The 72,089-nt window shown below is 48.4% G+C and overlaps 2 pseudogenes; both read left to right on the forward strand.

Annotated features, from left to right (window-relative positions):
* The first annotated feature begins 21,701 nt into the window (after positions 1-21,701).
* On the forward strand, positions 21,702-21,820 carry LOC143932131 (5S ribosomal RNA; annotated as a pseudogene).
* A 96-nt stretch (positions 21,821-21,916) lies between these two features.
* LOC143931812 (5S ribosomal RNA) lies at positions 21,917-22,035 on the forward strand (annotated as a pseudogene).
* The last annotated feature ends 50,054 nt before the right edge of the window (positions 22,036-72,089 follow it).

Raw genomic sequence — 72,089 nt, forward strand, 5'->3', positions numbered from 1 at the left:
GGGTGTATGGTGGGGGAGGGGGGTGTATGTATAATGTATGGTGGGGGGAGGGGGGTGTATGGTGGGGGGAGGGGTGTATGTATAGTGTATGGTGGGGAGAGGGGGAATGAGAGGTGAGAGTACTTTGAAAACCTGACAATGAAAAAACGTACCTTACAAGCTTGGCTGCAGTCCAGCGCGATCTCTGCACACATTCCAGAGCAGCAGGGAATGGGGAGGCTCCGCCCACCTCCTTGTCCCTTCTACAGCCAGCCAGAGGATTGGAGGAGAGCACCATGGAGGCTCCGCCCACCTCCTTGTCCCTTCTGCAGCCAGCCAGGGGATTGGAGGAGAGCACCATGGAGGCTCCGCCTCTGCCTCCCGCCTCGCGTTCTGTACTCAGAGTCTCAGACAGCTAAACAGGAGCAGAAATTAATAAGCGCTACGCCGCTGCGGACCCCGAAATTGAGGAGACACGGCCGCGCAGGAAGGGAGCCACTGACGGGTCTGAAAGGAATAATGTGCCCGGGTCTCAGGTGGTCAGAGACCCGGGCACATGTTTCAAAACCCATACTGTCTGGGTTAATCTTGGACAGGTGGCAACTACTTCAATCTGACTTCTAGGCAACTTGTACCCATTGATTTCAATAGAAGTTGCCTCCAAGTCTGATCCCCTGTCTTAACTGAAGTAACTTTCCAGGAAGTAAAAATAGGCAAACCCCTCCCTCCCACAGAGCTGATTATTATGTGATTGACCACTGGTAAAGTCCCCTGTCCTGGAAGCAACTTCAAGTTGCCTTATAAGTTGCCTCAAGTCGTGCTGTGATTCATACTCAAGTCGTGTCCAAGTTGCCTCCCAAAGTCTCGCTCGAAGTCATGTTGCCCCTGTGTGAATGGACTATAACTGGACCCCTGCTGCGAGCCACATCTGTCTACCAAGCCTTAAGCCTCGTACACATGATTGGATTTTTGGCCAACAAAACGTCAGACTTTTGTCCGAAAGGCGGGTGCCGTAAACTTGTCCTGCATACAAGATTATACACAATTGTCGGCCAACAAACACGAATGCAGTGATGTACTACGTGGAATTTCAGCTCTTGGGCGCCACCCTTTGGGCACCTTCTGCTAATGTCGTGTTTGGTGAGCATTTATTCCGCTCATGCGTGCTTGTACTTTGGACTTTTGTGCAACAAGCTTGTGTACATACGATGCAAAAATCTGACAACAGACCGTTGTCTGCCAAAAATGTACTAGCATGTCATCTAACATTTGTTGTGATTGGACACAGCTGATCATGTGGTAAAGAACCTATGTGTGAACCGTGTGTATACAACAGTTTCGGACAAAATCCGTCGGACAAAATCTGAGGAATTTCGTTGTCGGAATCTCCGACGGTGTGTACAAGGGCTTAGAGTTGCCCTCTCATCCCTTTAAAACCAAACACATGTGAATTTCAGGGGTTCTGTGGCTGATTCAGGTGGTAATTAAACTCACTTGGTGCCTTATCTGCATTAAATTGGTTTCAGAACCTGTGCAATTCATATGTGTTTGGGTTTAAAGGGATGAGGTGGCAACTCTAGGTCCAGTGAGGCCAAATTTTTGGTGCCTTTTGGGGGGTCTGCTTCTGGTGCGGTCTTCTGGTGCCTTTGGGGGGTCTGCTTCTTGTGCGGTCTTCTGGTGCCTTTGGGGGGTCTGCTTCTGGTGCGGTCTTCTGGTGCCTTTGGGGGTCTGCTTCTGGTGCCTTTGGGGGGTCTGCTTCTGGTATGGTCTTCTGGTGCCTTTGGGGCTCTGTTTCTGGTGCGGTCTTTGGGGGTCTGCTTCTGGTGCGGTCTTTGGGGGTCTGCTTCTGGTGCCTTTGGGGGTCTGCTTCTGGTGTGGTCTTCTGGTGCCTTTGGGGGTCTGCTTCTGTTTCGGTCTTCTGGTGCCTTCTTTGGGGTTCTGCTTCTGTTTCGGTCTTCTGGTGCTTTTGGGGGGTCTGCTTCTGGTGCCTTTGGGGGTCTGCTTTTGGTGTGGTCTTCTGGTGCCTTTGGGGGGTCTGCTTCTGTTGTGGTCTTCTGGTGCCTTTGGGGGGTCTGCTTCTGGTGTGGTCTTCTGGTGCCTTTGGGGGGTCTGCTTCTGTTGCAGTCTTTGGGGGTCTGCTTCTGGTGCGGTCTTCTGGTGCCTTTGGGGGTCTGCTTCTGGTGAGGTCTTCTGGTGCCTTTGGGGGGTCTGCTTCTGGTGCGGTCTTCTGGTGCCATTGGGGGTCTGCTTCTGGTGCGGTCTTCTGGTGCCTTTTGGGAGGTCTGCTTCTGGTGCGTGCCATTTGGGGGGTCTGCTTCTGGTGCGGTCTTCTGGTGCCTTTTGGGGGGTCTGCTTCTGGTGCGGTCTTCTGGTGCCTTTTGGGGGGTCTGCTTCTTGTGCGGTCTTCTGGTGCCTTTGGGGGGTCTGCTTCTTGTGCGGTCTTCTGGTGCCTTTGGGGGGTCTGCTTCTGTTGCAGTGTTTAGGGGTCTGCTTCTGGTGCGGTCTTCTGGTGCCTTTGGGGGTCTGCTTCTGGTGCCTTTGGGGGGTCTTCTTCTGGTGCCTTTGGGGGGTCAGCGTCTGGTGTGGTCTTTTGGTGCCTTTGGGGGTCTGCTTCTGGTGCGGTCTTTGGGGGTCTTCTTCTGGTACGGTCTTCTGGTGCCTTTGGGGGTCTGCTTCTGGTGCGGTCTTCTAGTGCCTTTGGGGGTCTTCTTCTGGTGCGGTCTTTGGGGGTCTGCTTCTGGTGCCTTTGGGGGGTCTGCTTCTGGTGCGGTCTTCTGGTGCCTTTGGGGGGTCTGCTTCTGTTGTGGTCTTCTGGTGCCTTTGGGGGGTCTGCTTCTGGTGTGGTCTTCTGGTGCCTTTGGGGGGTCTGCTTCTGTTGCAGTCTTTGGGGGTCTGCTTCTGGTGCGGTATTCTGGTGCCTTTGGGGGTCTGCTTCTGGTGGGGTCTTCTGGTGCCTTTGGGGGGTCTGCTTCTGGTGCGGTCTTCTGGTGCCATTGGGGGTCTGCTTCTGGTGCGGTCTTCTGGTGCCTTTTGGGGGGTCTTCTTCTGGTGCGGTCTTCTGGTGCCTTTTGGGGGGTCTGCTTCTGGTGCGGTCTTCTGGTGCCTTTTGGGGGGTCTGCTTCTGGTGCGGTCTTCTGGTGCCTTTGGGGGGTCTGCTTCTTGTGCGGTCTTCTGGTGCCTTTGGGGGGGGTCTGCTTCTTGTGCGGTCTTCTGGTGCCTTTGGGGGGGTCTGCTTCTGTTGCGGTCTTTGGGGGTCTGCTTCTGGTGCGGTCTTCTGGTGCCTTTGGGGGTCTGCTTCTGGTGCTTTTGGGGGGTCTTCTGGTGCCTTTGGGGGGTCTGCGTCTGGTGCCTTTGGGGGGTCTGCTTCTGGTGTGGTCTTCTGGTGCCTTTGGGGGTCTGCTTCTGGTGCGGTCTTTGGGGGTCTGCTTCTGGTACGGTCTTCTGGTGCCTTTGGGGGTCTGCTTCTGCTGCGGTCTTCTAGTGCCTTTGGGGGTCTTCTTCTGGTGCGGTCTTTGGGGTCTGCTTCTGGTGCCTTTGGGGGTCTGCTTCTGGTGGGGTCTTTTGGTACCTTTGGGGGGTCTGCTTCTGGTGCGGTCTTCTAGTGCCTTTGGGGGGTCTGCTTCTGGTGTGGTCTTCTGGTGCCTTTGGGGGTCTGCTTCTGGTGCGGTCTTCTGGTGCCTTTGGGGGTCTGCTTCTGGTGCGGTCTTCTGGTGCCTTTGGGGGTCTTCTTCTGGTGCGGTCTTTGGGGGTCTGCTTCTGGTGCGGTCTTCTGGTGCCTTTGGGGGGGTCTGCTTCTGGTGCGGTCTTCTGGTACCTTTGGGGGGGTCTGCTTCTGGTGTGGTCTTCTGGTGCCTTTGGGGGTCTGCTTCTGTTTCAGTCTTCTGGTGCCTTCTTTGGGGGTCTGCTTCTGTTTCGGTCTTCTGGTGCTTTTGGGGGGTCTGCTTCTGGTGCCTTTGGGGGTCTGCTTCTGGTGTGGTCTTCTGGTGCCTTTGGGGGGTCTACTTCTTGTGCGATCTTCTGGTGCCTTTGGGGGTCTGCTTCTGGTGCGGTCTTCTAGTGCCTTTGGGGGTCTTCTTCTGGTGCGGTCTTGGGGGTCTGCTTCTGGTGCCTTTGGGGGTCTGCTTCTGGTGCGGTCTTTTGGTACCTTTGGGGGGGGTCTGCTTCTGGTGTGGTCGTGGTCATCTGGTGACTTTGGGGGGTCTGCTTCTGGCGTGGTCTTCTGGTGCCTTTGGGGGTCTGCTTCTGGAGCGGTCTTCTGGTGCCTTTGGGGGTCTGCTTCTGGACTGGTCTTCTGGAGCCTTTGGGGGTCTGCTTCTGTTTCGGTCTTCTGGTGCCTTCTTTGGGGGCCTGCTTCTGTTTCGGTCTTCTGGTGCTTTTGGGGGTCTGCTTCTGGTGCCTTTGGGGGTCTGCTTTTGGTGTGGTCTTCTGGTGCCTTTGGGGGGTCTGCTTCTGGTGCGGTCTTCTGGTGCCTTTGGGGGTCTTCTTCTGGTGCGGTCTTCTGGTGCCTTTGGGGGGTCTGCTTCTGTTGTGGCCTTCTGGTGCCTTTGGGGGGTCTGCTTCTGGTGTGGTCTTCTGGTGCCTTTGGGGGGTCTGCTTCTTGTGCGGTCTTCTGGTGCCTTTGGGGGTCTGCTTCTTGTGCGGTCTTCTGGTGCCTTTGGGGGGTTTGCTTCTGTTTCGGTCTTTGGGGGTCTGCTTCTGGTGCGGTCTTCTGGTGCCTTTTGTGGTCTGCTTCTGGTGCCTTTGGGGGGTCTGCTTCTGGTGCCTTTAAGGGTCTGCTTCTGGTGTGGTCTTCTGGTGCCTTTGGGGGTCTGCTTCTGGTGCAGTCTTTGGGGGGTCTGCTCCTGGTACGGTCTTCTGGTGCCTTTGGGGGTCTGCTTTTGGTGCGGTCTTCTAGTGCCTTTTGGGGTCGTCTTCTGGTGCGGTCTTTGGGGGTCTGCTTCTGGTGCCTTTGGGGGTCTGCTTCTGGTGCGGTCTTTTGGTACCTTTGGGGGGTCTGCTTCTGGTGCGGTCTTCTAGTGCCTTTGGGGGGTCTGCTTCTGGTGTGGTCTTCTAGTGCCTTTGGGGGGTCTGCTTCTGGTGTGGTTTTCTGGTGCCTTTGGGGGTCTGCTTCTGGTGCGGTCTTCTGGTGCCTCAAAAGTCCTTGCACCAGCCCTGCCACCACCAAATCTGCGGTGGAAGCGTCAGTTACTTCAAGAGTCCTTTTTACAGTGAGAAAGACCTGCTCAGAGCAGTCTTTTGGGTGGGTGAATAACCCTTTGCTCTTGCTGTTCTTTAGGTTCTGGGGTTACAGGCACACTGGTTTCTTCTTCCTGCATATCAGCTTCAGTTTCCTCAATGAAGGATGGAAAGTCTTAGGGGTCTGTTGTCAGCAGGTAAGATTGAGCGTCTTCCAACTCTTCAAAAGGTGGACTTTAAGGTCCAAACTCAGGATCCTCTGGCCTGAGAGTCACCTCAATCACCTTGGGAGGAGAAGAAAAGGGGAGGTGGCAGGCCCTGACATTTGAGATGGCCACAGACAATCTTTCTCTTTATCCTCTGTTTTCATCTTCAGAAACGGGTAGAGAGTGAGATACAGTCACTGGCTGGGATCTTTGTGAGTCCATGGGTGTGAACTGTAAATCTGGCTCTGGTGGCACGTTGTGGAAAATGTTCGATGTATTTTTATATGTATTGTCATAAGAGTCCCCCTGCGTTCATTCTCCCCTAGCCCGCGCTAAAGAGCTGACTGGGGCAGACTGACACTGGTTGAGATCCGTTAGGTAACGTTAACACCACTTGATCTTACCGGATTTAACGAATATCTATTAGCCTGAATGATTTTTGGCCAGAAAATTTGATAAGGGGGGCTAACCCTTCCTTATGTACCACCTAATATCTCTATTTTGATGTGGAATATCTCTGAAATGATGTGAGATCAAACGTTAAAACCAATTGCTCTTCCCGGATCTAATGAATATCTATTTTTCAGGGCTGGTTTAGCCCTTACTTCTCTGGGTTGGCTGCTCAGCTGTCGGCTAATTGCCAGCTCTCATCTCTCTCCACAGTTACCAGCTGTTCCTTATCATGCTCGTCTGACCTGCCTACTTAACCACTTTCAGACCGGACCATTTTGCTGGTAAATGACCAGAGGTCTTTTTACACTTTGGCACTGCGCTGCTTTAACTGGTAATTGCGCGGTCATGCAATGTTGTACCCAAACAAAATTTGCGTCCTTTTCTTCCCACAAATAGAGCTTTCTTTTGATGGTATTTGATTGCCTCTGCGATTTTTATTTTTTGCGATATAAACGTAAAAAGACCGCAAATTTTGAAAAAAAATGATATTTTCTACTTTTTGTTATTAGAAAAATCCAATAAACTCAATTTTAGTCATACATTTAGGCCAAAATGTATTCAGCCACATGTCTTTGGTAAAAAAAAAGTCAATAATTGTATATTTATTGGTTTGCGCAAAAGTTGTCACATCTACAAACTAAGGTACGTTTTCTGGAATTTACGCAGCTTTTAGTTTACGACTGCCTATCTCATTTCTTGAGGTGCTAAAATGACAGGGCAGTACAAAACCCCCCCAAATGACCCCATTTTGGAAAGTAGACCCCCTAAGGAAATTGATAAGAGGCATGTTGAGCCCATTGAATATTTTATTTTTTTGCCTCAAGCGATTGAATAATGACAAAAAAAAAATTTTTTTTTTTTTTTTACACAAAGTTGTCACTAAATGATATATTGCTCACACATGCTATGGGCGTATGTGAAATGACACCCCAAAATAAATTCTGCTGCTTCTCCTGAGTACGGGGATACCACATATGTGGGACTTTTTGGGAGCCTAGCCGCGTACAGGGCCCCGAAAACCAAGCACCGCCTTCAGGCTTTCTAAGGGCGTAAATTTTTGATTTCACGCCTCACTACCTATTACAGTTTTGAAGGCCATAAAATGCCAAGATGGCACAAAACCCCCACAAATGACCCCATTTTAGAAAGTAGACACCCCAAGCTATTTGCTGAGAGGCATGTTGAGTCCATGGAATATTTTATATTTTGCCACAAGTTGCGGGAAAATTACAAACTTTTTTTTTTTTTTTTTTTTTTTCACAAAGTTGTCACTAAATGATATATTGCTCATGCATGCCATGGGCATATGTGAAATGACACCCCAAAATAAATTCTGCTGCTTCTCCTGAGTACGGGGATACCACATATGTGGGACTTTTTGGGAGCCTAGCCGCGTACGGGGCCCCGAAAACCAAGCACCGCCTTCAGGCTTTCTAAGGGCGTAATTTTTTGAGTTCACTTCTCACTACCTATTACAGTTTTGAAGGCCATAAAATGCCAAGATGGCACAAAACCCCCACAAATGTCCCCATTTTAGAAAGTAGACACCCCAAGCTATTTGCTGAGAGGCATGTTGAGTCCATGGAATATTTTATATTTTGCCACAAGTTGCGGGAAAATTACAAACTTTTTTTTTTTTCACAAAGTTGTCACTAAATGATATATTGCTCACGCATGCCATGGGCATATGTGAAATGACACCCCAAAATAAATTCTGCTGCTTCTCCTGAGTACAGGGATACCACATATGTGGGACTTTTTGGGAGCCTAGCCGCGTACGGGGCCCCAAAAACCAAGCACCGCCTTCAGGCTTTCTAAGGGCGTTACAGTTTTGAAGGCCATAAAATGCCAAGATGGCACAAACCCCCCCCCCCCAAATGACCCCATTTTAGAAAGTAGACACCCCTAAATTTAGGGGTACACTAGTGAGACTAGGTAATAAATGGCGGGTGCCCTGAAACTATAAAAAAATAACTAACCAACCAGCGTCACCTGTAACAGTTATATGGTGATCACTGGTGAAAGGGTTAACTAGGGGGCAATCAGGGGGCTTTATGCGGTAGTATATGGGGGTCCCTGGCGCTATAAAAAGCTGCGGCGAACCTAAATACCTACCTGCCTAACTAGCGTCACCTGTGACACTAATACAGCGATCAGAAAAACGATCGCTTATTAGGCTGGGTTCACACTGGAGCGATGCGGGAACGCCACGAATGCGCGGCGGGTTCCCGCATCGCATGCCTCCCGGCGGCAGTTCACACTGCCCTATGCGAACTGCTGGGAGTGTCAGTGAAATGTTAATGACACCCCCAGATCAGTTCGCATATCGCAGTGCGATCTGCAAACTCGGATCGCATGGTGTGAACACCCATGCGATCCGATTCTGCTGCGGGCCAAAAAAAGGGTCCCGTGCGAATTTGCGGCGGGTGCGGCGGGTGTGGCGGGTGCGGCGGGTGCGGCGAATGGCTGAACTCGAATCGCACAGAGATCGGATGTGATTTGCACTGCAGTGCGGTGCGAATCACATTCGTTCTCATAAACCGCTGCAATGTGAACCCAGCCTTAGTGACACTGGCGACGGGGGGTGATCACGGGGTTAAACCTTTATTGGGGGGGTTAGGGGGGTACATTAGAACTAAAGGGGGCTAACCCTAACTGCCCTAACAGTTATTACAGTCACAAATGACACCAATGCAAAAAAAAAAAATAAATAAAAAAAAATGACATTGGTGTCACTGTGACTGGGGGGCAGGGGTAATTGGGGGGGTGATCGGGGGGTAAAGGGGGGGTGTGAGTGTGCCTGGCATGTTCTACTGTGTGTGGGATGTGTTGGTGCAACTCACTGATCCGCTCTCCTCCGTGTCGGAACGAAAAATACCGACACGGAGGAGAGAATACATCACTTCCTCTCCTGTGTTTACATTACAGGAGAGGAAGTGATGTCACCGGGGATTTCCATTCGTCGGGAGCGATCGCGAGGGGGTGGCCATGAATGAATGGCCGTCCCCTCGTCCGGGATCGCTCCCGAACGAAAACCGACCGCCGCAGGCACCGGGCGGGGGCCCGATCGGGCCCCCGACCCGCGGGAGGCAAAGGACGTACATGTATGTGCTTATGCCTGCCCGTGCCATTCTGCCGACGTACATCGGCGTGCGGCGGTCGGCAAGTGGTTAAAGCTGTCCAGCTGACTTCATCTCTGCCTTCGCCTTGGTCACATCACAAGAAACCATCTCCTGCAGTTCTGTTTAAAGACTGGCTTGCTGACATCCCTTCTGGCTCCTTTTTCCGCTTGCTGCTGTTTCACTTGGATCCCTGACTTCTGGCCTGGCTGATTACCCGATCTGGTTATTGAACTCTGGCCTGGCTGACTACTCGATCGGGTTGCTGGAGTCTGGCTATGCTTTGACTACACTTTCTCTACTTACCTTTTTATTTTTATTTAATAAACAAGTGTGATTTAATTGTACTTCTGTCTCGGTCTGATTCATGGTTTCTGACACTATTAGCCTGAATGATTTTTGGGCAGAAAATTGCATGTGGGGGGGCTAACCCGTCCATATGTACCATGTAATATCTGTATTTTGATGTGTAATATCTCTGAAATGATGGGAGATCTAACATTAAAACTACTTGATCTTACCGGATCTAAGGAATATCTATTAGCCTGAATGGTTTTTGGGCAGAAAATTAAATAAGGGGGGCAACCCCCCTCATTATTCACTTAATAAGTCTCTAATTATGTGAGATTGAACGTCAAAACCACTTGATCTTACCGGATCTAATGAATATTTTTTTCTGGCCAAAATTGCATGTGGGGGGATAACCCGTCCATATGTACCACCTAATATCTCTATTTTGATGGGAAAGGAGATAAGGGGAGGGGGCAGCCCCCCTCATTAATCTCTTAATAAGTCTCTAATTATGTGAGATCTAACATTAAAACCACTTGATCTTACCGGATCTAACAAATATTTATCAGCCTGAATGATTTTTGGCCAGAAAATTTGATAAGGCGGGCTGATGACGGGTTAGCCCCCCCTGCAAATAACTGTTAATATTGCTTCTTCTGTATGAGATCTAACGCAAACAACAGTTGATCTAACCTGATCTAAAAAAGATCTAACAAACTGAATACGATTTTTTAAAAATACTGTACATTGTAATAAATCACAGCAGAGGGAGGCTAGAGGTTACAGAAAGGTCACTGTGCAATACAAACAAATAAACATTGAATACCAAAAATGGTCCTCAGTTACCAAAAAAAGCCCGGACCTTCTAGGCTAAATATTATCCTTGGAGGCCAAAAATGGGCCCCAGTGGAAAAAAACAGCACACCCAGCTATTTTTGGTCACCGACAGGGGCGGACTGACCAGTCGGTCACTCGGGTGCCGCCCGAGGTCATTAGGTGCCCGGCCCGGTCTCGGCCAGATGAGAGGCCACTTGAAGCGGATGTGCCGTATCACATGCCGCGATCATGCCGATTACAATACTGCAAACGGTACTTCTAACGGCACGCTGCTCCCCGCCGCCCCCTCCTTCCCTCCCGCCCGTCCCAGGTGATGTCACAACGCATACCGTACAAGCACCTGGGACGGACGGGAGGGGAGGAGGGGCCGGTGGGGAGCAGCGCACCGTTAGCAGTATTGCAATTGGCATGATCGCGGCATGTGATACGGGCACAGCAGAAGAGTGGAGGGGCCGGCAGGGAGCTGCGCCGTTATTATCGGCATCCGGTAAGTGAAGCCTGGGCCTGCCACAAGTGATGGGAGGCGGCAGTACAGAATGCATGTGGCCCCGGATCCCCCAAACCTACAGTGTCCCCCTCTGTGAGTGCCCCCCCATTTGTGAGTGTCCCCCTGTGTGTTTGTCCCCCTGTGCCCCCGTGTGAGTGTGTCCCCCTGTGTTTGTGTCCCCCTGTGTGAGTGTCCCCCTGTGTGTGTGAGTGTCCCCATGTGTGTGTGAGTGTCCCCCTGTGTGTGTGTCTGTCCCTGTGTATGTCCCCCTATGTGTGCGTCCCTGTGTGTGTCTCCCCGTGTGTGTGTCCCCCCGTGTGTGTGAGTGTCCCCGTGTGTGTGCGTCTCCCCGTGTGTGTGTCCCTGTATGTGTGTGTGTGAGAGTGTCCCCCTGTGTGGTGAGTGTGTGTCCATCTGTGTGTGTGTGTCCCCCTGTGTGTGTGTGTGTGTCCCTGTGTGTGTGTGTCCCCCTGTGTGAGTGTGTCCCCCTGTGTGAGTGAGTGGGCGTGTCCCCCTGTGTGTGAGTGTGTATCCCCCTGTGTGTGTGGTGTGAGTGTGTGTGTGTGCCCCTGTGTGTGGTGTGTGTGAGTGTCCCCGTGTGTGTGTGTCCCTGTTTGAGAGAGTGTCCCCTGTGTGTGTGTGTCCCCCTGTGTGTGTGTCTCCCCTTGTGTGTGTGTGAGAGAGTGTCCCCCTGTGTGTGTGTCCGTATGAGTGTGTGTGTGTCCCCATGTGATTGTTTGTGCCCCCCGTGTGAGTGTGCGTGTCCCCATGTGTGGTGTGAATGTGTGTGTCCCCCTGTGTGTGTGTGTGTGTGTGTGTGTGTTTCTTCCCCTGTGTGTGTGTCTCCCCCTGTGTGTGTATTTCTTCCCCTGTGTGTCTCTCTCCCCCTGTGTGTGTGTCCCCCTGTGTGTGTGTCCCCCTGTGTGTGTGTCCCACTGTGTGTGTCTTCCCCTGTGTGTGTGTGTGTGTGTCCCTGTGAGTGTGTGTCCCCCTGTGTGAGTGTTTTCCCCTTGTGTGAGTGTCCCCCTGTGTTTGTGTGTGTGTGTGTGTGTCCCTGTGCTTGTGTGTGTGTGAGAGTGTCCCCCTGTGTGAATGTCCCCCTGTGTGTGTCTCCCCGTGTGTGAGTGTCCCTGTATGTGTGTGTGTGTGAGAGAGTGTCCCCCTGTGTGGTGTGAGTGTGTGTCCACCTGTGTGTGTGCCCCCTGTGTGAGTGAGTGTGCGTGTGTATCCCCCTGTGTGTGTGTGTGTGAGAGTGTATCCCCCTGTGTGTGTGTGTGTGTGGTGTGAGTGTGTGTGTGTGTCCTCCTGTGTGCGGCGTGTGTGAGTGTCCCCGTGTGTGTGTGAGTGTCCCCCTGTGTGTGTGCCTCCCCTTGTGTGTGTCTTCCCTCTTTGTGTGTGTGTGTGTCTCCCCCTGTGTGTGTGTGAGAGAGAGTGTCCCCCTGTGTGAGTGTGTGTCTCTGTGTGAGTGTGTCCCCCTGTGTGGTGTGTCCCCCCTGTGTGTGTGTGTCCCCCTGTGTGTGTGTGTGTCCGTGTGAGTGTATGTCCCCCCATGTGATTGTGTGTCCCCCCCGTGTGAGTGTGTGTGCTCCCCTGTGTGAGTGTGCGTGTCCCCCTGTGTGTGGTGTGAGTGTGTGTGTCCCCCTGTGTGTGTGTGTCTCCCCCTGTGCATGTGTGTCTCCCCCTGTGCGTGTGTGTGTTTCTTCCCCTGTGTGTCTCTCCCCCTGTGTGTGTGTGTGTCTCTCCCCCTGTGTGTGAGTGTGGCCCCCTGTGTGTGTCTCCCCCTGTGTGTGTGTCCCCCTGTGTGCGTCAGTGTGTCCCTGTGTGTGAGTGGTTCCCCCTGTGTGTGTAAGTGTGTCCCCCTGTGTGTGTGTGTGTGTGTGTGTGTGTGTGTGAGTGTGTCCCCCTGTGTGTGTGTGTCCCTGTGTGTGTTTGTGTCCCTGTGTGTGCGTGTGCGTTCTTCCTCCAGTTTCCCCCTGTGTGCTCCCCCCGTGTCTCCCTGTGCAGGTGTGGTGCCCAAGGGGGCCCCATGAGCTTCTATTGCCTGGGGGCCCCATTAGTTGTCAGTCCGCCCCTGGTCACCGAGGACCTTTTTGGCATTCAAAGGTCAGGAGTGTGCCTTTTTTAGTCACCAAGGACCATTTTGGGCATTTAATCACTTCAGCGCAGGACCATTTGGCTGGCCAAAGACCAGAGCACTTTTTGCGATTCGGCACTGCGTCGCTTTAACCACTTGCCGACCATTGCACTCTGATGTACGTCCCTACTTTGGGAACAAACAGAGGCATCTTTAGGGGGTGGCCGTAGTCTGGGACCAGTAGCCCAGAGTCTCGGTCCAGAATGCAGGGAACAGGGGCAGACTGAGCCTTGGTTGGCTCCAGCTCCAGCTTTAGCTCTGCCCCGCTTCCACCCGACTTTACTCTTGGTCACTGATTGCTATAGCCGCCTGGCGGCTAGCAACCATTAACGTCACTGCCCACTGTGCCCACACTGCCCAACATTCAAAGCAGAGGAGGATTGCACTTCCTCCTCCTCCGCGCTAGTGCTCGTGGGGCCTGGCCTACGACTTCTGGTCTGGATTGTCCCGTAGCTGTTATGGTAGCGTGGAGTGTAGAGCCCAGGAGGGAGAGAAAGGGATGACGCCGCCACCCTGAGCAGCATTCGCAGCGGCTCCCTTAGCCTACACTCCTGCAATCTTAGTCCTCTCCCAGCTTGCTGTGCTGGAGCAGGAAGAAGGCAGAAATGACAATGCGGCGGCCGCACCACATCAATACCCACTTGGACGGGCGGCTCTCCTCTTCTCCTCTGGCTGCCTTGCACACCAGAACCACGGATGAGCTGATCCCATATGACTTGGCAGGTGTCTTGGATAATGTAGCTGATCGTTGATCTGCCCAACATGAACTCATAATGTAGACTAACTAGGGAATGACCGGTTGCCAGGTATCTGAAAGACAAAAGACATAAACCATTTTATGTTCCTATTTATGTTTTGCAGTATCAATATTACAAATCCGGTGGAAGGGTTTGCGCGACTGCTTTAGTCGCTAGGATGTGCTTAACAGCATGGTTATGAAGCGGCCTACACAAGATAATTGGCGTGATATAGCACAAATATTTTGGCGTCAGTGCAATTTCCCAAATTGCCTTGGAGCTATAGATGGGAAGCATGTGCGTGTCGTTAAGCCTGTTGGTAGTGGAAGTATGTTCTACAATTACAAAAAATATTGTTCTTTTGTACTTCTTGCTGTTGTCGATGCAAACTACTGCTTCACCTATATCGATATAGGATCCTACGGAAGTAGCTGCGATTCGCGTATTTTTGCAAATTCCTCATTTGGTGAAAGGCTACGATCTAATCAGCTAGATATTCCTGAGAACTGTCCTCTTCCGGGCACAACTGAACCCCCAATACCCTATGTGTTTGTCGCAGATGAGGCTTTTGCATTGTCGCAACACCTAATGAGGCCTTACTCCAATAGAAATCTGACAACCCCCAAGAAAGTCTTTAATTACCGGCTGACAAGGGCAAGAAGGATGGTTGAGTGCACGTTTGGAATTCTTGCCAATAAATGGCGTTTGTTACATACGCCTATTGCATTAAACATTGAAAATGCAATTACTGCTGTCAAAGCAGCTTGCGTGCTGCACAATTTTGTACGGGTACGTGACGGGTACCGTTTTGAGGATTCCCTTATGCATGACTTGGAAAGTGCACATATCACTGCTGCAAGGGGATCCTGCGATGGTGCCACTGTTCGTGCAAAGTTTGCATCATACTTTATTTCACCGGCCGGTGACTTAGAATGGCAATTGGATGCCATTTCCTAACTGCATTGCTCACTGCTTTACATCTAGAATTTGCTAATGTGTTATTACGGTTATAATGTTTTCATGCTATGTAATCTTTATTTCATGTAATAAAAATGATATGTTGGTTATTTTTTTTTCTATAATGTAATAATAAAAGAATCATTCAGTGACGTGGCAAGTGACATGGCAGGTGACGTGGCAGGTGACGTGGCAGGTGACGTGGCAGGTGACGTGGCAGGTGACGTGGCAGGTGACGTGCCAAGTGACGTGGCAGGTGACGTGGCAAGTGACGTGGCAGGTGATGTGGCAGGTGACGTGGCAGGTGACGTGGCAGGTGACGTGGCAAGTGACGTGGCAGGTGACGTGGCAGGTGACGTGGCAGGTGACGTGGCAAGTGACGTGGCAGGTGACGTGGCAAGTGACGTGGCAGGTGACGTGGCAAGTGACGTGGCAGGTGACGTGGCAGGTGACGTGGCAGGTGACGTGGCAAGTGACGTGGCAGGTGACGTGGCAGGTGACGTGGCAAGTGACGTGGCAGGTGACGTGGCAAGTGACGTGGCAGGTGACCTGGCAGGTGACGTGGCAGGTGACGTGGCAGGTGACGTGGCAGGTGACGTGGCAAGTGACGTGGCAGGTGACATGGCAGGTGACGTGGCAAGTGACGTGGCAGGTGACGTGGCAGGTGACGTGGCAAGTGACGTGGCAGGTGACGTGGCAAGTGACGTGGCAGAACACATGCATAATAAATAACACCATGAATTTAATAAAAAGGTTAAACTTACATTTGTCACTACGATCGGTCGGCAGCATTGTTTCCCAATCTTCAATAGTTAGTCTGCATATTTCCAACCAAGCACTATCCCTCTTGGATTGATCCTTGTAGTTGGGATCTTGCTTATTATATATGCAGGGTCGCTGCCTCACATGTCTGATTAGGGACTCATTATCCACTGGCTCCCTGTGCTGCACTTCTCTGCGGCCTCGGGATGACATGTTCTCTCAATTCTTCAATCACTTCTTTTCTTCACTTCACCTCACACCTACCCACACTTCACACAGGAAGTGATCAGTGTATGGGAAGGGGGAGGGATGCCATAATTGTGTTCTTCTTCCTGTTAAGTCGCTTGCTTACAGACGGTGATCCGACTTGTAGGCGACTTGTATTGAAATCTATGGGTACAAGTCGCCTATAAGTCGCCTTGAAGTAGTACAGGAACCTTTTTGGAAGTCGCTCCGACTTGAGTAGCGGTCATTAAGACGGCTCTCATTCACTTTAATGGAATTACTAATGTCAAGCGACTTGGGGCGACTTGCGGTCTGACAAGTCGCGTCCCAAGTCGCGGTAGTGTGAACGGGCACTCAGAATCAGACATTCAAGGTTTTTTGGAGGAGATAGCTCTCCCGGCCCTTTCCCGGGAACAACTACAATCTTTAAATGCACCAACCTCACCACTAGAAATACAGAAAGCAATCCACTCTCAACCGATTGGCAAATCCCCAGGCCCAGATGGGCTACCCAATGATTATTACAAAACATTCGCCTCCACTCTTGTGTCTCCTCTAAAAGATACATTTACTCATGCAATACAGACTTTTTTGTTCCCCCCCTGAAATGCTTAAAGGATACATTGTCACTATACCCAAACCGGGGAAAAGCCCTGATGAACCCACCAATTTCCGTCCGATTTCTCTTTTAAATACAGATGTTAAATTATACGCTAAAATAATTGCCCAGAGACTAGCCCAGTTTATTCCTATTTTGATTAATCCTGACCAATCAGGTTTCACACCTGGTAGGCAGCCATCGGACGCAACTCGCAGGGTGGTGGATATCCTCCACTGTAAAAATTCCTGTCGGACGCCTTCTCTGCTCCTATCTTTGGATGTGGAGAAGGCGTTTGACAGGATACACTGGGAATACATGGTCCATACCCTTAAAAAGTTTGGCCTTGGGGGACCTATATTGTCAGCCATATTAGCCTTATACTCCTCACCTTCCTCACAAGTATACACATCCAATACACTATCGCGATCCTTTACAATCTCCAACGGGACTAGACAGGGGTGCCCCCTCTCCCCTTTTATTTTCAATCTCCTTATGGAGCCCTTAGCGGAAAAAATTAGATCCCACCCAAATATCACAGGTTTCTCTTTCCCCAATCATACTCATAAAATAAACATATTTGCCGACGATGTTATTTTATTCCTAACCTCCCCGTCACATTCCTTAATCAATGCCCACACAGTCCTTAACGAATTTAGTAAAATCTCCTATTATAAAGTTTATTTCACCAAATCGCTAATTCTCCCTATACATGTCCCACCTGCTCTTCAAAAACGACTACAACTCCAATTCCCCTACTCATGGACTGCAGAACAAATAACTTATCTTGGCCTCCAAATTACCAAAGACCCCTCTAAATTAGCAGATACTAACTATCATGCCCTTATACAGATATTAACCTTACAAACCGTTCGACTTGCCAAATCCGAATTAACATGGTCTGGACGCCTAGCGTCTTTTAAGATGTTACTTCTTCCCCAAATCTTATACATCTTCCGCACCCTCCCAATACCCCTCAAGACCACCCATTTAAAAGCACTAGATTCCATTCTGACAAAATATATCTAACTCAAAAAAACTGAGATGTACCACAGTCATATTAGCTAAACAAAGAGGGGCAGGGGGTATAGGGTTCCCAGTCCTGCTGGACTACTAGCGTGCATCTCTGCTCACTCAACTTAGAACATGGTTCCTATGTGGAGCGGACATTCCGTGGCACAAACTAGAACAGACCCTAAGCCCCACCAGAGATCTTTCTCACCTTCTTTTACTTGATAGTTGGAGCCATGTTCCTTTACAAAACTTACCCATGACCCTCCGGGCCTCATTAAAAGCTTGGAGGGATCTATGTGGTGCCTTAACCCCGTCGGATAAACAAATAGAAATACCAATACCCCTGGTTACAATTGAAGGTGCTATTCCAAACATTAGACTTATTAATTGGACGTCCAGGGGGATTACCCAGTTAAGTGATATGTTCCATAACGACTTCCTAAAAACATTCCCACAGCTGCAAGAACAATACGGTCTTCCAAGTAGTGAACGTTACACATATGATCAGATCTCCCATCTCTTAAAACCGTTAGGGGTTCATCATTTATATATTCAAGAAGCTGCGTGGAAATTTTTAAGTCTCTGCTGCTACCCCAAAAGGATCTCCATTTTTTACACGCTTTTTCAACGTAAAACCACCTTTATTAAATCAGTGCCATTTCAGAAATGGGAGACAGAAATGCAGACCACATTCACATCTCAACAATGGCAAAAAGCCCTAAACACTGTGTATAAATCATCAAAGTGTGTGAATCACTGGGAATTGACTCAGAAAATCACGTTGAGATGGTACTTGACTCCATACCGTCTTCATACGTTTTTACCAGGTCATTCCTCTTTATGCTGGAGGGGATGTGGAGAGGTGGGTAACATTATGCACATCATGTGGACCTTTAAACATATAACTAGTTTTTGGAATGCTGTGTTTCGATTAATTTCCTCTATTACTGGGTTGATTACATATCCAAAGAATAGCTTGGCTCTATTGAACCTGGGAATTGAGGTATTTCCGCCAGATTTTCGCACGGTGGTTACACATATACTGATTGCGGCTAGATTACTTATTACTAGGAAGTGGAAAAGTGATGTTCCCAAAAACATTTCAGACATATATCCTATCATACAAACACACTACAAATGGGAAGCCTTATGGGCTATAAAATAAGGTTCCAAGAGACAGATTGATGGTAGGTGGAAATGCTGGCTGGAAAAATTTCCACAGTAGTCGTGAGATTATACAGGTAAATACTGAAGTTTGCCCAAAAGGGTGAGTCCATTACTTTCAAGAGATAAGGCAGGAAGTTATTTATGCTGTACCATAGCGGATACATACCTATAGGTCCATACTGGAGGTCCAAATTGGTAATATAATACTCTTCAGATTATATTTTGTTAGAGGATTTGTTGCCAGACCACTTAAATCCTGGTCTTGGTTTTTCTCAGTTCTATTTTTTTTTTCTATGGTCTTCTTTTTCTTTCACCTTTTCTATATATCTGCTTTCCTAACTTAGAGGCGTATATATCCTTTTACGTGTCTGCAACTGTTAAGTACTACATTAATCACCTGTAAAATTTTTGAATCAATGCTGTTGACTATTGATCGTAATGTTCTATGTGTGATATATGTATACTGTCTCAAGATTTACTGCTGATTGTTGATACTATCACAACATTCTGGAATTTTATACACCTATAACGACCTCTTGTAACAAATATGTATGGAAATGTATACTTCTGTTATGTTCTGAAAATATTTCTAATAAAAACTAAACTGAAAAAAAAAAGAGGGTTGAAGGTGCCCAAAGAGATTGCCTACGGCCACATCACCCTGAAAGCGCACCATGTCATCTGATTTTGGAGACTAAGCAGTGGCGGTCCTGGTTAGTACTTGGATGGGAGACCGCCTGGGAATACCAGGTGCTCTAGGCGTCTTTTTTTTTTTTTTTTTTTTACATGTTTTTACTTTGTTTTCCATGTTGGCAATCTTGGCGTTTATCAAAAGGGTTGAGGGTGCCCAAAGAGATTGTCTATGGACTCATCACCCGGAAAGCGTCTGATCTCAGAGGCTAAGCAGATTCAGGCCTTGTTAGTACCTGGATGGCAGACCGCCTGGGAATACCAGGTGCCATAGGCTTCTTTTTTTTTTTTTTTTTTGCCGTTGGTTTGTTTTTTTCCCTTGTTTCCCAAGGTGACCATCTTGGCGTTAGTCAAGAGGTTGAGGGTGCCCAATGAGATGGCCTACGGCTACATCACCCTGAAAGATCCTGAACTCGGAGGCAAAGGAGGGTTGGGCCTCGTTAGTATCTGGATGATAGGTGACCATCTTTGCGTTTGTCAAAGAGGGTTGAGGATGCCCAAGAGATTGCCTATGGCCATATCACCATGAAAGCGTCCAATCTCATCTGATCTACCTGGATGGAAGACCACCTGGGAATACAAGGTTTTGTAGGTTTCCTTTTTTTTGGGGGGGGGGGGCGCTGACTTGTTTTTTCCCTTGTTTCCCAAGGTGAATCTTGGTGTTTGTCAAGGGGGTTAAGGGTGTCCAAAAAAATTGGCTACGGCCGGGGCTGAGCCTGGTTAATACCTGGATGGCAGACCGCCTGGCAATACCAGGCCCCTGGGCTTCTTTTTTTTTGCATTTACTTGTTTTTTTCCCTGGTTTCCCAAGGTGACTATCTTGGCGTTTGTCAAGATGGTTGAGGGCGTCCAAAGAAATTTCCTATGGACACATCACCCTGAAAGGGACCAATCTCATCTAATCTCGGAGGCTAAGCAGGGTCAGGCCTGGTTGGTACCTGGATGGGAGACTGCCTGGGAATACCAGGTGGCATATGCTTCTTTTTTTATTTTTTTGGCGTTGACTTGTTATTTTCCCTTGTTTACCAAGGTGACCATCTTGGCGTTTTTCAAGAGAGTTCAGGGTGCCCAAAGCTATTGCCTAAGGCCACATCTCCCTTAAAGCAACCGATCTCGTCTGATCTCGGAGGCTTAGCAGGGTCGGGCCTGGTTAGAACCTGGGTGGGAGACGCCCAGGAATACCATGTGCCGTAGGTTTTTTTTTTTTTTTTGGCGTTGACTTGTTTTTTTCCTTTGTTTCCCAAGGTGACCATCTTGGCATTTGTCAAGAGGGTTGAGGGTGCCGAAAGAGATTTCTTACGGCCACATCACCCTGAAAGTGCTCAATCTTGTCTGATCTCGGAGGCTGTGCAGCGTCTTACCTGGTTAGTAACAAATGGGAGACCTCCTGGGAATACCCAGTGCCACGGGCTTCTTTTTTTTTTTTTTGGCGTTGACTTGGCGTTGAGGTGACCATCTTGGCGCAGAGGCTAAGCAGGGTCGAGCCTGGTTAGAACCTGGATGGGAGACCCCCAGGTATACCATGTGCCGTAGGTTTTTTTGTTTTGTTTTTGGCATCGACTTGTTTTTTTCCCTTGTTTCCCAAGGTGACCACCGTAGCGTTTGTCAAGAGGGCTGAGGCTGCCCAAAGAGATTGCCTATGGGCACATGACCCTGAAAGCGCCTGATTTCAAAGGCTAAGCAGGGTTGGGCCTGGTTAGTACCTGGCTGGGAAACTGCCTGGGAATACCCATTGCCACAGGCTTCTTTTTTTTTCTTTTTTTTGGCATTGACTTGTTATTTCCCTTGTTTCCCAAGGTGACCATCTTGGCATTTTGTCAAGAGGGTTGAGCATGCGCAAAGTGGTTGCCTAAGGCCACATCACCCTGAAAGCGACAAATCTCATCTTGTCTCGGAGGCTAAGCAGCATCGAGCCTGATTCATACCGAGATGGGAGACCGCCTGGGAATACCAGGTGCCGTAAATGTTTTTTTTTTTTGGTGTTGACTTGTTTTTTTCTCTTGTTTACCAAGGTGACAATCTTGGTGTTTGTCAAGAGAGTTGAGGGTGCCCAAAGCAATTGCCTATGGGCACATCACCCTGAAAGCACCCTATCTTGTCCGATCTCGGAGGTTATGCAGGGTCGGGCCTGGTTAGTACCTGGATGGGTTTTTTTCCCTTGTTTCTCAAGGTGACCATCTTGGCATTTGTCAAAAAGGGTTGAGGATACCCAAAGGGATTGCCTACAGCCATATCACCGTGAAAGCGCCCAATCTCATCTGATCTCAGAGGCTAAGCATGGTCGGGCCTAGTGACCATCTTTGCGTTTGTCAAGAGGGATGAGGGTGCCCATAGAGATTGCCCATGGGTAGGGTCGGGCCTGGTAAGTACCTGGATGGGAGACCGCCTAGGAATACAAGGTGCTGTAGGCTTCCTTTTTTTTTTCATTTGGGGCGTTGACTTGTTTTTTCCCTTGTTTCCCAAAGTGCATTTTGGCATTTGTCAAGGGGGTTGAAGGTGCCCAAAAAGATTGGCTACGGCCACATCACCTTGAAAGCGCCCCATCTTGTCTCACCTCGGAGGCTAAGCAGGGGCTGAGCCTGGTTATTACCTGGATGGCCAGGTGCCGTAGGCTTATTTTTTTTTTTTGCGTTTATTTGTTTTTTTCCCTTGTTTCCCAAGGTGACTATATTGGCGTTTGTCAAGATGGTTGAGGGTGTCCGAAGAAAATGCCTATGGCCACATCACCCTGAAAGTGACTAATCTCAGAATCTAAGCACGGTCAGGCCTGGTTAGTACCTGGATGAGAGACTGCCTGGGAATACCAGGTGCCATAGGCTTCTCTTTTTTTGGCTTTTTTTTCAAGAGGGTTCAGGGTGCCCAAAGCGATTGCTTACAGCCACATCTCCCTGAAAGCAACTGATCTCATCTGATCTCGGATGCTTAGCAGGGTTGGGCCTGGTTAGAACCTGGATGGGAGACCCCCTAGGAATACCAAGTAGTGTAGGTTTCTTTTTTTTTTGTTGTTGACTTCTTTTTTTTCCCTTGTTTACCAAGGTGACCATCTTGGGATTTTTCAAGAGGGTTGAGAGTCCACAAAGCGATTGCCTATGGCCACATCTCCCTGAAAGCAACCAATCTCATCTGATCTTGGAGGCTTAGCAGAGTTGGGCCTGGTTAAAACCTGGATGGGAGACCCCCTGGGAATACCAAGTGCTGTAGGTTTCTTTTTTTTTTGTTGTTGACTTGTTTTTTTTCCCTTGTTTCCCAAGGTGATCATCTTGGGTTTGTCAAGAGGGTTGAGGGTGCCGAAAGAGATTGCCTATGGCCACATCACCCTGAAAGCGCCTGATCTTGTCTGATCCCAGAGGTTGAGCAGCATCTGGCCTGGTTAGTAACAAATGGGAGACCTCCTGGGAATACCCAGTGCCACGGGCTTCTTTTTTTCTTTTATTTTTTTGGCGTTGACTTGTTTTCTCCCTTGTCTCCCAAGGTGATTATCTTGGCATTTGTCAAGACGGTTGAGGGCGCTGAAAGAGATTGCCTACGGCCATATCACAGTGAAAGCGCCCGATCTCGTCTGATCTCGGAGGCTAAGCAGGGTCGGGCCTTGTGACTATCTTTGCATTTGTCAAGAGGGATGAGGGTGCCCAAAGAGATTGCCTATGGGCAGGGTAGGGCCTGGTTAGTACCTGAATGGGAGACCGCCTGGGAATACAAGGTGATGTAGGCTTCTTTTTTCGAAGGCTAAGCAGGCTCAGGCCTGGTTAGTACCTGGATGGGAGACTGCCTGGGAATACCAGGTAGCATAGGCTTCTTTTATTTTTTTCGGCGTTGACTTATTTTTCCTTATTTTCCATGGTGACTATCTTGGCATTTGTGAAGGAGGTTTAGGGTGCCCAAAGAGATTGTCTATGGCCTCATCACCCTGAAAGCTCAAAATCTTGTCTTATCTTGGAGGCTAAGCAGAGTCGGGCCTGATTAGCATCTGATTAGACCGCCTGGGAATACCAGGAGCTGCAGTCTTCTTCTTTTTTTTTGCGTCGACTTGTTTTTTTCCCTTGTTTCCCAAGTTGACCATCTTGACGTTTGTCAAGAGGGTTGACGGTGTCCAAAGAGATTGCCTATGGCCACATCACCCTCAAAGCCCTAATCTCGTCTGTTCTCGGAGGCTAAACAGGGTCAGGCCTGGTCAGTAACTGGATGGGAGAGCGCCTGAGAATAGTATGTGCCATAGGCACCTGCACAGGGAGACACGGGGGGAGCACACAGGGGAAAACTGGAGGAAGAACGCACACACAGGGACACACACACACAGGGGGACACACACACAGGGGGACACACTCACACACACAGGGGGAACCACTCACCCACACACAGGGACACACTGACGCACACAGGGGGACACACACACAGGGGGTCACACTCACACACAGGGGGAGACACACACACACACACACACAGGGGGAGAGACACACAGGGGAAGAAACACACACTCACACACACACAGGGGGAGACACACACACACACAGGGGAAGAAACATACACACACAGGGGGAGACACACACACAGGGGGACACACACACTCACACCACACACAGGGGGACACGCACACTCACACAGGGGAGCACACACACTCACACGGGGGGACACACAATCACATGGGGGGGACATACACTCACACGGGAACACACACACAGGGGGACACACACACACACACAGGGGGGACACACCACACAGGGGGACACACTCACACAGGGGGACACTCTCTCACACACACACACAGGGGGAGACTCTCTCTCACACACACACACAGGGGGAGACACACACACACACACACACAAGAGGGAAGACACACACAAGGGGAGCACACACACACACACAGGGGGACACACTCTCTCAAACAGGGGGGGACACACACACGGGGACACACACTCACACCACACACACACACGCAGGGGGATACACTCTCACACACACACACACACAGGGGGACACGCACACTCACTCACCCAGGGGGCACACACACACAGGTGGACACACACTCACACCACATAGGGGGACACTCTCACACAGGGGGACACTCACACACACACACACATACAGGGACACTCACACACGGGGAGACACACACGGGGAGACACACACAGGGGGACATTCACACAGGGGGACACTCTCACACACAAACACAGGGGGACACACACAGGGGGACACACACACACAGGTTGACACACACACAGGTTGACACACACACAGGGGAAGACACACACACAGTGGGACACACACACAGGGGGACACACACACAGGGGGAGAGACACACACACAGGGGGAGAGACACACACACAGGGGGAGAGACACACACACACACACACACACACACACAGGGGGAAACACACACACAGGGGGACACACACACTCACACGGGGGGCACACGCAATCACATAGGGGACACACACACTCACACGGACACACACACAGGGGGACACGCACACTCCCACACACAGGGGGACACGCACACTCACTTACACAGGGGGACACACACACACAGGGGGACACACACATACAGGGGGGCACACACACACACAGATGGACACACACTCACCACACAGGGGGACACTCTCTCACACACACACATAAGGGGACACACACACGGGGAGATGCACACACACGGGGACACTCACACACACGGGGACACACACACAGGGACACACACATAGGGGGACATACACACACACACACACACACAGGGGGACACTCACACACACATGGGGACACTCACACAGGGGGACACACACATGGGGACACAAACACAGGGGGACACACTCACACGGGGGGCACAGGGGGACAAACACACAGGGGGACACTCACAAATGGGGGGCACTCACAGAGGGGGACACTGTGGGTTGGGGGTATCCGGGGCCCCATGCATTCTGTTCTGCCGTCTCCCATCACTTGTGGCAGGCCCAGGCTTCACTTACCGGATGCCGATAATAACGGCGCAGCTCCCCGCCGGCCCCTCCACTCTTCTGCTGTGCCCGTCTCACATGCCGCGATCATGCCAATTACAATACTGCTAACGGTGCGCTGCTCCCCCACAGGCCCCTCCTCCCCTCCCGTCCGTCCCAGGTGCTTGTACGGTAAGCGTTGTGACATCACCTTGGACGGGAGGGAAGGAGGGGCGGCGGGAGCAGCGTGCCGTTAGAAGTACCGTTAGCAGTATTGTAATCGGCATGATCGCGGCATGTGATACGGCACAGCCACTTCAAGTGGCCTCTCATGTGGCCGGGCACCTAATGACCTCGGGCGGCACCCGAGTGACCGACTGGTCAGTCCGCCCCTGTCGGTGACCAAAAACAGCTGGGTGTGCTGTTTTTTTTCACTGGGGCCCATTTTTGGCCTCCAAGGATAATATTTAGCCTAGAAGGTCCGGGCTTTTTTTGGTCACTGAGGACCATTTTTGGTATTCAATGTTTGGTTGTTTGTATTGCACAGTGACCTTTCTGTAACCTTTAGCCTCCCTCTGCTGTGATTTATTACAATGTACAGTATTTAAAAAAAATCGTATTCAGTTTGTTAGATCTTTTTTAGATCAGGTTAGATCAACTGTTGTTTGCGTTAGATCTCACACAGAAGAAGCAATATTAACAGTTATTTGCAGGGGGGGCTAACCCGTCATCAGCCCGCCTTATCAAATTTTCTGGCCAAAAGTCATTCAGGCTGATAAATATTTGTTAGATCCGGTAAGATCAAGTGGTTTTATTTCCTAGCTACCCAGCTTGTAACCGTCCACTGGTGGCTGCAGCCGGACCTGACCAATGCTGCGACGGTCTTGGAGGCAGCTATAGTGGGGTCTCTGGAGGCCTTAAGGGGGTTGGTTTTCAGGGGGCCAAAAACGCCTCACTGCCTCACCCCTTCTATGCGCACCACTTTAAGGGCGTGGAGGGCGGGAGAGGCACTGAGGGCGTCCCTGCCGAACTCCTGGTCTCCTCACACCCCCCTGTGGCTGAATCCTGGCCTTCCGCAGTTTAATACCATCCCGACCCTCAGGCCTGGGCCAAGTATAAAATACTTACGCTCGAGCATGTCGTTATCAACGGGGAGCTTGCTCCCTTTCATATCCTGCGTGACAAATTTAATGTGCCTACATGGGCCCACTTCCGTTATCTTCAAGTCGCGCATGCTTATCGCTGTCAATTTTTGGGACAACCGGTCGTACTGGAGTACTCTGAGCTTGAGTCCATCCTTCGGGTAAAAGACCTGGATAAACCCATGTCTCAGATTTACAGGTCCCTACTGGTTGCTGCCGCCCCGAGCTGTCCTCCCTCCGCAGGAAATGGGTGGTGGACATACCGGAGCTGGATGACGATGACTGGAGGGAGATTTGGGATTTTCCGTTCTCCCCTTTGGTTTCAGCCAGGGACAAATTAGTCCAATACAAAATTGTACACAGAGTCCACTACACGCCCCACAGACTGCACAAGATGTCGCCAACGCACTCCCCGGAGTGCTGGCGCTGCTCCTATCAGCCGGGAGACTTCATTCACATTTTCTGGGCTTGCCCAGCGATTGTATGTTTTTGGAAAGAGGTTCTCTTGGTGATAGTTAAGACCACTGAGGTTAATATTCCTTACGATCCTAAATATTGCCCGCTGGGGCTGGAGGAACAAATGTCGATCCTCAGGGCTAGGAAAACACTCATATCCCTGTTGCTCTACTATGCACGCAAGGCCATCACCATGACCTGGAAACAATCGTCTCCCCCCTCTATTCAATTCTGGAAAAACCTGGTGAACGCTAGCTTACCCCTCTATAGGGCCACCTACTTGAACAGGGGTTGCCCACAGAAATTTGAGAAGGTGTGGAACTGCTGGCTGGATGATAACACAACGGCAACGGATGTAGTAAATAACCCATAGTTCGTTATGGATGTAGTATGGTTATAGGCTGACCCACCTGCTATTATGACACCTTATCCGGTCATTTTAATACTTAGCACGAATTATCCTACAATATCCTCTCCCCACAGTGGGGTATAGATAGACAAGTTTATGTTTGTGTTCATTTGCCCTGTTGCGGTCGGTTGCCGCATCAGAGGCAGGATATATGTTTTGTAATGTGCTTTGTTGTGGCCTGTTGCCACATTTGGAAGTTTACCCCTGTGTGGGAACTGTTTGGCCCCTGCGTGGGTGATTTTGTATGACACCGAAAATTCAATAAAAAAGATTTTACAAATAATAAAAAGTATGAATATAATTGAGTTTATTGGATTTTTCTTATAACAAAAAGCAGAAAATATAATTTTCTGTCAATATTTTAGATTTTTCCGTTTATATCACAAAAAAAAAATAAAAAATTGCAGAGGCAATCAAATACCTTCAAAATAAAGCTCTATTTGTGGGAAAAAAGGATGACCTACGTGACCCACACTGACCTACCCGACACACGCTGACCTACCGGACATACATACACTGACCTACGTGACCCACACTGACCTACCCAACATACATACACTGACCTACCTGACCCACACTGACGTACATACACTGACCTACCTGACACACACACTCTGATTGACCTACCTGACCAGGAGGAGATAGACTTCATGTGTTCAGGTACTACAGCAGCAGCTCATCTGTGGTGCTGGTGTGCAAGGCAGCCAGAGGAGAAGAGGAGAGTCGCCCGCCCAAGTGGGTATTGATGTGGTGCAGCCACCGCATTGTCATTTCTACCTTCTTCCTGCTCCAGCACAGCAAGCTGGGAGAGGACTAAGATTGGAGGAGTGTAGGCTAAGGGACCCGCTGCGAATTCTGCTTAGGGTGGCGGCGTCATCCCTTTCTCTCCCTCCTGCGGGACAATCCAGACCAGAAGTCGTAGGCCAGGCCCCACGAGCACTAGCGCGGAGGAGGAGGAAGTGCAATCCTCCTATGCTTTGAATGTTGGGCAGTGTGGGCACAGTCGGCACAGTGGGCAGTGACGTTAATGGTTGCTAGCCGCCAGGCGGCTATATAAATCAGTGACCAAGAGTAAAGTCGGGTGGAAGCGGGGCAGAGCTGGAGCCGGAGCCAACCATGGCTCAGTCTGCCCCTGTTCCCTGCATTCTGGACCGAGACTCTGGGCTATTGGTCCCAGACTATGGCCACCCCCTGAAGACGCCTCTGTTCGTCCCCAAAGTAGGGACGTACATCAGAGTGCAATGGTCAGCAAGTGGTTAAAGCGACGCAGTGCCGAATCGAAAAAAGTGCTCTGGTCTTTGGCCAGCCAAATGGTCTGGTGCTGGAGTGATTAAATGCCCAAAATGGTCCTTGGTGACTAAAAAAGGCACACTCCTGACCTTTGAATGCCAAAAAGGTCCTCGGTGACCAGGGGCGGACTGACAACTAATGGGGCCCCCAGGCAATAGAAGCTCATAGGGCCCCCTTGGACGCCACACCAGCACAGGGAGACACGGGGGGAGCACACAGGGGGAAACTGGAGGAAGAACGCACACGCACACACAGGGACACACACACATAGGGGACACACACACACACAGGGGGACACACTCGCACACACACACACACACAGGGGGACACACACACACACAGGGGGAACCACTCACACACACACACACGGGGACACACTGACGCACAGAGGGGGACACGCACACAAGGGAAGACAAACACAAACACACACAGGGGGACACACTCGCACACATGGGGAAAGACACATACTCACACACACACACAGGGGGAGACACACACATACAGGGGAAGAAACATACACACACACACACACACACACACACACAGGGGGAGACACACACACTCAGGGGAAGAAACATACACACACACACAGGGGGAGACACACACACACAGGGGAAGAAACATACACACACACACAGGGGGAGACACACACACAGGGGAGACACACACACACACACCACACACAGGGGGACACGCACACTCACACGTTGGGCACACACTCTCACACGGGGGGGACACACAATCACATGGGGACACACACACACAGGGGGACACACACAGGGACACACACACAGGGACACACACACCACACAGGGGGACACACTCACACAGAGACACAAACACACTCACACAGGGGGACACTCTCTCATACACACACACACACACACACAGGGGGAGACACACACACACAAGCGGAGACACACACAAGGGGAGACACACACACAGGGGGACACTCTCTCAAACAGGGGGACACACACACGGAGACACTCACACACACCACACACAGGGGGACACACTCACACCACACACACACACACAGGGGGATACACTCTCACGCACACACAGGGGGATACACTCTCACGCACACACAGGGGGATACACTCACACACACACACACACACAGGGGGATACACGCACACACACACACACAGGGGGACACGCACACTCACTCACACAGGGGGACACACACACAGGGGGGCACACACACACACACAGGGACACACTCTCTCAAACAGGGGCACACACACACACACGGGGACACTCACACACACCACACACAGGGGGACACACTCACACCACACACACACACAGGGGGATACACTCTCACGCACACACTGGGGGATACACTCTCATGCACACACAGGGGGATACACTCACACACACACACACAGGGGTATACACACTCACACACACACGCACACACACACACAGGGGGACACGCACACTCACTCACACAGGGGGACACACACACAGGGGGGCACACACACACACACAGGTGGACACACACTCACACCACACAGGGGGACACTCTCACATACACACATACAGGGACACTCACACACGGGGAGACACACACAGGGGGACATTCACACAGGGGGACACTCACACAGGGGGACATTCACACAGGGGGACACTCACACACACACACACAAACACAGGGGGACACACACTCACATGGGGACACAAACACAGGGGGACACAAACACACACAGGGAGACACACACACAGGGGAAGACACACACAGGGGGACACACACTCACAGGGACACACACACACACACACAGGGACACACACACACACAGGGGGACACACACACAGGGGGAGAGACACACAGGGGGAGAGACACACAGGGGGAGAGACACACACACACAGGGGGATACACACTCACACACATGCGCACACACAGGGAGACACACACACTCACTCACACAGGGGGACACACACACAGGGGGACGTTCACACAGGGGGACACTCACACACACACAAACACAGGGACACACACACATGGGGACACAAACACAGGGGGGACACTCACACAAGGGGAAAACACTCACACAGGGGGACACACACACACACACAGGGACACACACACACACACACACAGGGGGACACACACACACCACACAGGGGGACACTCTCACACACATACATACAGGGACACTCACACGGGGAGACACACATAGGGGGACACTCACACAGGGGGACATTCACACAGGGGGACATTCACACAGGGGGACACTCACACACACACAAACACAGGGGGACACACACACACACACACGGGGACACAAACACAGGGGAAGACACACACACAGGGGAAGACACACACACAGGGGAAGACACACACAGGGGGACACACACACAGGGGGAGAGACACACAGGGGGAGAGACACATACACACAGGGGTTAGAAACACACACACACACACACACACACAGGGGGAGACACACACACACACAGGGGGAGACACACACACACACACAGGGGGAGACACACTCACACCACACACGGGGACACGCACACTCACACGGGGGTACACACACTCACACGGGGGGGGACACACAATCACATGGGGGGGAAACACAATTACACGGACACACACACACACACAACACAGGGGGACACACTCACACAGAGATACACACACACACAGGGGGACACTCTCTCACACACACACAGGGGGAGACACACACACACAGGGGGAGACACACACAAGGGGAGGCACACACACAGGGGGACACACTCTCTCAAACAGGGGGACACACACACACGGGGACACTCACACACACCACACACACACATGGGGATACACACTCACACACACAGGCGGACATGCACACTCATTCACACAGGGGGACACACACACAGGGGGGCACACACACACACACACAGGTGGACACACACTCACCACACAGGGGGACACTCTCACACACACACATACAGGGACAAACACACGGGGAGACACACACACACGGGACACTCACACACACGGGGATACACACACACGGGGAGACACACACTCACACAGGGGGACACTCTCTCACACACACACACACACAGGGGGAGACTCTCTCACACACACACACAGGGGGAGACACACACAAGGGGAGGCACACACACAGGGGGACACACTCTCTCAAACAGGGACACACACACACACGGGGACACTCACACACACCACACACACTCACACCACACACACACAGGGGGATACACACTCACACACACAGGTGGACACGCACACTCATTCACACAGGGGGACACACACACAGGGGGACACACACACAGGGGGGCACACACACACACACACACACAGGTGGACACACATTCACCACACAGGGGGACACTCTCACACACACACATACAGGGACAAACACACGGGGAGACACACACACACGGGGACACTCACACACACGGGGATACACACACACACTCACACAGGGGGACACTCTCTCACACACGCACACACACAGGGGGAGACTCTCTCACACACACACACAGGGGGAGACACACACAAGGGGAGGCACACACACACACAGGGGGACACACTCTCTCAAACAGGGGGACACACACACACACACGGGGACACTCACACACACCACACACATGGGGACACACACACTCACACCACACACACACAGGGGGATACACTCACACACACACACACAGGGGGACACACACACACACAGGGGGACACACACACACAGATGGACACACACTCACCACACAGGGGGACACTCTCACACACACACACATACAGGGACACACACACGGGGAGACGCACACACACGGGGACACTCACACACACGGGGGGACACACACACGGGGAGACACACACAGGGACGCACACATAGGGGGACATACACAGGGACAGACACACACACAGGGGGACACTCACACACACATGGGGACACTCACACACACAGGGGGACACTCACACAGGGGGACACACACATGGGGACACAAACACAGGGGGACACACTCACACGGGGGCACAGGGGGACAAACACACAGGGGGACACTCACAAACGGGGGGGCACTCACAGAGGGGGACACTGTAGGTTTGGGGGATCCGGGGCCACATGCATTCTGTACTGCCGCCTCCCATCACTTGTGGCAGGCCCAGGCTTCACTTACCGGATGCCGATAATAACGGCGCAGCTCCCTGCCGGCCCCTCCACTCTTCTGCTGTGCCCGTATCACATGCCGCGATCATGCCAATTGCAATACTGCTAACGGTGCGCTGCTCCCCACCGGCCCCTCCTCCCCTCCCGTCCGTCCCAGGTGCTTGTACGGTATGCGTTGTGACATCACCTGGGACGGACGGGAGGGAAGGAGGGGGCGGCGGGGAGCAGCGTGCCGTTAGAAGTACCGTTTGCAGTATTGTAATCGGCATGATCGCGGCATGTGATACGGCACATCCGCTTCAAGTGGCCTCTCATCTGGCCGAGACCGGGCCGGGCACCTAATGACCTCGGGCGGCACCCGAGTGACCGACTGGTCAGTCCGCCCCTGTCGGTGACCAAAAATAGCTGGGTGTGCTGTTTTTTTTCACTGGGGCCCATTTTTGGCCTCCAAGGATAATATTTAGCCTAGAAGGTCCGGGCTTTTTTTGGTAACTGAGGACCATTTTTGGTATTCAATGTTTGGTTGTTTGTATTGCACAGTGACCTTTCTGTAACCTCTAGCCTCCCTCTGCTGTGATTTATTACAATGTACAGTATTTAAAAAAAAATCGTATTCAGTTTGTTAGATCTTTTTTAGATCAGGTTAGATCAACTGTTGTTTGCGTTAGATCTCATACAGAAGAAGCAATATTAACAGTTATTTGCAGGGGGGGCTAACCCGTCATCAGCCCGCCTTATCAAATTTTCTGGCCAAAAATCATTCAGGCTGATAAATATTTGTTAGATCCGGTAAGATCAAGTGGTTTTAATGTTAGATCTCACATAATTAGAGACTTATTAAGAGATTAATGAGGGGGGCTGCCCCCTCCCCTTATCTCCTTTCCCATCAAAATAGAGATATTAGGTGGTACATATGGACGGGTTATCCCCCCACATGCAATTTTGGCCAGAAAAAAATATTCATTAGATCCGGTAAGATCAAGTGGTTTTGACGTTCAATCTCACATAATTAGAGACTTATTAAGTGAATAATGAGGGGGGTTGCCCCCCTTATTTAATTTTCTGCCCAAAAACCATTCAGGCTAATAGATATTCCTTAGATCCGGTAAGATCAAGTAGTTTTAATGTTAGATCTCCCATCATTTCAGAGATATTACACATCAAAATACAGATATTACATGGTACATATGGACGGGTTAGCCCCCCCACATGCAATTTTCTGCCCAAAAATCATTCAGGCTAATAGTGTCAGAAACCATGAATCAGACCGAGACAGAAGTACAATTAAATCACACTTGTTTATTAAATAAAAATAAAAAGGTAAGTAGAGAAAGTGTAGTCAAAGCATAGCCAGACTCCAGCAACCCGATCGAGTAGTCAGCCAGGCCAGAGTTCAATAACCAGATCGGGTAATCAGCCAGGCCAGAAGTCAGGGATCCAAGTGAAACAGCAGCAAGCGGAAAAAGGAGCCAGAAGGGATGTCAGCAAGCCAGTCTTTAAACAGAACTGCAGGAGATGGTTTCTTGTGATGTGACCAAGGCGAAGGCAGAGATGAAGTCAGCTGGACAGCTTTAAGTAGGCAGGTCAGACGAGCATGATAAGGAACAGCTGGTAACTGTGGAGAGAGATGAGAGCTGGCAATTAGCCGACAGCTGAGCAGCCAACCCAGAGAAGTAAGGGCTAAACCAGCCCTGAAAAATAGATATTCATTAGATCCGGGAAGAGCAATTGGTTTTAACGTTTGATCTCACATCATTTCAGAGATATTCCACATCAAAATAGAGATATTAGGTGGTACATAAGGAAGGGTTAGCCCCCCTTATCAAATTTTCTGGCCAAAAATCATTCAGGCTAATAGATATTCATTAAATCCGGTAAGATCAAGTGGTGTTAACGTTACCTAACGGATCTCAACCAGTGTCAGTCTGCCCCAGTCAGCTCTTTAGCGCGGGCTAGGGGAGAATGAACGCAGGGGGACTCTTATGACAATACATATAAAAATACATCGAACATTTTCCACAACGTGCCACCAGAGCCAGATTTACAGTTCACACCCATGGACTCACAAAGATCCCAGCCAGTGACTGTATCTCACTCTCTACCCGTTTCTGAAGATGAAAACAGAGGATAAAGAGAAAGATTGTCTGTGGCCATCTCAAATGTCAGGGCCTGCCACCTCCCCTTTTCTTCTCCTCCCAAGGTGATTGAGGTGACTCTCAGGCCAGAGGATCCTGAGTTTGGACCTTAAAGTCCACCTTTTGAAGAGTTGGAAGACGCTCAATCTTACCTGCTGACAACAGACCCCTAAGACTTTCCATCCTTCATTGAGGAAACTGAAGCTGATATGCAGGAAGAAGAAACCAGTGTGCCTGTAACCCCAGAACCTAAAGAACAGCAAGAGCAAAGGGTTATTCACCCACCCAAAAGACTGCTCTGAGGAGGTCTTTCTCATTGTAAAAAGGACTCTTGAAGTAACTGACGCTTCCACCGCAGATTTGGTGGTGGCAGGGCTGGTGCAAGGACTTTTGAGGCACCAGAAGACCGCACCAGAAGCAGACCCCCAAAGGCACCAGAAAACCACACCAGAAGCAGACCCCCCAAAGGCACTAGAAGACCACACCAGAAGCAGACCCCCCAAAGGCACTAGAAGACCGCACCAGAAGCAGACCCCCCAAAGGTACCAAAAGACCGCACCAGAAGCAGACCCCCAAAGGCACCAGAAGCAGACCCCCAAAGACCGCACCAGAAGACGACCCCAAAAGGCACTAGAAGACCGCACCAAAAGCAGACCCCCAAAGGCACCAGAAGACCGTACCAGGAGCAGACCCCCCAAAGACTGCACCAGAAGCAGACCCCCAAAGGCACCAGAAGACCACACCAGAAGCAGACCCTTAAAGGCACCAGAAGCAGACCCCCCAAAGGCACCAGAAGCAGACCACAAAAGGCACCAGAAGACCGCACCAGAAGCAGACCCCCAAAGACCGAAACAGAAGCAAACCCCCCAAAGGCACCAGAAGACCGCACAAGAAGCAGACCCCCAAAGGCACCAGAAGACCGCACAAGAAGCAGACCCCCCAAAGGCACCAGAAGACCACACCAGAAGCAGACCCCCCAAAGGCACCAGAAGACCACAACAGAAGCAGACCCCCCAAAGGCACCAGAAGACCGCACCAGAAGAAGACCCCCAAAGGCACCAGAAGACCGCACCAGAAGCAGACCCCCCAAAGGCACCAGAAGACCACACCAAAAGCAGACCCCCAAAGGCACCAGAAGCAGACCCCCAAAAGCACCAGAAGACCGAAACAGAAGCAGCCCCCCAAAGAAGGCACCAGAAGACCGAAACAGAAGCAGACCCCCAAAGGCTCCAGAAGACCAGTCCAGAAGCAGACCCCGAAAGGCACCAGAAGACCGCTCCAGAAGCAGACCCCCAAAGGCACCAGAAGACCACGCCAGAAGCAGACCCCCCAAAGTCACCAGATGACCACGACCACACCAGAAGCAGACCCCCCCCAAAGGTACCAAAAGACCGCACCAGAAGCAGACCCCCAAAGGCACCAGAAGCAGACCCCCAAGACCGCACCAGAAGAAGACCCCCAAAGGCACTAGAAGACCGCACCAGAAGCAGACCCCCAAAGGCACCAGAAGATCGCACAAGAAGTAGACCCCCCAAAGGCACCAGAAGACCACACCAGAAGCAGACCCCCAAAGGCACCAGAAGCAGACCCCCCAAAAGCACCAGAAGACCGAAACAGAAGCAGACCCCCAAAGAAGGCACCAGAAGACTGAAACAGAAGCAGACCCCCAAAGGCACCAAAAGACCACACCAGAAGCAGACCCCCCCAAAGGTACCAGAAGACCGCACCAGAAGCAGACCCCCCCCAAGGCACCAGAAGACCGCACCAGAAGCAGACCCCCAAAGACCGCACCAGAAGAAGACCCCCAAAGGCACCAGAAGACCGCACCAGAAGCAGACCCCCAAAGGCACCAGAAGACCGCACCAGAAGCAGACCCCCAAAGGCACCAGAAGACCACACCAGAAGCAGACCCCCCAAAGGCACTAGAAGACCGCACCAGAAGCAGACCCCCCAAAGGTACCAAAAGACCCCACCAGAAGCAGACCCCCAAAGGCACCAGAAGCAGACCCCAAAGACCGCACCAGAAGAAGACCCCCAAAGGCACTAGAAGACCGCAGCAGAAGCAGACCCCCAAAGGCACCAGAAGACCGTACCAGAAGCAGACCCCCAAAGACCGCACCAGAAGCAGACCCCCAAAGGCACCAGAAGACCACACCAGAAGCAGACCCCCCAAAGGCACCAGACGCAGACCCCCCAAAGGCACCAGAAGACCCCCCAAAAGCACCAGAAGCAGACCCCCAAAGGCACCAGAAGACCGCACCAGAAGCAGACCCCCAAAGACCGCAACAGAAGCAGACCCCCCCAAAGGCACCAGAAGACCGCACAAGAAGCAGACCCCCCCCAAAGGCACCAGAAGACCGCACAAGAAGCAGACCCCCCAAAGGCACCAGAAGACCGCACCAGAAGCAGACCCCACAAAAGGCACCAGAAGACCGCACCAGAAGCAGACCCCCCAAAAGGCACCAGAAGACCGCACCAGAAGCAGACCCCCCAAAAGGCACCAGAAGACCGCACCAGAAGCAGACCCCCAATGGCACCAGAAGACCGCACCAGAAGCAGACCCCCCAAAGGCACCAGAAGACCCCACCAGAAGCAGACCCCCAAAGGCACCAGAATACCGCACCAGAAGCAGACCCCCAAAGACTGCAACAGAAGCAGACCCCCCAAAGGCACCAGAAGACCACACCAGAAGCAGACCCCCCAAAGGCACCAGAAGACCACAACAGAAGCAGACCCCCCAAAGGCACCAGAAGACCGCACCAGAAGCAGACCCCCCAAAGGCACCAGAAGCAGACCCCCAAAGACCGCACCAGAAGAAGACCCCCAAAGGCACTAGAAGACCGCACCAGAAGCAGACCCCCAAAGGCACCAGAAGACCGTACCAGAAGAAGACCCCCAAAGACCGCACCAGAAGCAGACCCCCAAAGGCACCAAAAGACCACACCAGACGCTGACCCCCCAAAGGCACCAGAAGAAGACCCCCCAAAGGCACCAGAAGCAGACCCCCAAAGGCACCAGAAGACCGCACCAGAAGCAGACCCCTAAACACTGCAACAGAAGCAGACCCCCCAAAGGCACCAGAAGACCGCACAAGAAGCAGACCCCCCAAAGGCACCAGAAGACCGCACAAGAAGCAGACCCCCCAAAAGGCACCAGAAGACCGCACCAGAAGCAGACCCCCCAAAAGGCACCAGAAGACCGCACCAGAAGCAGACCCCCCAAATGGCACGCACCAGAAGCTGACCTCCCAAAAGGCACCAGAATACCGCACCAGAAGCAGACCCCCAATGGCACCAGAAGACCGCACCAGAAGCAGACCCCCCAAAGGCACCAGAAGACCGCACCAGAAGCAGACCCCCAAAGGCACCAGAAGACCGCACCAGAAGCAGACCCCCAAAGACTGCAACAGAAGCAGACCCCCCAAAGGCACCAGAAGACCACACCAGAAGCAAACCCCCCAAAGGCACCAGAAGACCACAACAGAAGCAGACCCCCCAAAGGCACCAGAAGACCACACCAAAAGCAGACCCCCAAAGGCACCAGAAGCAGACCCCCCAAAAGCACCAGAAGACCGAAACAGAAGCAGAACCCCAAAGAAGGCACCAGAAGACCGAAACAGAAGCAGACCCCCAAAGGCACCAGAAGACCACACCAGAAGCAGACCCCCAAAGGCACCAGAAGCAGACCCCCAAAGACCGCACCAGAAGCAGACCCCCAAAGACCGCACCAGAAACAGAGCCCCAAAGGCACCAGAAGACCATACCAGAAGCAGACCCCCCAAAGGCACCAGAAGCAGACCCCCAAAGGCACCAGAAGACCGCACCAGAAGCAGACCCCCCAAAGGCACCAGAAGACCGCACAAGAAGCAGACCCCCCAAAGGCACCAGAAGACCGCACCAGAAGCAGACCCCCCAAAAGGCACCAAAAATTTGGCCTCACTGGACCTAGAGTTGCCACCTCATCCCTTTAAACCCAAACACATATGAATTGCACAGGTTCTGAAACCAATTTAATGCAGATAAGGCACCAAGTGAGTTTAATTACCACCTGAATCAGCCACAGAACCCCTGAAATTCACATGTGTTTGGTTTTAAAGGGATGAGAGGGCAACTCTAAGCCCTTGTACACACCGTCGGAGATTCCGACAACGAAATTCCTCAGATTTTGTCCGACGGATTTTGTCCGAAACTGTTGTATACACACGGTTCACACATAGGTTCTTTACCACATGATCAGCTGTGTCCAATCACAACAAATGTTAGATGACATGCTAGTACATTTTTGGCAGACAACGGTCTGTTGTCAGATTTTTGCATCGTATGTACACAAGCTTGTTGCACAAAAGTCCAAAGTACAAGCACGCATGAGCGGAATAAATGCTCACCAAACACGACATTAGCAGAAGGTGCCCAAAGGGTGGCGCCCAAGAGCTGAAATTCCACGTAGTACATCACTGCATTCGTGTTTGTTGGCCGACAATTGTGTATAATCTTGTATGCAGGACAAGTTTACGGCACCCGCCTTTCGGACAAAAGTCTGACGTTTTGTTGGCCAAAAATCCAATCATGTGTACGAGGCTTAAGGCTTGGTAGACAGATGTGGCTCGCAGCAGGGGTCCAGTTATAGTCCATTCACACAGGGGCAACATGACTTCGAGCGAGACTTTGGGAGGCAACTTGGACACGACTTGAGTATGAATCACAGCACGACTTGAGGCAACTTATAAGGCAACTTGAAGTTGCTTCCAGGACAGGGGACTTTACCAGTGGTCAATCACATAATAATCAGCTCTGTGGGAGGGAGGGGTTTGCCTATTTTTACTTCCTGGAAAGTTACTTCAGTTAAGACAGGGGATCAGACTTGGAGGCAACTTCTATTGAAATCAATGGGTACAAGTTGCCTAGAAGTCAGATTGAAGTAGTTGCCACCTGTCCAAGATTAACCCAGACAGTATGGGTTTTGAAACATGTGCCCGGGTCTCTGACCACCTGAGACCCGGGCACATTATTCCTTTCAGACCCGTCAGTGGCTCCCTTCCTGCGCGGCCGTGTCTCCTCAATTTCGGGGTCCGCAGCGGCGTAGCGCTTATTAATTTCTGCTCCTGTTTAGCTGTCTGAGACTCTGAGTACAGAACGCGAGGCGGGAGGCAGAGGCGGAGCCTCCATGGTGCTCTCCTCCAATCCCCTGGCTGGCTGCAGAAGGGACAAGGAGGTGGGCGGAGCCTCCATGGTGCTCTCCTCCAATCCTCTGGCTGGCTGTAGAAGGGACAAGGAGGTGGGCGGAGCCTCCCCATTCCCTGCTGCTCTGGAATGTGTGCAGAGATCGCGCTGGACTGCAGCCAAGCTTGTAAGGTACGTTTTTTCATTGTCAGGTTTTCAAAGTACTCTCACCTCTCATTCCCCCTCTCCCCACCATACACTATACATACACCCCTCCCCCCACCATACACCCCCCTCCCCCCACCATACATTATACATACACCCCCCTCCCCCACCATACACCCCCCTCCCCCACCATACATTATACATACACCCCCTCCCCCACCATACACCCCCCTCCCCCACCATAGATTATACATACACCCCCTCCCCCCACCATACACTATACATACACCCCCTCCCCCACCATACACCCCCCTCCCCCCACCATACATTATACATAAACCTCCCTCCCCCCACCATACACTATACATACACCCCTCCCCCCACCATACACCCCCTCCCCCCACCATACACTATACATACACCCCTCCCCCCACCATACACCCCCCTCCCCCACCATACATTATACATACACCCCCCTCCCACACCACACACCCCCTCCCCCAAACATACACTATACATACACCCCCCTCCCCCACCATACACCCCCCTCCCCCACCATACATTATACATACCCCCCTCCCCCCACCATACACTATACATACACTCCTTCCCCCACCATACACTATACATGCACCCTCCCCCCACCATACATTATACATACACCCCCCTCCCCCCACCATACACTATACATACACCCCTCCCCCACCATACACCCCCTTCCTCCACCATACATTATTATTATTATTATACAGGTTTTATATAGTGCAAACATGAGGGCAGACATCACATTTACATTACAATTTGGTACAAGAGGAATCAGAGGGCCCTGCTCGCTAGAGCTCGCAATCTAAAAATATACATACACCCCCTCCCCCACCATACACCCCCCCACCATACATTATACATACACCCCCCTCCCCCCACCATACACTATACACACACCCCTCTGCCCTACTGACACCGCCCTCCTGCCCTACTGACACCGTCCTTCTGCCCTACTGACACCGTCCTCCTGCTCTGCTGACACCGTCCTCCTGCTCTGCTGACACCGTCCTCCTGCTCTGCTGACACCGTCCTCTGCCCTACTGACACCGTCCACTGACCTACTGACACCATTTACTGCTCTACTGACACCGTCCTCTGGTCTACTGACACCTTTTACTGCCCTACTGACACCGTTTACTGCTCTACTGACACCGTCCTCTGCCCTACTGACACCGTCCTCTGCCCTACTGACACCGTCCACTGCCCTACTGACACCATTTACTGCCCTACTGGCACCATTTACTGCTCTACTGACACCATTTACACACACCCCTCCCCCCACCATACACTATGCAAACACCCCCCCTCCATACACTATCCATATATACAGTCCCCCCATATATACTGTTCTCCACTCCCCAGACAGCATCCATATATACAGTTCTCACCGGGTGACACCGTCCTCTGCCCTACTGACACCGTCCACTGTCCTATTGACACCATTTACTGCTCTACTGACACCATCCTCTGGTCTACTGACACAGTTTACTGCTCTACTGACACAGTTTACTGCTCTACTGACACTGTCCACTGCTCTACTGACACCGTCCACTGCTCTACTGACACCGTCCTCTGGTCTACTGACACCACTTACTGCCCTACTGAAACCGTTTACTGCTCTACTGACACCGTCCACTGCTCTACTGACACCATCCACTGCTCTACTGACACCATCCACTGCTCTACTGACACCATCCACTGCTCTACTGACACCGTCCACTGCCCTACTGACACCATGTACTGCTCTACTGACACCATTTACTGCTCTACTGACACCATTTACTTCTCTACTGACACCGTCCACTGCTCTACTGACACTGTCCACTGCTCTACTGACACCGTCCACTGCTCTACTGACACCATTTACTGCTCTACTGACACCATTTACTGCTCTACTGACACCATTTACTGCTCCACTGCTCTACTGACCCCGTCCACTGCTCTACTGACACCATTTACTGCCTTACTGACATTGTCTACTGCCTGCCCTACTGACACTGTCCACTGCCCTACTGACACTGTCCACTGCTCTATTGACACCATCCACTGCTCTATTGACACCATCCACTGCTCTATTGACACTGTCCACTGCTCTACTGACACCGTCAACTGCTCTACTGACACTGTCCACTTCTCTACTGACACCATTTACTGCTCTACTGACACTGTCCTCTGGTCTACTGACACCATTTACTGCCCTACTGACACCATTTACTGCTCTACTGACACCGTCCACTGCTCTACTGACACCATTTACTTCTCTACTGACACCGTCCTCTGCTCTACTGACACCATTTACTGCTCTACTGACACCATTTACTTCTCTACTGACACCGTCCACTGCTCTATTGACACCGTCCACTGCTCTACTGACACCGTCCTCTGTTCTACTGACACCATTTACTGCTCCACTGACACCATTTACTGCTCCACTGCTCTACTGACACCGTCCACTGCTCTACTGACACCGTCCACTGCTCTACTGACACCATTTACTGCCTTACTGACATTGTCTACTGCCTGCCCTACTGACACTGTCCACTGCCCTACTGACATTGTCCAATGCTCTACTGACACCGTCCACTGCTCTACTGACACCATTTACTTCTCTACTGACACCGTCCTCTGCTCTACCGACACCATTTACTGCTCTATTGACACCGTCCACTGCTCTATTGACACCGTCCACTGCTCTACTGACACCATTTACTGCCCTACTGACACTGTCTACTGCCTGCCCTACTGATTGTCTACTGCCTGCCCTACTGACACCGTCCGCTGCTCTACTGACACCATCTGCTGCCCTACTGACACCATTTACTGCCCTACTGACACCATTTACTGCTCTACTGACACTGTCTACTGCCTGCCCTACTGACACCGTCCGCTGCTCTACTGACACCGTCCACTGCGCTACTGGCACCGTCCACTTCTCTATTGACACCGTCCACTGCTCTACTGACACCATTTACTGCCCTACTGACACTGTCTACTGCCTGCCCTACTGACACTGTCCGCTGCTCTACTGACACTGTCCGCTGCTCTACTGACAGTGTCCGCTGCTCTACTGACACCGTCCGCTGCTCTACTGACACCGTCTGCTGCTCTACTGACACCCTTTATTGCCCTACTGACACTGTCTACTGCCTGCCCTACTGACACTCTCCGCTGCTCTACTGACACCGTCCACTGCTCTACTGACACCGTCCACTGCTCTACTGACACTGTCTACTGCCCCTTCTGACACCATCCACTGCTTTACTGACACTGTCTACTGCCTGCCCTACTGACACTGTCTACTGCCTGCCCTACTGACACTGTCCACTGCCCTACTGACACCATTTACTGCTCTATTGACACCGTCCACTGCCCTACTGACACCGTCCTCTGCTCTACTGGCTGACAGTGTCCACTTTTAAGGTAGGCTATTTTCACTGACATTTCTTTTATTAATCGAATCATATTTTATGGGTACACTAAATGCTTTTGTTTTATTTAATCATGCCCCTTTAAGTCCCCCCACTTTTAATGCAATTTGGCTATAGCAACTGTTCACTGTAGCACACTTCATTACTACTCTTTTTGGGTAACCCAAGGTATTTTACAATCCTATAGCGTGTACTACAAAAAAATTGCCATGCGCCGTGAAAATGTTCAGGTTTGGCTTGAAGAAAAGGTGGCAACCCTAGATTGAAGTAGTACAGGAACTTTTACCCTTGGCTTTAACCTTTCCCTTCACCTTTCAAATATTTCTTATTACCTTTTACTCTATATAACTCCCCCTCTATCCCAATAATCAGGCCACACAGGAGTTTTGGAGGATAAATGGCCATAGCAGCCTTTATTAACAACTCTTCAAACCAATAACTTAAATAACTTTATTAAATATATATATATAACCACTGTTTAGTAACGGCAATTTGAAAGAACTCCCAGTCAGTTGGTCTTTGACGGTACCACGTTCCACCTTTTAAACATAACATTCTCCACCATTACACTGTGGGACCACATTTACCATACCAGGCCTCCGGCCGTTTATCAGCCCGGAGACAACCACCTTTCCCGCAGTGCCACCAAATCCCGTATTCCAGCCTACCCTTCCGCTGGGATACACCAAAAGGGGGCCCATATCGCTATGAGCTCCCCCCCACATTTCCATCATCTGTTTTCTTTTGCCCCAGCAAAGACCAAAAGACACCACCGCTACAGCTGCTATGATGACCCTCATCACCGAAACCTGCAAGAAAAAGCAAAACACAGACAACAAGAATGACAACAAACACATAAATACCAGCATTCCCCACAAAAACAAAATCTAGTGCCATCCACTCCAGTGCCATCCACCCCAGTGCTACCTGCCCCCAGTGCCATCTGTTGTCAGTGCTATCTGTCCCCAGTGCCACCTGTTGTCAGTGCCATTTGTCCCCAGTGCCACGTATCAGTGCCATCTGTCATCAGTGCCACGTGTCATCAGTGCCACATAGTGCCATCTGTCATCAGTGCCACATATTAGTGCCATCTGTCATCAGTGCCACGTATCAGTGCCATTGTCATCAGTGCCACCTGTCAGTGTCACGTGCCATCTGTTGTCAGTGTCACGTGTCATCAATGCCACTTATCAGTGCCATCTGTCATCAGTGTCACGCGTCATCGGTGCCACGTATTAGTGCCATCTGTCATAGGTGGCACGTATTAGTGCCACGTATTGGTGCCATCTGTCATCAGTGCCACGTATTAGTGCCACGTGTCTTCAGTGCCACGTGTCATCAGTGCCACATATTAGTGCCATCTGTCATCAGTGCCACATATTAGTGCCATCTGTCATCAGTGCCATATATCAGTGCCATCTGTCATCAGTGCCACGTGTCATCAGTGGCACGTATAAGTGTCATCATTGCCACGTATCAGTGCCATCTGTCATCAGTGTTACGTGTCATTGTCCTGGTGCTCCAGGGCCTTCAAAAGTGTAATAAGTAGTCAACAAGTTAGATGTGTAATTTATGCTCCTAGAACACCTGATTGCGCTCCCTGCATGTTGGGCCTCTCTATGTGGCCAGGCTGTGAAAAAGTCCCACACATGTGGTATTGTAATACTCAGGAGGAGTAGCAGAATTTTTTGGGGGGTGTCATTTGTGGTATACACATGCCATGTGAGAGAAATAACCTATTACAATGACAATTTTGTGGAGAAAAATTTAAAAAATTAAAAATCTTAATTTTGCAAAGAATTGTGGGAAAAAAATGACAACATCAAAAAGCTCACTATGCCTCTTACTAAATACCTTGGGATGTCTACTTTCCAAAAAGGGGTCATTTGGGGGGTATTTGTACTTCCCTGGCTTGTTCGGGTCACAAGAAGCGAGATAGGCCACCAGTACATCAGATGTGATCAATTTTGCACGATTCGCACCACAGCTTGTAGACTCTCTAACTTTCACAAAGACCAAATAATATCCACTAATTTGGGTTATTTTTTTACCAAAGATATGTAGCAGTATAAATTGTGGCCAAAATTTATGAAGAAAAATTAATGATTTGCATAATTCTGTCACAGAAACAAAGAAATATGCGTTTTTTTTCAAAATTTTCGGTCTTTTTTCATTTATAGCGCAAAAAATAAAAACCCCAGAGATGATCAAATACCACCAAAAGAAAGCTCTATTTGTGGGGAAAAAAAGGACAAAAAATTCATTTGGGTACAGTGTTGCATGACTGAGTAATTGTCACTCAAAATGTGAGAGCACCGAAAGCTGAAAATTGGTTTTGGCAGGAAGGGTGTTTAAGTGCACAGTAAGCAAGTGGTTAATGTTAGGTGCATTTCACACATGACATGTCCATTTTGACAGACTGCTAGCTCAGCAATGATCACTCTGTTTATGCGTTGCATTTAAAAATGGAAAGGTAGAAAAAGTAAAACTCAATGGGCAGGGGCATTTTGAAAGCGCTAAATACAGTGCTTCCAAGCCGCACAAAAAATACTGCTTGGAGGAATTTTTCTAACATCCCGCAAGTGCACTGCCCCAGTGTGAAAGCACACAATGCACAGAATGGGAGGCAGTTTCCAGGCACTTTTTAGAGGCCATTTCTAGTGCTAAAATGTCTGAAAACTGCCTCAGTGTGAAAGGGGTCTTAAGGAGATTGTATAGTGTATGACCACCCTAAATGTGCATAACAAGACAGAAAAACTAGGTCTATGCAATGCGTTTTTTGTTATGGTTGAAGTCAAGATCTCAAATAGGATACAAGTCCCTGGCATATTCCCTAATCTGTAGTGTCTTAAAGTGGTTGTATACTCATTTTTTTAACTTTTACCTACAGGAAAGCCTATAATAAGGCTTACCTGTAGGTAAAAAAAATATCTCCTAAACCTGTACGGTTTAGGACATATTCCCCTCGGTATGCGCCGCTGACTGCAGCGGCGCATGCGCACAAGGGGATTCTCGGTCTGAAAATCCGGCAGTGTCCGACCGGCCGGAATGAAATCTCCCGCGCACATGCGCGGGAGTGATGACATCGCGACTCCGGCCACTCACAGCGCTGGAGCCGCGATACCCGGAAGAAACACAGAGGGAGCATGTCAGCTCCCTCGGCGTGGATCGGGCCAGATGTCGGGGCCTCGTTCTAAGGTAAGTATTTCATAATGAGCCAGTATGCGGTGCATACTAGCTCATTATGCCTTTTGATTTGCAGGTGTTAAAAAAAAAAATAGCGGGTTTACTACCGCTTTAATACAGTAAACATAAGGAACACAGCAAATCAATTTCCCTCATGCTTCATTCACAAATAGAACATAATCGCCAACTTACAGTAAACTGAAAGATACACTTGGGTATCTGCACTTCAAAATAAGCCTCTCTATCACCTGGACTGTTATTGACAAGAGACACTAAAATCTTTTGCATTTTCAGCTGGCCATACAAGAGACAATCTGATTGGACAGAGGTTGTGCTTTAGAGTTAGCCTGGCTGTACATGGAGTCAAAAAATTTAGCTTGTTTAGCAGGAATGGCTGAATTTTGATCCATGTACAGGCTGGCTGGTTGTACAGAAGTTGATCTATTGGATGACTTGTGTACAACCAGACAATTTTCCCCAATGATCAGTGTGGCTATAGCTGACAACACTAGTAATTTGAAAACAGCCCACTGTCATACTGCAATGCCACAGTAGGAAAGATTACCCCATCCAAAGAGAAATGTGTGAATGGGGGGGGGGGGGGGGGGATCCGCTTTTCCCTCCTTCAACCTGCATGTTAAAGTAAATAAAAAAAAATAAAAAAATAAAAACCACCATGTGTATGGCTTGAATAAAACTATGCGAAAGAACACAAATGGACAGTCACTTGCACCGTATAGTTTCTGGTAGTTCTAAAGAAGGTTGTAAAATCACATTGTACAGTGTATGGCAAGCTTAAATGTGCTTACAATACAGAAAAACTACAGAATGCAAGATGTTTGCATTACATATCACATACTACACAATATAGAGTATACAGCAGTATGCTCTACCCTTGCATTCTAAGTATATAGCATTTGTTAGGTGTGACCTCAACAAGTCACCTATTTGTCAGGTTATGTTACCGTTTCCCAATTGTTAGTTAGAGTTCTTATCCAAGCAAAGAGACACAGAGATATTATTCAGTATTTCTGCTCAGAAGTCCGTCGTTAACTCTGACTGTCTCTGACTGACTCTGGCTCTGAGGCTTCTTTATTACATCTTTTATAGACAGAAAAGGGCAAACATCAGCAAATGTAAAAAAACAACATTTTCAAAGAAAAGACAATTCTCCGGGTGTTATCAGCTGATAAGACAATCTTCTGGGCGTAGACTGCTTTTTAGGGCTGATGCGGCCTCTTCTTGATGAGTACGTGACAATAGATGACGAATCCTTATTTTACAGAGAAGGATAGAAAAATACATGTATTTAGTAAGACATACGGTCAACCATTTTGTTTCAACATATACCTTAATCCTTACATTTCCCCCTTTGACATCACCCCTCCCTCTTGCCCTGGGTCCACCTGAACAAGTTCTAGTCAGCCTATATCCAGAGTACTCTCCCTGACCGCGAGTTGTCAGAGGGGTATACACCCATCCCCCTGGACAGTACCAACATCTAAAATTCAGGAAGAGTGGCTTTTCTGACAGATGGGTGATGTCAAGGATCTAAATCTACCTATCTTCACAAAAGTTCCATCTTTTCCGCATCATTTACCTTGGCTTTCTTGCAAAAGCACATAAACAGCTTAAAGCATACATAAAAGAAAAATACGAATAAGAGCACCACTATAATCGTCATTGCTGCCTTCTTAACCCAAGAGAATAACCCTGAGAAACTAAAAGTTCCACCAAACGGATCCCAGTCGCGACCAATATTTCGGGCCTTCTCTTGTAAATTCTTTACTTCCGTACGGTGTTGTGCAATGATGTCATAATAGTCAGGTACCTCAATGCTGGTGTTATGTATCCAAGTACAGCACTCATAGTCCTCAGTAGTTTCACAGAGTCCTGTCAGTGCTGCACTCATACTTTCAATTGCTAATTCATGTAATTCTAATTGTTGTCTGATGGCTCTGGTCTCCAGATTTAACTTACGGTAGTAATGTCATCAGAGTTTTTCTCCAAAACATCATTAATAATTCCTGTATAGTTATTTAGTCTTTTCATTAAGTCTATACCCCATCCTGTCCAGGACGGGAACCAAGCCCATGACATGTCCTTCTTCAGGAATATTTCTCTTTTACTACGATACCTGAGGGGATATCTAGGATGCATGCTAGCTTCTAATAGGTGATCACCTCGTTCATCACCTACTACTCCCATTACTGGTACTAAACTTGCGAGGTAGCACCATCCCTGAGCTCTTCTAGGTATCCAAGTATAACATTTATCCTCACAACAGATGTATATATTGTTTCCCAGTGCTACTGATCTTGAACTGATATCATTTCTATAACGAGAGGTGTATCCATAGAGGGATAAGTTGGATACTAACCACCTAACATTATTATCCACAATGTTAGTGAGGAAGTCAGATAATGTCTGGTGTGTGCTGGAATTACTGGGATAGAAGCTTCCATTTAATACGACAATGGACAAATTAAACTTGCTGTCTTGGCATTCTCCATTTCCTCCCGTTGTGTTCCCTAAGTTGAAACACCAATCAGGGAAAAAGGCGAGACCATTTGACTTAAACATTACTGTCTCGCTGGTATTTGTTCTAATTATGTTAATGCTACTGTTAGCAAGATCAGTATAGTTTATAGGAACTGCCATCAGTGGTATACTTGCTGTGCTGGGGTGTAATTTGCTACAAATCCAACATTTCTCATATCCTGACTTCTGGGCATAAGCATATTTAAACTTCAGTAATAACATTTTTTTAGAAAATCCTTCATCCTTGTGTATTTTATTCTGTGAGGTAACCAAACTATTAGCCAGAATTACTGAAACAATAAAAAGATACATGTTGTCTTTTGCCAACTGGCTCCTTTTTACAGTGAGAAGCGTGGATCCAGGTAGGTTTCCCTTCCAATTTCACTGAGGTTGCTGTAATCAATAGCACCTGGAAAGGACCTTCAAACCTTGGTTCCAGTGTCTTTCTGGTATGTTTCTTTACATACACATAGTCTCCTGGTTGTAGATCATGAGTACCTGTGACAGAATTAGGGTCTGGAAGAGAAGAATACACACTCTTGTGGATTTTAGTCAGACGCTGTTGCAACTGTATTACATACGTAGTTAAACTATCACATTGTAATTGCATACTTTGAGGAAAATATAAACCTAATCTAGGTGCACTTCCAAACAGTATTTCATATGGGGATAACCCTGTTTTTCCTGTTGGGGTGTACCTAATAGAGAACAAAGCTAAAGCTAGGCACTCAGGCCATGGTTTGTTCAACTCCTGCATAGCTTTTTGTATTTTCAGCTTGATTGTACCATTTACTCTTTCTACTGATCCTGAACTCTGTGGGTGGTAAGGAGTATGAAAACTTTGTTGAACCCCTAACATTGCCATCACATTTTGCATTATTTCTCCCGTGAAATGTGTCCCCCTATCTGATTCTATTGTTTCTGGGAGACCAAACCTAGGTATCAGCTCAGTAATCAGTTTCTTGGCGGTGGCTTTTGCCGTAGCTGATTTCACAGGATAACTTTCGGGCCAGCCTGAAAATAGGCAGATGCACACGAGAACAAATTCAAAGGGGCCGCTCTTAGGCATTTGTATGTAGTCAATCTGCAGTCTCTGAAAGGGATATTGGGCCCGGACCTGATGTTTACGTGGGGTTTTCACTCTCTGTCCTGGGTTATTAATCAGACAGATTTGGCATGCAGCACAGTAGTTCCTTGCAGTACTACTGAATCCAGGGGCTAGCCATCCTTGGCTTACAATCCTATACATAGAATTGGAGCTGACATGAGTGGGTAAGTGAACAGCCGCTGCCATTGCGGGGTATAGAGAAGCGGGTAGACATATTTTGTCTCCTTCTCTCCATACATTGTCAAGGCCTGGTGCAGCTCCCTCCTTAACCCAACGGTCCTTCTCAATAGCCCCTGCTTGTTCCTGTAGTTCGATTAGCTGCTGCCATGTGGTTTTGGGCATACTCACCTGTACCGTGGCTAAGGTCTCAGGGCTTACTTCCCCTAGAGCTGCCTTCTTTGCAGTTAAATCTGCAAATGCGTTTCCTTTTGCCTCAGTTGTTTTTGCGCTCGTGTGTGCCGCTATCTTCATGATGGCTACTCTTATAACCTTTTGAAGATTGTTCAGGACTCTTTTGATTCCTTCACCATGTTTAACAGGTGTGCCTGCTGCTGTAAGGTAACCTCTAGCTTTCCATATGTGGCCATAATCATGTGCAACACCGTAGGCGTATGCGGAATCAGTGTAAATGTTCCCTTCTTGTCCCTCCAAGTGTTCTAGGGCTTTCTCTAGAGCGGTTAGTTCCGCTTCTTGTGCCGACATGTGTGCTGGTAGTGACTTTGCCTCAATTACCTGTGTGTCCGTTACCACAGCATAACCTGTGTGATATTTACCTTTGTCATCGGCAAATCTACTACCATCTATGTACAGTGTGTGTTCTGCATTTGCAATGGGTATGTCTGTGACATGTGGGAACCCCGTGGTTTCTTGTTCCATAAGTTGAAAACAATCGTGTTCATCAGATGTTATGTCATGAAATGAAAGTGTGTCAGAATCCTGAGTATCTTGTGCTGTATCTACACCATTATCATCATTACTCCCCCCTGTCAAATCTGTCTGTAATGGTAAAAGCTGTGCTAAGTTAAAAGAAGTGCATCGCTGAAAGGTAACATTGGGGGGTAGGAGCAAAGTGCATTGTAGACGCAGCTGCCTTGCCATTGATATGTGTTTTGGCTGGACCTGTGACAAGATGGCGTGTATGTCATGTGTGGTATGTACCACTACAGGATTGTCTAAGACAATTTCTGAGGATTTGTCAATGATAATTGACACTGCTGCAACTGCTCGTACACAGGACGGTGATCCTCTAGAGACAGGATCGAGAGCCGCCGAGAAGTATGCTACCGGCCTTTGTTTGATGTGTTGTTGTGTCAACACCCCTGTTGCGTGTCCCGTGATTTCAGCAATGTACAAATGAAATGTTTTGGTATAGTCAGGGATCCCGATCGCAGGTGCCGAAATTAGTAACCTTTTTAAGGTGCTAAAAGATTCATGACCTGCTTCTGTGAGTACATAGGGTACTATTTTCAAGCAATCATATAATGGCTGCATCAGAGAACTGGCATGTGGTATCCATTGTCTACAATATGATACCATTCCCAGAAACATACGAAGTTGCTTAAAATTGCGTGGGATATTCATTTGTCTTATGGCCTGGACTCGGTCTTCAGTGAGATGTCGAGTACCCTGGGATATACAGTGGCCCAAAAAGACAACCTTTTTCTGGCATACCTGTAACTTAGTCCTATTCACCTTGCACCCTTTTTCAGCCAGGAATTGTAACAATGAGAGAGTGGCTTTTAAACAAGTATCGTTATCCGGACAACATAACAATAGGTCATCTACATATTGCAACAATACACAAGTGTCAGGCGGTAGCCATTCTCCCTATTTTTACTTTTTAAGGTTTAGTCAGTGGGGCATCGGACAAAAGACCGTCATAACCACTTATGGGTATGGTGTCACGGGACGTCATGTGTGGAGGGACTACTGAATCAGACAACAGACTGCGTGACGCTCCTGTGTCAACCAAACAAGGAATATGTTTACCTTCCACCTTCATCAACATGTGGAGCATTTTGTTCTCTGATTCAGCTAGGACTGGGGCAAGTCATGCGGTCGGATCGTCCCTATCATTGGTACGCCTCTGTCTGTAGTCCCTCGTGTCTCTGTCCGTGTTTCCTTCCTGTTCGTCTTTTATCCTTTTCCTACAGTCTCTTTTTATATGTCCCACCTTGTTGCAGTAATAACAGGTAAGAGGTTTACGGGAGGAATTCCCTCCTTCATTGACCCGGGCAACAGTGTTAACTCCCGGTGTCCTTCTGGGTTTAGTTTCTGCTAAATCAGCCTCTATGCCTTGTGCTTTCTGCAACAATGTTCCTCTGTCCCGTATGGCTCTCCATTCGGGAGTACATACCTTCAGTTTGTCACCTATTTGGGGTACTAGTCCTTCCATAAACTGTCGATTGAAAGCCCTAATGGTGACGGGTAAGGCTAAATCTAGACCTTTGTCAGCCATCATGCTTTCCATGTTGAGGTAAAATTCTGTAACAGTCTGACCTGGGGCCTGTTTTATGGGCGCTGTCGAACCCCTTTCCTGCTGTTTCCCTTGGCAAAATTCTCGTAACTGAGCAATAAACAGGGGTCTAGAGTCTATATGACGAGGGTGTACTCCTGGTGGATCTGTGGTAGGATCCCCTTGTGGTCTATGTGGAGCAATTTCATTCATAAATTGATTAAACATCGTTAGTGTCATTTTATGTCTACATATATCTTCCCCATCTTGCCAAGTTGCTTCATGTGTGTCTAGTAATTGTGTCACGAATCTACAGAATGCGGCAGGTTTTGCTACGGGATCAGGAGCATTCTGTATTAATGCCATAAGAGTGTCAGCCGACCAAGGTGTCCATGTCCTCAGAACGACTTGTCGGGTCACTGTAGGTGGCTGTCCTGCTTGACCCGCATTTGGATTATTTACTTGTATTACCCTAGTCCGACTATGGACTGGAGCTACGGGCTCTGGTCTTTGAGCGCCGCAATGCACACATTCCTGTGCCCAGTCTGGGTTCTGGATACCGCATACTCGGCATACCCATCCTCTTCCTCTTAAGGAAGGATAAAGTTTTGGTCTTTCATTACCTGGTGTGGTAGTGTTATAAGGAGGTGGAGTACCTTCCGTATTTACCCTATCGCCGGGAGCAGAAGGAAGACTTTTGTGTCGGACCTTCATATCCCATCCACCCTTTTCCTGACAATACTCCCATCCCTCCTCTTCAGCCCTGTTGGAAACCTTAATTAAACATTGTATTTGTGATACCCATCTGTTCTGCAATATCTCTCCCTGTCTGTCTTTCTTTATTTCTTCCCAACCTTCTACACTTAATCCATTTTCTCCATCCATCCCCAATTTCTTGAGAATCCTATTTGTGCCCTGTGCCTTATCCTTCCCATACAACATTGTAATTATGTCTTTAACAGCATAACATTTCTGAGATTCCTCCTGGGGTTTACCATGTGTCTGGCCCATTTTGACAGTCCTGCCTAGGTGGCGTTTGGATCACTTACTAAGTGTCTCGTTGCCTTCTCCTCCTAGGGTGCCAAAATATTAAAAACCTCTCCTGGATGAGATTTCTGAAATCGAATTACCTTATATGCTAGCCAACTGGCAAATATTATGACCAGACTGACGGCTACAACATATACAAGCATTCCCTTTTGGTGGCCAAACACATATGACTAGGTCTCCGGGACTTTGTGGAGACCTTATTTCCTTCCCATTACCATGGAATCTCTCAGCATTCGTTTCTTATTCCTGCTTTATCGAGGCAGTCAGGACTTATACTTTCAACCCGTTTTTAGGCTCATGAATCAAAAAGCGTATATCAAACTTAAGTGTCGGACCCCCAAAGTACTCTTACGAGTTAAGGGCGCATTCCGTTACCCATTGGGATGATATATGTTTCAATTCACACCATACAAACAGGGCTTATCTCATTCACAACAGACAGATGACAAGTAGACAGACAAGAAACAACGGTAACATAAGCCAAAATATTAAGTTCAAGACCCGCTTACTACAGAGGTTGGTTTTTACCTGAAGAACAATTCAGACAGATCAGGTGGGCACAAATCTAAGAAGCACAGAGTTTATAAGAAAATAAAGCTTTTCTTACCTGCGCAGGATTTGTCTGTGGTTCTTGATGTGCCCGACCATTTCGTTCCGTCCTTATGTTCGTTCGCCTCTTGTAGTTTCTTCAGCGAGTCCCTATTCGTGGCGCCAGAAATGTTAGGTGTGACCTCAACAAGTCACCTATTTGTCAGGTTATGTTACCGTTTCCCAATTGTTAGTTAGAGTTCTTATCCAAGCAAAGAGACACGGAGATATTATTCAGTATTTCTGCTCAGAAGTCCGTCGTTAACTCTGACTGTCTCTGACTGACTCTGGCTCTGAGGCTTCTTTATTACATCTTTTATAGACAGAAAAGGGCAAACATCAGCAAATGTAAAAAAACAACATTTTCAAAGAAAAGACAATTCTCCGGGTGTTATCAGCTGATAAGACAATCTTCTGGGCGTAGACTGCTTTTTAGGGCTGATGCGGCCTCTTCTTGATGAGTACGTGACAATAGATGACGAATCCTTATTTTACAGAGAAGGATAGAAAAATACATGTATTTAGTAAGACATACGGTCAACCATTTTGTTTCAACATATACCTTAATCCTTACACATTGAAAAATAAAAAAGGAAGAAGAAACCCTGCAACCCAACTTTCCAGATAAATCCCTCATTCACCAATAGACAGCATCACGCAAGTTTACAAAAGCGGCAAACTGCACTTCAAAAATAAGCCCACATGTCACCTCTCTAGTGACTGACAAACTTCACAACATGAAAGTGGTGTACATACCTGAATGTGACTTGATATTCACTTCTTCCAACGCACTGGATGATCTGGTCACAGACTCTGATAAATTCAATCCACTCTAGATAAAATCCAAAATGCAAAGGAAGAAACAGCACAGAGTCACCTGGGTTTAAAAGTCCAAAACATGTCCTGTTTGGAGGATACAACATTGTAACAAGTTAGGGTTCACTGTCTGGTCACAAGCAAAGGCCAGTGCTCCAAATTTTAAAAAAATGCTGCCAATCTCTTGTCTGAAAAACTGGCATCCTGGGAGACAGAAGAAAGCTTTTGCAAGCAAAACCTATACATAAAAAAAGGTAAGGGTTTTTCCTTGGATAGTTTTTTCTTCATAAGCTATAAGGCTTGATTCACACCCATGCATTTTTTGTGATTTTTGCATTCTGCAGATTTTCACTACAGCCCACTTAACATGTTTTCATATGGAACACATTCTGTAGTACAAATCTCCAAAATGCACAGGCGTGAATCCAGCCTAAGTGCCCATGCACACTGCAGCTTCTAAATCTGTCCAAGGTCTGATTCACACTTGTGCAGTTTGCAGTTTGCATATTGCAGGTGTATTTAGCATTTTTCAATGCACATCTTTAGACCATTTAAACCATCTAATGTAACCAAAAAACAGAAAATCCCTGGCCCTTTCCAAAAAATGCACAGATGTGAACTACATACATAGGAAACCATGTTAAATGGACTGTAGGGTGTTTATGCAAAACTGAAAATGCACAAAAAAAAAAGCATAGGTGTGCTTTTTTATGCATTTTACACCAGACTATTGACTATTGGGCCTCATTTAGCTGTGCATATTATGAAGGGCTCCCACCATCCCTGTGCTATGCTCATTATGAGAGGCTCCCACCATCCCTGTGCTATGCTGACTTCCTCCTGGGGCTGCTTACGGTGCAGGTGTCAGTGCTGTATATCACGGTGCTGGTGTCAGTGCTTTATGTCACGCTGCTGATGTCAGTGCTCTCTATCACGGCGCTGGTGTCAGATCACTCTATCACGGTGCAGGTGTCAGTGCTGTATATCACGGTGCTGGTGTCAGTGCTTTATGTCACGCTGCTGATGTCAGTGCTCACTATCACGGTGCTGGTGTCAGATCACTCTATCACGGTGCAGGTGTCAGTGCTCTATATCACCCTTTCACCCCCTTTTGCCACTGTCACTAAGCGATCATTTTCTGATCGCTGCATTGGTGTCGCTAGGTAGCTAGTTATTTTTTTAGGTTCACCGCCAGGTTTTTATAGCGCTAGGTACCCCGATATACTACCCAATAATGGTTTTAACCCCCTGATTGTCCCTAGTTAACCCTTTCACCCCCTTTTGCCAGTGTCACTAAGCGATCATTTTTCTGATCGCTGCATCAGTGTCGCTAGTGTCGCTAGGTAGCTCGTTTTTTTTTTTAGGTTCACCGCCAGGTTTTTATAGCGCTAGGTACCCCGATATACTACCCAATAATGGTTTTAACCCCCTGATTGCCCCTAGTTAACCCTTTCACCCCCTTTTGCCAGTGTCACTAAGCGATCGTTTTTCTGATCGCTGCATTAGTGTCACTAGTGTCGTTAGGTAGCTAGTTATTTGTTTAGGTTCACCGCCAGGTTTTTATAGCGTTAGGTACCCCCATATACTACCCAATAAAAATTTGAACCCCCTGATTGCCCCTAGTTAACCCTTTCACCACTGATCACCGTATAAGTGTTACGGGTGACTCTGGTTAGTTTGCTTTTTATAGCATCAGGGCACCCACCATTTATTACCCAATAAAGGTTTAACCCCCTGATCACCCGGCGGGTGATATCAATTAGGTTTTAGGGTCAGGGTCTGCGTCGCCTCAGGCAGCGATAGGTTAGTGCTAGTACCGCTAACACCCACATGCAAATCATAAACCGTGCCACCTATCCATGCCCATCCGTGCCACCTATCCATGCCAATCCGTGCCACCCATCCATGCCAATCCATGCCAATTTGTGCCACCTATCAGTGTCCATCCGTGTCACCCATCAGTGCCACCTATCAGTGCCACATATCAGTGCCCATCAATGCCACCTCATCAGTGCCACTTCATTGGTGCCACCTCATCAGTGCTGCCTTATCAGTGCCCATCAGTGCCGCCCCACCAGTGCCCATCAGTGAAGGAGAAAGCGTACTTGTTTATAAAGTTTTGAAACTGAAACCAAAAAAAAAATTTCAAAATTTTCTGTCTTATTTTATTTGTTTAGCAAAAAATAAAACCCGCAGAGGTGATCAAATACCACCAAAAGAAAGCTCTATTTGTGGGGAAAAAATGAAAAAAAATCCATTTGGGTACAGTGTAGCATGACCACGCAATTGTCATTGAAATTGCAACAGCGCAGAAAGCTCAAAATTGGTCTGGGCGGGAAGGTGTTTAAGTGTCTGGTATTGATGTGGTTAATTTCTTATATTTCATGTATTATTATTTCTATTATTATTTGTCCTTTGCTTACCTTTGTGGATTTTGTAATGGCCTGATATAGTACGATCTAGCAGTGTGAGCACACAAGAGGGGATTCACTCTCAGACTTTTTAGGCCCCTTTCACACATGCGGATGATATGTTCGTATTTCATCCATCCATTTGCGGATGAAATACAGGCATACATTCACCCCTATGGGATAGCGGGTGTCTGCGGATGAACATCCGCAGACACCCGATATCGTCCGCCTCCGCTACTGTCCGATTCTGCAGAAGGAGGAAAATCCTATTTTTCTATCCGTCTGCAGAGCAGATCGGATGAACACGGACAGACGGTCCGTGCTCATCCGATCCCCATAGAGGAGAGCGGAGAGCTGACAGGGCGGTCCCTGCACAGTGTGCGGAGACCGCCTTGTCCACCGCCGGCTCGGCGGGGACAACGGAGCGGTCCCCGCTGAGTGAGCAAATCATCACGGGGCGGATCATTACTAATCCGTCCCGTGTGAAAGGGGCCTTAGAGTATATGGTGGGCTTCAATACGGGGTAAACTTTCATGCACAGCGTTGGATATTATAATTTAATATACCTAATTCTGTGGGAGGGGATACTCTACTGTATGTTTCTAGTTGTGTTTTTTAATATTAGAGGAGATATAATAGGAATATGGCATGACAGGTCCTCTTTACAGTGAGATATGGGGTCAATAAGACCCCGCATCTCACCTCTAAGCTGGGAAGCCTGAAAAAAAAAAAGATTCTGGCTTTGATCGTATTGGCGAGTCGGTAGAAGCACCGGAGGGCGGCGGGAGGGGGGGATGTCTATGGCTGGGTATTGCAGGGCATCACCGACTATGGCTGGGTATCTCCGAGTATGGCTGGGTATCTCAGAGTATGGCATTGCAGAGTATTGCGTTGCAGAGCATTGCAGGGTATTGGCGGGTGTTGCAGAGCATTGCAGAGTGTTGCAGGGTATTGGCGGGTGTTGCAGAGTGTTGCAGGGTATTGGCGGATGTTGCAGAGTGTTGCAGGGTATTGGCGGGTGTTGCAGAGCATTGCAGAGTGTTGCAGGGTATTGGCGGGTGTTGCAGAGCATTGCAGAGTGTTGCAGGGTATTGCAGAGTATTGCAGAGTAATGGCAAGGAATTGAGGGGTTAAATTTCGTTGAGCAGCGATGTGGGCACTACAGATGCAGCCCACAGCGCTGCTGACACCGATCTCTTCCCCCTCCGCTGTACCGATCGGTACAGAGAGGGGGAGAGAGGAACCGGCGTCATAACATGACGCCGGTTTGTTTACAAGTGATAACTCCATCATTTGACGGAGTGATCACGTGGTAAACAGCCATGATGAGCGGCCGTTTACCGTGATCCGTGATGCGGTCATGGATGCTCTCGAGTGTGCGCTCCAGGGGGCGCGTGAAAGCGGAATTCTGGGAGGACATCATATGACGGCCTCCCAGAGTTAAACAACCGCCCTGTAGCCGTCATTCGGCTATGGGCCGGTTGTTAAGTGGTTAAAAAAGTCCATGAATATAGGTTCCCATACAAGAGTTCTTCAACATCAAAACATGAACTGGAGAAAATGCTAGCCAACCTGGCTATGCTTCCATAGTCCTGCTGCTATGCATACCAGTCCCTCAGACCAGCGGCTGTTCAGACTCGCTTAGCCTTGAAGATTGCTGCACCTTGCTGCACAGTAGAGCTGCACAATTATTCGTTCAAAAATTGTGATCTTGATTCAACCCCCCCTCCCGATCTCTATGCGCATTTCCCTGATTCATTCCCGTAACAAGTGCAGAAAGTTCTCTGCTCACTCAGCTGTCAAAAAAACAGGTAGCTTGCCACATTTTTCACAAAATTGTCAGCGCTGGGAGATAACTATAAACATTGTAACATTTAGTACTTTTAGAGATGAAAGGGATGAACTTTGTGTAAATGAGGTCAGTTTAACCACTTAAAGGTTAAACCTTTTTCTGACACTTGTTGCTTACAAGTTAAAATCAGTATTTTTTGCTAGCAAATTACTTAGAACTTCCAAACATTACATATATTTTTTTTAACAGAGCCTAGACAATAAAATGTCGGTTGTTGCAATATTTTATGTCACATTGTATTTGCGCAGGGGTCTTTCAAGCACAGTTTTTTGGGAAAAAATACACTTCAACAAATAAAAAATAAATAAAAAAACAGTGACGTTAGCCCGATTTTTTTATATATTGTAAAAGATGATGTTACGCAGCGAGAATCGTGATCTTTATTTTAAGCAAAAAAAAATCATGATTCTCATTTTAGCCAGAATCGTTCAGCTTTACTGCACAGATACCCACTCTGACCTCTTGATAGGAGCCCACCTGACTCCTGGGATGAGAACTCAAGGCTGCAAGTTTCCAGCAAAACCCAGACACAGGATTGAAGGTTAGCAGCCATCACCGAAAATCATGCTAGGTCTTATTTTCGGGGAAACAGGGTATGTGGGTTATATCGACATATCAGGTGCTGGACACTGGCACGCCCCTTAAGGCGTGAACTTCCCCCATGTAACCCCTCCCATTATTGGGAGTCCTCAGTTTTGTAGCCAAGCAATCAAAGTGTATAAGAAGAAGAAGGGAGGGACCTCTGTGTCCCCTGATGTACATCAAAGAAAAGGATTTTACAGGTAAGCTGTTTTAAAAATCCTATTTTCTTTTCTTACATCAGGGGAAACAGAGCTATAGTAATAACTATGTGGGATGTCCCATAGCAATGGCAACTGAAGGGGGGAGACCGAATCAAGGAAACAGCAGGCCAGAGGACTCATACTGCAGTCTGCAGTGTATACTGTGCCCAAAGGCAATATCCTCATGACCTTTAATATCGATTTGAAAAAAACAGATAAACGTCTGAACCAAAGACCAAGTTGCGGTCTTACAGATCTTAGCCATAGAGGCCTAATAATGCACCACTCAAGAGGCACTAATCGCCCTGGATGAATGTGCTCTTAATATGAGAAGGAAGAATTTTCTTCTTTAAGCTGCAGCTTGATCAATCACTTGACAAATCCATTTGGAAAATAGTGGCTCTTGATGCTGTCTGTCCATATCTTGGACCCTCTGGCTGTACAAACAAAACCCGTGTTTTGCGAATCTGAGCGGTCACCTTTCAATAGATTGTGATCGCTCTTACTACATCAAGTGACTGTAGTGCTTTCTCTTCCCCAGATTAAGGCTTCTGGGGAGAAAAAAGGAAGAATAATATCTTGGTTTAAATGAAAACCTGTTACCACCTTTGGTAAGAATTCAGGATGAGGACATCAAACCACCTCATTCTTATGCAAGATGAAATATAGCTCTTACAAGACAGAGTCGTTAGTTCCAATACTCTTCTAGTAGAAGAAATGGCAAGCAAAAAAAGATTATCTTACTTGTCAAAGAACCAAGAGAATTTCTCGTAAGGTTCAAACGGCTGATTTAACAAAGCCGACAAGACCAATTTTAAATCCTAAGTATTTAGAGGTGTCTTGATATGGGGGATAAACTGTGTTACCCCCTGAATAAGCTACGCACCAAGAGTAGGAAGCAACAGGCCGTAGGAAAAGACATTGACATGGCCTGGATCTGGCTCTTGATAAAAGTCAAGGCCAGCTTCATTTCAGATCACATAGGCAGGAATCCTGCCTATTGACATACTTCCTGGGGTGCCAACTCCTGGATCCATACCAAGAAACCTATGCCTTCCAGATTCTATAGTAAGTAATTGTGGAAGCCGGCTTCCTGGCATTAGTCAAAATAGACACTACTGAAGGAGATCACCCACGATCTTTTATAGAGTCTTATCTTTATCTTTTTATAAACTCCTTGTCCATAAAGTTGGATGAAATACCGGACCTTGTGCAAGAAAGGTCTGGCTATAATGGCAGAGTCCAAAGGACTCCTACTGCCATCTTTATGATCTTGAAAAATTAAGATCTTCTGGGACCTGGCTGGGGTCACCAGAATCGCCTCTTCTTGTTCCTGCTTAATCCTGCAGACAAGGCGCGGAAGTAGCAGAACTGGAGGAAAAGCATAGATCAGTGAAAACTGATCCCCTGGGAAGACTAATGCATTTGTTCCTCCTGCTAGCGGACCCCTTGTTTGACATAAAGTTGTCGACCTTCTTTTTTTTTTTATCCAGAAAAAAAACTAGTATCCAGGCACGGCCTCCATAGTTTTTCAAATTTATCAGGGCAACCTCTATGCTGATAGACAATTTTTTCTATTCTCAGCGTATTACCAACAGTGGTGGTCCACTACCGGACCGATGGAGTCTGATTTCCAGTGGAGCATTATCAACTTGCGGGCAATAAAGTGTGCCCTGGTCAGAGCCTCTCTAGTATGCCATTCCCAGTCCAACTCATCCAGCAAGTTCAGAATGCAACACCGAGGATCCCAGGGGACTGACACCCGAAACACCGTGCTCAGGGTGCCCCTCACCCCCCTCCAATAGACATGAAGTTTGGGGCATCGCCACAGCATGTGTAGTAAGTCACCGTGATCCCTTTTTACATCTGGTACACACCAGTGTCGGTGTAAGGCCCATAGAGTGTAGCCTATGGGGAGTATAGTAAATTCTCAGTATGGTGTACAGTTGGGTAAGTCTATGCGTCACATTCAGCGAGCAGATTGCCACCGATTGCAACACCTCCTCCCACTGCTCATCTTCCAGGGGTCCCACATCTAATTCTCATTTCCTTTTAACCACAGGGGGTGTTTCAACAAGAACCTGCTTAAAAGGGTAGCATAGCTCTGCGAGATAAATCCTTTTGAGTTGGCAGCTGATTTAAGCTGGGACACAAGAGGCAATCCCTCCAGCTGCCAGTCCGAAACCTTTGATTGGGCCAGAAAGGCATGCCTAAGTTGCATATAATAAAAGTACATATGTGCCGGGAGTTGATATCTCGCTCTCAGAGTATCAAAGGATAACAGTTGACCATTACTGATTATCTGCGTTAGATAAAACACTCCCCTCCTCTGCCACCTTGCCTTATGCTGCAGCTTTGCTAATTCAGGATATGACTCATTAGCCCAGATAGGGCTGTATTCACTAATACCCGTAGCTCCCTGCAAATATTTGGTTTTGTTCCATACTTTCTGTATTAAGTTATATGTGGGGAAACTTTTTTGGGGGGGTTTGCCGAAGGCCTGAGCCTCCAGGGCAGTCGGAACAGATCCCCCGCCCACCGTGTACAACATGATGGCCTCAGAAGCGCTAGGGACTCTGCCAGTGGGGCCACTCTCAGGGGCCATAGTGCCTATTAAATGTTGTAGTTGAGAGGCTAAATAGTACAGCCAGGGGTTCGGCAGCGCAAGCCCCCCATCCCCCTTTGGGTGTTGGAGATGCTCTAATTTAATCCTAGGGGGTCGGCCTTTCCATATTAGCTCACGAAAGATGGAGTTCACTATCCTAAAAGTCTTCAGCGGGATCACCACAGGAGAGTTGTGCAACATGTATAACAGTTGGGGCATTAGGATCATTTTAATAAGGCTCACCTTCCCTGCAGCCAACATACACAGCAAATTCCAAGTCTTAGTCCTGGAGCGAAACCTGGTCAGTAGCGGTGCAATGTTTAGCGCAACATAGTCTCTGATTTGCGGCGTCGCCTGTATCCCCAGATATTTAAACTGGAGGGCGATAGGGATCTCTCCCACTTGTCCCCCCTGCTGTGGTTGTGGCTCATCTATAGGCATAAGTGCGGATTTGGACCAGTTTATCCTAAGACCAGAGAACTCCCCAAAGCGGGTCACTGTATCTAACGTGTTATCCAGAGACTGTGCTGAGTCCCCCAGCAAAATCATAGTATCATCTGCATAAAGCATCACCTTTTCCTGTCTATCCCCATAGCAGAAAACTGTGATGCCTCTGTGCTCCCTGATCCTAATGGCCAGTGGTTCTATTGCCAGGGCAAACAGCAGGGGAGATAAAGGGCCTCGACCAAGACAGAATGACAAAGATAGCCTACCGGCCTCCCTAATGGCCGCGCTCGGGTGGTAATAAAGCAGCCGTACTCAGGATATGTACCCAGCGCCAAAGCCAAAACGCCTCAGTATCTCCCAAAGATACGGCCGTTGTCGACTTTCTTAATGAATCTGGACACGAATAGCTCCATGTCAGGATACCCCATCCGACATATTGCTAGGAAGATATCGAGGTGAAGAGATCATTCTCCCAGAAATAATTGTTGGCGTCTCAAGTAGTACACCTGAAATATTAAAATTGCCGCTAGGCAAGGAGTGTTATGTTCTGCCAAAGCTAGAACATTATTCACCTCTTTTTTTGGGTTGCACCGCCGTGGCTCTGTCAGACTGAATCCTGTCAGGACAGTCCCGTAATCTGACCACCAAGATTCTATGGCCAGATGTACTGCCTTACTGACATTGTCTACTGCCTGCCCTACTGACACTGTCCACTGCCCTACTGACACTGTCCACTGCTCTATTGACACCATCCACTGCTCTATTGACACCATCCACTGCTCTATTGACACCGTCCACTGCTCTACTGACACCGTCCACTGCTCTACTGACACCGTCCACTGCTCTATTGACACCATTTACTGCCTGCTCTACTGACACTGTCCGCTGCTCTACTGACACTGTCCACTGCTCTACTGACACTGTCCACTTCTCTACTGACACCATTTACTGCTCTACTGACAACGTCCTCTGGTCTACTGACACCATTTACTGCCCTACTGACACCGTCCACTGCTCTACTGACACCGTCCACTGCTCTACTGACACCATTTACTTCTCTACTGACACCGTCCTCTGCTCTACTGACACCATTTACTGCTCTACTGACACCATTTACTTCTCTACTGACACCGTCCACTGCTCTACTGACACCGTCCACTGCTCTACTGACACCGTCCACTGCTCTACTGACACCGTCCTCTGCTCTACTGACACCATTTACTGCTCCACTGACACCATTTACTGCTCCACTGACACCGTCCACTGCTCTACTGACACCATTTACTGCCCTACTGACACCGTCCACTGCTCTACTGACACCATTTACTGCCTTACTGACATTATCTACTGCCTGCCCTACTGACACTGTCCACTGCCCTACTGACACTGTCCACTGCCCTACTGACATTGTCCAATGCTCTACTGACACCGTCCTCTGCTCTACTGACACCATTTACTGCTCTACTGACACCATTTACTGCTCTATTGACACCGTCCACTGCTCTATTGACACCGTCCACTGCTCTACTGACACCATTTACTGCCCTACTGACACTGTCTACTGCCTGCCCTACTGACTGTCTACTGCCTGCCCTACTGACACCGTCCGCTGCTCTACTGACACCATCTGCTGCCCTACTGACACCATTTACTGCCCTACTGACACTGTCTACTGCCTGCCCTACTGACACCATCCGCTGCTCTACTGACACCGTCCACTGCTCTACTGGCACCGTCCACTTCTCTATTGACACCGTCCACTGCTCTACTGACACCATTTACTGCCCTACTGACACTGTCTACTGCCTGCCCTACTGACACCGTCCGCTGCTCTACTGACACCATCTGCTGCCCTACTGACACCATTTACTGCCCTACTGACACTGTCTACTGCCTGCCCTACTGACACCGTCCACTGCTCTACTGACACCGTCCACTGCTCTACTGGCACCGTCCACTTCTCTATTGACACCGTCCACTGCTCTACTGACACCATTTACTGCCCTACTGACACTGTCTACTGCCTGCCCTACTGACACTGTCCGCTGCTCTACTGACACTGTCCGCTGCTCTACTGACACCGTCCGCTGCTCTACTGACACTGTCTGCTGCTCTACTGACACCGTCCGCTGCTCTACTGACACTCTCCGCTGCTCTACTGACACTGTCCACTGCTCTACTGACACCGTCCACTGCTCTACTGACACTGTCTACTGCCCCTACTGACACCATCCACTGCTTTACTGACACTGTCTACTGCCTGCCCTACTGACACTGTCTACTGCCTGCCCTACTGACACTGTCCACTGCCCTACTGACACCATTTACTGCTCTATTGACACCGTCCACTGCCCTACTGACACCGTCCTCTGCTCTACTGGCTGACAGTGTCCACTTTTAAGGTAGGCTGTTTTCACTGACATTTCTTTTATTAATCGAATCATATTTTATGGGTACACTAAATGCTTTTGTTTTATTTAATCATGCCCCTTTAAGTCCCCCCACTTTTAATGTAATTTGGCTATAGCAACTGTTCACTGTAGCACACTTCATTACTACTCTTTTTGGGTAACCCAAGGTATTTTACAATCCTATAGCGTGTACTACAAAAAAATTGCCATGCGCCGTGAAAATGTTCAGGTTTGGCTTGAAGAAAAGGTGGCAACCCTAGATTGAAGTAGTACAGGAACTTTTACCCTTGGCTTTAACCTTTCCCTTCACCTTTCATATATTTCTTATTACCTTTTACTCTATATAACTCCCCCTCTATCCCAATAATCAGGCCACACAGGAGTTTTGGAGTATAAATGGCCATAGCAGCCTTTATTAACAACTCTTCAAACCAATAACTTAAATAACTTTATTAAATATATATATATAACCACTGATTAGTAACGGCAATTTGAAAGAACTCCCAGTCAGTTGGTCTTTGACGGTACCACGTTCCACCTTTTAAACATAACATTCTCCACCATTACACTGTGGGACCACATTTACCATACCAGGCCTCCGGCCGTTTATCAGCCCGGAGACAACCACCTTTCCCGCAGTGCCACCAAATCCCGTATTCCAGCCTACCCTTCCGCTGGGATACACCAAAAGGGGGCCCATATCGCTATGAGCTCCCCCCCACATTTCCATCATCTGTTTTCTTTTGCCCCAGTAAAGACCAAAAGACACCACCGCTACAGCTGCTATGATGACCCTCATCACCGAAACCTGCAAGAAAAAGCAAAACACAGACAACAAGAATGACAACAAACACATAAATACCAGCATTCCCCACAAAAACAAAATCTAGTGCCATCCACTCCAGTGCCATCCACCCCAGTGCTACCTGCCCCCAGTGCCATCTGTTGTCAGTGCTATCTGTCCCCAGTGCCACCTGTTGTCAGTGCCATTTGTCCCCAGTGCCACGTATCAGTGCCATCTGTCATCAGTGCCACGTGTCATCAGTGCCACATAGTGCCATCTGTCATCAGTGCCACATATTAGTGCCATCTGTCATCAGTGCCACGTATCAGTGCCATTTGTCATCAGTGCCACCTGTCAGTGTCACGTGCCATCTGTTGTCAGTGTCACGTGTCATCAATGCCACTTATCAGTGCCATCTGTCATCAGTGTCACGCGTCATTGGTGACACGTATTAGTGCCATCTGTGATCGGTGGCATGTATTAGTGCCACGTATTGGTGCCATCTGTCATCAGTGCCACATATTAGTGCCATCTGTCATCAGTGCCATATATTAGTGCCATCTGTCATCAGTGCCACGTGTCATCAGTGCCACGTATAAGTGTCATCATTGCCACGTATCAGTGCCATCTGTCATCAGTGTTACGTGTCATTGTCCTGGTGCTCCAGGGCCTTCAAAAGTGTAATAAGTAGTCAACAAGTTAGATGTGTAATTTATGCTCCTAGAACACCTGATGGCGCTCCCTGCATGTTGGGCCTCTCTATGTGGCCAGGCTGTGAAAAAGTCCCACACATGTGGTATTGTAATACTCAGGAGGAGTAGCAGAATTTTTTTGGGGGTGTCATTTGTGGTATACACATGCCATGTGAGAGAAATAACCTATTACAATGACAATTTTGTGGAGAAAAATTTAAAAAATTAAAAATCTTAATTTTGCAAAGAATTGTGGGAAAAAAAATGACAACATCAAAAAGCTCACTATGCCTCTTACTAAATACCTTGGGATGTCTACTTTCCAAAAAGTAGGGGGGTATTTGTACTTCCCTGGCTTGTTCGGGTCACAAGAAGCGAGATAGGCCACCAGTACATCAGATGTGATCAATTTTGCGCGATTCGCACCACAGCTTGTAGACTCTCTAACTTTCACAAAGACCAAATAATATCCACTAATTTGGGTTATTTTTTACCAAAGATATGTAGCAGTATAAATTGTGGCCAAAATTTATGAAGAAAAATGTATAATTTGCATAATTCTGTCACAGAAACAAAGAAATATGCTTTTTTTTCAAAAATTTCGGTCTTTTTTCATTTATAGCGCAAAAAATAAAAACCCCAGAGATGATCAAATACCACCGAAAGAAAGCTCTATTTGTGGGAAAAAAAGGACAAAAAATTCATTTGGGTACAGTGTTGCATGACTGAGTAATTGTCATTCAAAGTGTGAGAGCACCGAAAGCTGAAAATTGGTCTTGGCAGGAAGGGTGTTTAAGTGCACAGTAAGCAAGTGGTTAATGTTAGGTGCATTTCACACATGACATGTCCATTTTGACAGACTGCTAGCTCAGCAATGATCACTCTGTTTATGCGTTGCATTTAAAAATGGAAAGGTAGAAAAAGTAAAACTCAATGGGCAGGGGCATTTTGAAAGCGCTAAATACAGTGCTTCCAAGCCGCTCAAAAAATGCTGTTTGGAGGAATTTTTCTAACATCCCGCAAGTGCACTGCACAAGTGTGAAAGCACACAATGCACAGAATGGGAGGCAGTTTCCAGGCACTTTTTAGAGGCCATTTCTAGTGCTAAAATGTCTGAAAACTGCCTCAGTGTGAAAGGGGTCTTAAGGAGATTGTATAGTGTATGACCACCCTAAATGTGCATAACAAGACAGAAAAACTAGGTCTATGCAATGCGTTTTTTGTTATGGTTGAAGTCAAGATCTCAAATAGTATACAAGTCCCTGGCATATTCCCTAATCTGTAGTGTCTTAAAGTGGTTGTATACTCATTTTTTTAACTTTTACCTACAGGAAAGCCTATAATAAGGCTTACCTGTAGGTAAAAAAAATATCTCCTAAACCTGTACGGTTTAGGACATATTCCCCTCGGTATGCACCGCTGACTGCAGCGGCGCATGCGCACAAGGGGATTCTCGGTCTGAAAATCCGGCAGTGGCCGACCGGCCGGAATGAAATCTCCCACGCACATGCGTGGGAGTGACGACATCGCGGCTCCGGCCACTCACAGCGCCGGAGCCGCGATACCCGGAAGAAACACAGAGGGAGCATGTCAGCTCCCTCGGCGTGGATCGGGCCAGATGTTGGGGCCTCGTTCTAAGGTAAGTATTTCATAATGAGCTAGTATGCGGTGCATACTAGTTCATTATGCCTTTTGATTTGCAGGTGTTAAAAAAAATAGCAGGTTTACTACCGCTTTAATACAGTAAACATAAGGAACACAGCAAATCAATTTCCCTCATGCTTCATTCACAAATAGAACATAATCGCCAACTTACAGTAAACTGAAAGATACACTTGGGTATCTGCACTTCAAAATAAGCCCCTCTATCACCTGGACTGTTATTGACAAGAGACACTAAAATCTTTTGCATTTTCAGCTGGCCATACAAGAGACAATTTGATTGTACAGAGGTTGTGCTTTAGAGTTAGGCCGCGTACACACGGGCGGATTGTCTGCCCAACTAAGTTCGTCAGACAATCCGACAGACAGTCCGTTCAAAATTTGAATGAACGGACTTGACCACACACGATGAGCAGACAGTCCGCTGAAAGCATGCGTGATGACGTGTACAGCACGTACGACGGGACTAGAAAAACGACGTCCTATACACTGCAATGCAACCTTCGGCCGTGTAAATCCTTTCTGAGCATGCGCCATACTTAGTCCGTCCAACTTGCCTACACACGAGCGGACTGTCCGCTGAAACAAAGTTTGGACGGACAAAACCAAGTTTGAACGGACAAAACCAAGTTTGAACGGACAAAATTACGGAAATTCCGTAAGACTTTGTTCGTCAGGCAGTCCGCTGAAAAAGTCCGCTGAAGCCCACACACGAGCGGATTGTCCGCTGAAACACGGTTCAGCGGACTAAGTTGGACAGACAATCCGCCCGTGTGTACGCGGCCTTAGCCTGGCTGTACATGGAGTCAAAAAATGTTGCTTGTTTAGCAGGAATGGCTGAATTTTGATCCATGTACAGGCTGGCTGGTTGTACAGAAGTTGATCTATTGGATGACTTGTGTACAACCAGACAATTTTCCCCAATGATCAGTGTGGCTATAGCTGACAACACTAGTAATTTGAAAACAGCCCACTGTCATACTGCAATGCCACAGTAGGAAAGATTACCCCATCCAAAGAGAAATGTGTGAATGGGGGGGGGGGGGGGGGGGGGGTCCGCTTTTCCCTCCTTCAACCTGCATGTTAAAGTAAATAAAAAAAAATAAAAAAATAAAAACCACCATGTGTATGGCTTGAATAAAACTATGCGAAAGAACACAAATGGACAGTCACTTGCACCGTATAGTTTCTGGTAGTTCTAAAGAAGGTTGTAAAATCACATTGTACAGTGTATGGCAAGCTTAAATGTGCTTACAATACAGAAAAACTACAGAATGCAAGATGTTTGCATTACATATCACATACTACACAATATAGAGTATACAGCAGTATGCTCTACCCTTGCATTCTAAGTATATAACATTGAAAAATAAAAAAGGAAGAAGAAACCCTGCAAACCAACTTTCCAGATAAATCCCTCATTCACCAATAGACAGCATCACGCAAGTTTACAAAAGCGGCAAACTGCACTTCAAAAATAAGCCCATATGTCACCTCTCTAGTGACTGACAAACTTCACAACATGAAAGTGGTGTACATACCTGAATGTGACTTGATATTCACTTCTTCCAACGCACTGGATGATCTGGTCACAGACTCTGATAAATTCAATCCACTCTAGATAAAATCCAAAATGCAAAGGAAGAAACAGCACAGAGTCACCTGAGTTTAAAAGTCCAAAACATGTCCTGATAGGAGGATACAACATTGTAACAAGTTAGGCCGCGTACACACGGGCGGACTATCCGTCCAACTAAGTCCGTCAGACAATCCGACAGACAGTCCATCCAACTTTTGAATGAACGGACTTGACCACACACGATGAACAGACAGTCCGCTGAAAGCTTGCGCGATGATGTGTACAGCACGTACGACGGGACTAGAAATACGACGTCCAATACACTGCAATGCAACCTTCGGCCGTGTAAATCCTTTCTGAGCATGCGCCATACTTAGTCCGTCCAACTTGCCTACTCACGAGCGGACTGTCCGCTGAAACCAAGTTTGGACGGACAATATTACGGAAATTCCGAAAGACTTAGTCCGCCAGACTGTCCGCTGAAAAAGTCCGCTGAAGCCCACACACGAGCGGACTGTCCGCTGAAACACGTTTCAGCGGACCAAGTCCGTCAGACAGTCCGCCCGTGTGTACGCGGCCTTAGGGTTCACTGTCTGGTCACAAGCAAAGGCCAGTGCTCCAAATTTTAAAAAAATGCTGCCAATCTCTTGTCTGAAAAACTGGCATCCTGGGAGACAGAAGAAAGCTTTTGCAAGCAAAACCTATACATAAAAAAAGGTAAGGGTTTTTCCTTGGATAGTTTTTTCTTCATAAGCTATAAGGCTTGATTCACACCCATGCATTTTTTGCGATTTTTGCATTCTGCAGATTTTCACTACAGCCCACTTAACATGTTTTCATATGGAACACATTCTGTAGTACAAATCTCCAAAATGCACAGGCGTGAATCCAGCCTAAGTGCCCATGCACACTGCAGCTTCTAAATCTGTCCAAGGTCTGATTCACACTTGTGCAGTTTGCAGTTTGCATATTGCAGGTGTATTTAGCATTTTTCAATGCACATCTTTAGACCATTTAAACCATCTAATGTAACCAAAAAACAGAAAATCCCTGGCCCTTTCCAAAAAATGCACAGATGTGAACTACATCCATAGGAAACCATGTTAAATGGACTGTAGGGTGTTTATGCAAAACTGAAAATGCACAAAAAAAAAAAAAAAAGCATAGGTGTGCTTTTTTATGCATTTTACACCAGACTATTGACTATTAGGCCTCATTTACACTGGCCTTGACGGCTGCATCTATAGTCATTTAGAGGAAATTTCTAAATAAAATATAATGGATTTTAAGGCTGGATTCACACTAACGCGTTTTTTGATGCATTTTGCAGAGATGCAGGGACATTTTTTTTAACATGGGTTCCTATGGAACATGTTCACATCAATGCATTTTTGTGCCTCTACATTTTTGGAAAGGGCGGGGCATTTTTTTCATGCAAAAATGCAGCGTTTTTTCATGTAATAGAAGTCAATGGAGCTGCATCAAAAAACGCAAGCACTGCATTTTTACTGCGATTTGCAGTTTTTTTTTTTTTTTCACTGTATATAGCTGGTTGGCAAGCAACCACAGTGAAGAAAAAAAAAAAAAAAACGTGGCAAAAATGCATGTCCAAAAACGCAACAAGAACTGCAAAAACGCTCAAAAGCAACATGCATAGATGTGAATCGAGCCTAAGGCCCCCTTCACACTGGGGTGGTTTTCAGGCGCTACAGCGCTAAAAATAGCACTTATGTAGCGCCTGAAAAAAACAGCCCCTTTTACTCCAGTGTGAAAGCCGGAAGGCTTTCACACTGGAGTGGTGCGCTAGCAGGGCAGTGAAAAAAGTCCTGCTAGCCACATCTTTGGAGCGGTTTATTCACCGCTCCTACCCATTGAAATCAATAAGGCAGTGCGGCTATACTGCCGGCAAAGCTCCGTTGCAGCGGTGCTTTGTGGGCGGTTTTAACCCTTTTTTGGCCGCTAGCGGGGGTTAAAACTGCAGCACTAGTGGCCGCATACCGTCGCTAAAA

The sequence above is a fragment of the Lithobates pipiens genome, unplaced genomic scaffold (genome assembly GCF_037356315.1).
Source record: "Lithobates pipiens isolate NorthernLeopardFrog02 unplaced genomic scaffold, aLitPip1_a1.2 Scaffold_25, whole genome shotgun sequence".
NCBI lineage: Eukaryota > Metazoa > Chordata > Amphibia > Anura > Ranidae > Lithobates > Lithobates pipiens.